Source organism: Micromesistius poutassou, assembly GCF_964030765.1.
Source record: "Micromesistius poutassou genome assembly, chromosome: 8".
Taxonomy (NCBI): Eukaryota; Metazoa; Chordata; class Actinopteri; order Gadiformes; family Gadidae; genus Micromesistius; species Micromesistius poutassou.
The window spans coordinates 254,358-326,446 of NC_140278.1; the positions used below are offsets into that span (position 1 = coordinate 254,358).

The 72,089-nt window shown below is 41.8% G+C and overlaps 2 protein-coding genes and 1 pseudogene across 4 annotated transcripts in view; 2 read left to right on the forward strand and 1 right to left on the reverse strand.

The window, feature by feature from the left end:
- The first annotated feature begins 31,814 nt into the window (after positions 1–31,814).
- Positions 31,815–39,947, forward strand: LOC311351656 (annotated as a pseudogene). Its single transcript has 4 exons — positions 31,815–31,947; positions 32,294–32,492; positions 32,552–32,629; positions 39,443–39,947. The product of its transcript is annotated as an uncharacterized misc_RNA (transcript).
- A 9,584-nt stretch (positions 39,948–49,531) lies between these two features.
- Positions 49,532–50,053, forward strand: twist1b (twist family bHLH transcription factor 1b; the record flags this gene model as incomplete). The annotated part of the gene is made up of 1 exon (XM_084471828.1): positions 49,532–50,053. The coding sequence occupies one exon, from the start codon at positions 49,532–49,534 to the stop codon at positions 50,051–50,053; it is 522 nt and encodes a 173-aa protein (XP_084327954.1).
- Positions 50,054–66,578: 16,525 nt separating this feature from the next.
- Positions 66,579–72,089, reverse strand: part of hdac9b (histone deacetylase 9b) — a 24,893-nt gene continuing 19,382 nt past the window's right edge. Inside the window, exons 9-12 of one of the 2 annotated variants that reach the window (XM_084472365.1) lie at positions 71,709–71,889; positions 71,219–71,436; positions 70,406–70,468; positions 66,579–68,751 (exon numbers count right to left, since the gene is read on the reverse strand). In XM_084472365.1, the coding sequence (XP_084328491.1) occupies positions 68,395–68,751; positions 70,406–70,468; positions 71,219–71,436; positions 71,709–71,889 (819 nt within the window). In that variant the 3' untranslated portion in view covers positions 66,579–68,394. The remainder of the gene's footprint in view (positions 68,752–70,405; positions 70,469–71,218; positions 71,437–71,708; positions 71,890–72,089) is intronic. The other variant, XM_084472366.1, reaches the window with a different exon arrangement.

The window sequence follows — 72,089 nt, forward strand, 5'->3', positions numbered from 1 at the left end:
GAGCTGACAACCAAAGCAGGACCACTTCAAGATCGAGCTCCAACTGCTGAGGGGGGACCAACTGCTGGCTAAGGGATATTTCCTTAAAAACATTTCCCTGGTAGAGCAAATGGTGTGGCTAACATTCATTGCAAGGTGAGGCCATTAGGCCCAGAAGGGGTCCCCTTTTCAACTGCCTGGAGCCGTGCTGAGTGCATGTTATTTCCTTAGCATAAGAGCGCTACTCGTCCCATTTTGAATGGCACACCCCTGGTGCCACATTTCCATCAAAATTAGCATCCAAACGATAATGAGAGGGGTTTTTTAAGCATTACTGCATTTTAAGAGGTAATACTGTCAGTCCCTTGTGCTATTAGAACAACATGGTGGTGGAGGCCGGAGAACGAGAAAAAGATCAATGAGGCTCGGAAACTTTACTACCCAACTGCCGAGAGAGCGTCACTCCTCTCCTTCATTATCAACAACCCAACAACCCCATGGTCCCGTTCTTCTTCAAGGTCAGCACTGTGTTGTCTTCGCTGTTGGTATCTCAGAGGGTGTGGGATTGTTGTCAAAATGTTTTAGTTTGTTTTTTGTCCACAGGTTAATTGATTATGTCATTTAATAGCCTTGTTTATTAAATATGATCAATTTCTTAACCTTTTTTATAAATACTTTTGAAAAAAAAGTGTAAACTTTTACGCCAGGCATCACCAAGGTGTTATTAAAGCCATGGGCCAAGGGGAGCAGAACATGGATGTGCGGGACAGGGTTGACCTGAATGAGGCCATCTGCTCAGCATTCCTGCACACCAGCCTCCAGAGAGACCAGTTAACCTTCCTGTCACACACCAGGTAAGGGCCGGGACCTCAAGGTGGGCTCTTCTGTTGCCCTCATCAATCAAAGGACTTTTCTGGCCCCACATTAACTTCAATTAAAGTTCAGTCAGTGATATATATTATCTTCACCTATGGATGCTCATTTGTGCTGCTCAGCCAGTCGCTTCTGACAAGGGCTGGGATCAGGTGGGACTGGGCGATTATCTTTATTTTAACCAGCTGTTTTCCTTTTAATAGTCATGAGTGTGAAAGTTTTCCTTTGTAAAGCCATGCTTTATGGTTCAGGGATTGAAGGCCTATATCTTATATCTTATATCTATCTGATATCCTTTTCCCTAGTTCCATAGGGAATTAGTTTAACAAACCACTAAAATCCAATTAAACTATGGATGTTTTTATTAGACTTTATAATTTGTAACACACAGAAGATAACTCACATTAAGTTTATCCCGATCGACAAATACTTTTTACTTGTGCTTTGTGAAATTATATCCACATTAATCTTTCATGATTCTCAAATACCAATCAATTTCAGGATTGCATAGCACTTTGTTAGTTGCTTAAATTTGTTTGTGGAGTTTTGTCAAATGTCCCACTTCAATCCACAATATGTCCCACTTTTATAAGCAACATTTGTGGATCTATGATTTACAAATTCATATTTCTAACATGTATTTTGAAGCATGATATCCACACTCACTTTCAGAGCAGAATTTTACTCAGAAATTAGTGAAAACACATAAGTGGATCTCGTTTTGTGCAATGTGTCTTGTGTCTGCATAGCATACACCTTTAGATAGAGATATGCAGAATTTAGTATCGCTGTCAATTGGTCAAGAGATTAAATTAAATGTATTTAGCAATGGCTGTTCATTAATTACTTCATAGAATAGTAAATGTTATTGTAAATGCTAGAAACCGGCAGGCTAGAAAACACATGTTTTCATAATCTGGTTACTGAAATATTGCAAGATAATGGTTTACACAGTGTGCAGCAGTGATGTCATGGTTGTACTGTTGCAATTTCCATTAATACACACCACCTAGGTGGCTGGCTTTCCTGGGCTCCTTCAACATCAGGACACAGGCTTTAGATGTTGTTTAGACCCATTTATTGCAACAGCAATTCTCTCTCCAGAGCCATTGTTTGGACTTATTTCTACACAAAAGGCAAATTAAAAAGTATGCTTCACATAACAAAAGCCAATCTAAAAATGCAATTAAACCAAAGACGTCTCACGTTTCAAAAGTTTCCCAATGGATTCCAATCGGTATTTGGAAGTGTATCCAACTGGCTCTACAACAGTTAAAATCAGGTAAAGAACTGAGTGGCCAGTGGAGCTCTAGTGTGGGGGTTTGGTATTTCTGGCATCCCTCACAGTGATTTGTGAATTCCAGATTGATTATATTAATGAATTCAGAGAGAGAGAGCGAGGGAGAATCAATGTGTAGCACGCAGTTCTACAAACAATACAATTTTACGGACGGATTAACGGACGGACGGATAAAAACAATAAAATAAAAATTACCCGCCAAAGTCTATGTGTGGCAAAAACTGCATAGCTTGGTGGCTATAGGATAGCCCTAGCCCTAACCCTAACCCTAACCTGTTAAAGAACAACATCAGGGGTAAAGGGCTTAGGATGCCATTGACATGCAACCAAATGTAACAGACCATTACTTTGGCAAAAAACACAGATTACTGTGGGTTTCAACATTGTTTGGATAATGTAGGTACGCAAGTCAACAAAATAGATAATGTCGGTCTAGTCGTTTGTAGATATTTTAATGCGGAAATGTTCCATATTAGGCCTTTAAATAATATTGTATGAATCTTAGAAATATCAAATATTAATTATGATTGTGCTTTAATTTAGATATGTAACTTAGTGACACTAGTTACAGTAGTTATATTCACAGTAACACTAACATTTGGTTGCATGTCATATGCCCTTTACCTTCTAACTTCTGGGTAAACAAGCAAAACCAGTCCAATAGAGAACTCATTTATTGGTATATTTCAATATAAATTGACCATACTACGATGTTCTACTTTTCACAAGTGGTTTATGCCACCAAGCTAATGCAGTGTTTCCCACACACAGACCTTACCTGGGTGGGTCATTATTATTGTGCATAGGAATGCACAATCTTGATATCCCTTTTCCATTATTCTTCTTCCGACCAAACTTGTGCAATTAAAATCTGTTGTTAAATCAGTTTAACCTGTATTATAACTGAGCAAATAGGATACACTTCGGACAGCGCTTTTAATCCATTGGTAATCTTTTGAAACGTTTAATTGCATCTTAGTTAGGCTATTGTCTTCGTATTCAAAATGTACTATAAACCATTTCAACCCCCTCATCAGCTATCACCACAAGTAGAATCTAACTCTGTGGTAGTCACTGTAATGTGAACGGTAACAACTTTGAACATGTGCATAAAGTTATTTTTAGTATGATTGTTATTTTTAGTATTATTTTTAGTATGACGGATAAGTGCTGCCCTACTGTGGTAGACAATTTTCAGATGGGCCAGCTGTCATCAGATTTTCAACACACACTACACATATCATTAAAGCAGAATATGTAAGATCTTGAAGCTGTCAATGTAAAGTGCAAATGTACGGGTGAATCAAATGACCCAAGACGATTATCTAACAAGAGGAGAGATACAAGAGTAAACATTGGTGCAGCATTCACAAGATGAGATAGGACTACAGAAAGATGCCGACCTCACAGCATGTGTTCTACTAGACATGTGAGCACTGTTTGGCTCCTCGCTTTATCTGAATAATAGTACTAACAATAGTAAAAATAGCATGCTCTATATAATTTTGATTATACTGTCGGAGAACGTTTTTTAGTGTGTTTTTTTTTTAGTGTGATATGATAGCACATTGCAGTTAGTCATAATAATGATAATCCTTGTGTGTTTATGAATTAGAATGAGTAACATATGTTTATAATTTCTCAGACATCGCAGTTTGTCAAGAGTCACCTTACTACCATGACGGGAATTAGCTTTGTTGGTGTGATCATCTGAATGTTACTACTAATGTAACTAGTGATCGACCAATATTATTGCCAATATAGTTGTTTTTTTCCCCGGCATGATTTACAGACAGTTCAATAAATGTTCCTTTTTTAAATGAATTTTAAACTTGTAAAATTTGTTATCATCATTGTGTAATTTTTCTGATGTAAATTGAGCGAGCAAAAGCAGTATCGGCTCCAAATATTGGCTCAAGAAAATCGGTATCGGCATATTGGTCATCGGCTAAGGATGATGAAAAAAAACGGAATCGTATCAGCCCTAAAAAATCCATATGAGTCGATCCCTAATTGTAACCTTAATGTAGGCTATCTACATTGTAATGTAATGTAGGCTAATGTAGGCTATATAACAAGTAAATAACCACGTGTGTTGAGCTTTTCATATGATGATATGTATATATATATATGTATTGTGGCAACCACCTCGCTTGAATCAGCACGCAAATCGGTTGGGTGTTACGCCACAAAGGCTTGTTTAATCAAACATAAGGTCTCTTTTATAAAATAACTAAAAGATGATCGCGTGGCGCAGCCACAACGGCTGGACTCTCCGTCCACCCCAGCCACGAGAGACCCTGAATGGACCTGGAAGCCTGCCCTTTAAGCAGGCTTCCTCCCGGCTCCTCGGGTGCTCTGCATCACGTTGATTGTGACGAGGCCGGGTTGCCACAGTATACATATGTATATATATATGTATCCAGACACAAACGTTGGGTGGTGACACAAACAGTGTAAAGTAACAAAATAGGCCTACAATGTTTTCATATGGTTACGTACTCTATCTTTGCAAATAGTTAAAAGTAACCACTTTAGCCAATCTTGGGTTGAGTGCGTTTGCGATCTACAACGTTCATAAACCATGAATATATTCAGTGTTTGTGTTTGGTGTAGGAAATAGTGAGGCTCACTGCGATGTCACAGAGGCATGTTATGAACCGTTGTCCGTTAGTTTCCCTTGCCTTCATTTTTGATATCAATGTATATTCATTTATGCTCTCCGTTCGTGGCACATGCTCAATACCTTTTTATTTACTTCACATTGTCATTACCAAAAAGGAGTAGCATCCACGTCAACTCCTATCAAGAGACCTAAAGCCTGTTCAAGTCCTTTCTACTTAGCAGCCTCCACCGTAGCACCATCCAGTGACGGAATAAGGAATACTGAATTATTAGAATATCACTTCTCCACTGTTTTCTGAAGCCTGGAATTGAAGACCTTTCCATGTCAGCAATATAATCACAGGTCCTACATGAAAGGTGACGTTATATAAAGGGTATGTGGTGTAGGTTGTTGTAAATAAACACTAGGCTATACACTAAAGTGCTTTAACATTCAACAGAAGGTGAAGATATTATTTTTGTTAAGGACTATATATTTATCAGCAGACTGTAATAGCAGAACTTGGATATGCTACTGTTCTGTTTGATTGAATAGTGGTATGGCCGTGGTTTACTTTTTCTGAAATGTTAAATTATGGTACAATACAAGACCCATTTCATCCATTTGCATTAAGCTTTGTATCGTTAGAAACCCAGTCATATTTTTGAATGGTCTTGCATCATTCCCTAATTTTCCCCTGAGACGGGAGAGCTTTATATCTACCTCTTACACTTCCTGCTTTAAATGACGCAAAATGACGATTTTTGCGTAATTTAATTTAATTTAAAGCAGGAAGTGTAAGGGGGGGGGGCTCTAAAAAACTACAAACACTGGTTCCAGTGGGTGGGACTTAGGGGTGTATGGTAACAAAGGTATAGAGAGTAGAGTGAATTTGCGCTACGGTATGGATTTTGATGTTACTGTGTGACCGGTGTATCACACAAGTGCTAAAGAAGCAATGATGTAGTACCAGAGACGCAGTCGTTTATTCATAATTTCATCCGGAGGCACACACAGCTTTTGGCCGTGTTCTATAAGATATTCTAGAACACTCTGGGAGCTCCGGTGGACCTGGATCTCTATATCTAAATAATATAATATAATATAATATATAATATCAAGGCCAAAACCTGTGTGTGCCTGAATATTATGAATAAATGACTGCGTCGGGTTCTCCGACGTCATGGTCATGGGCATCAGTTTGGTTTGAAATGTGCTGGGAACAGAGACGCATTCGAAAGTGCATTTTCAGAAGTGCTGGGTACAATGAGGATGCAATCTTTTTTTTCTCTTTAATGCAGGTAATGAAAGGTTCTGAAAGATGGCATACCCATGTAGCTTACTAATGAATAAAATGTATATTCAAAAAACTGATGTCTGACACGTTTTATGAAGAAAGCATTTCCAAAAAGCATTGGACATGCTGGGGCTATGACCCACTATGTTGTGCTCCATGTACCCAATGTTGACAACGTGACATGACATGACTAACCTACCAACACAAACAAAGAGGAGCTAGGAAAGGAAAATAACTACGTGTTTAAGTTGTGAAGGGGTAAACGTGTGGCTACACACAGCACTACAAATGTTGAAAAAGATTGAAAAAGCAAAAAATATTTGTTGCACAGCTGAACGCTGTATCACATCATGAGCTGGCTGTTCTCAATTCACAACATGCATCCATCCAATCTACATCAGGCATTCTGACCAAAACTCATGCACTCCCCACCACAGTTATTCCACTAATTACTCCACTATCGTCATCTCCACTATACCCAACACTGTACGAACGCAAACCATGGATAATAGCCATAGCCACCACTTGGTGGCTTGGCTAACATTAATTGCAAGAGTTGAAACAGCCAACAACTTGAGTGCAAAAAAACACAAAAAACCTCAACACAGCACCAGCAAATTGTAAGCAATAAATATCCCATCTTATCTTTATTTATGTGGCAGTGGTCTGCAGATGCATCCCATGGTGTAGCCTACCACATCCATTTAGTTCAACAGGTTATCGCTCTGTATGTCCATACCTGCTCTGGTGCTTTTTACCTTCATGTATTCAGGCTAAAATGACTTGATTGTCTGATGCCTCATCATTGCATCCCAGCCAAAGAGTATCGGTATTAATACCTCACTCATTGTCCAAGCCAGGCTGGCAGCTCATACAAAAATAAGTAAGTGAAATAAGCCCAGACACTGCGCAAAGTGAAGGTGTCTTGCCCTGAAGGGGCTTGTTCTAGATAATGATCGGCAACGTTCTATACATTATCCCGCTTATTACACGGCTACTTGCCAAAACGAAAAAATAACTTCACACGGTGTGTCTTTTTACAATTCATTTGTTACCAGCATTCATAGTGTTGATCAGCAGAGAAATAGTCCGCCAAAGACGTTGACGTTGCTTAGCAACCAAATACGCTGGGGTTGATAAGTTACCGGACTACTTGCGGAGTGATACGAGAGACGTGAATCAGAGCCACTTTCCTTGACAGCGGTCATTATATGCAACGGTCAATTATCGAAAAATAATTCACCGCTGGAAGTCGGGAAGGACCATGCAAGTGAACAGCGCATTCCACAGCATTGAGAAGAGCCGTGTAATAATCCATAATAATTAAACTCAAGTTTTTTGTCTTTTTAAGTGGTGGGTACAAAATTAATCTTGACGAAAACTGGTGGGTACTCGTCCCCAGGGCCCCCAGCATAATTGACGCCTATGGTCATGGTCCTTCCACATCAATCTGAAGTTGCGGTTCAATCTGGATTTAGAGAGTCAAAGCCAAAGTTTCTTCCCCCAATTCCTTCTCCACCATGGCCGAGAATCAATACACAGGTCTTATTTTGCAAACCCGCACCCACCTGTACCCACGAATTACATTCCGCACCCGACCAGACCCACTATAAATTGATATCGACGCCCGACCCGCACCCGAAGGGAAATTAGACACATTAGATGGAACGCCGGGGAATAACACTATCTGGGGTTTGGTGTGGTGCTTTAGATTGCTGTGCAAAAAAAGCACATCATCCACTGTTTTAGTTGACTCCTCCGCTCCTGAATAACATATCCAGCACCGGAGAAGTCACGCTCGCAATCGCAAATCCCGCGACCGACACAGTACGTTATTTTTCACCCGTTTCATCCAAATTGTGCAGGTCAGCGCAGGACTCTGAGATAACCCCCACTACGAGTCTTTACTTGTTGTGGAAGTACCAGAGACGCCCGAGAACCTGACGCAGTCTTTAATTCATAATATCATCCGAAGGCGCACACAGCTTTTGGCCGTGATATTATATATTATATTATATTATATAGATACCTATATATTATTGTATTATTTAGATATAGAGCTCCGGGAGTCCACAAATGGTAACAATCACTTTCTCCTCCTGCTGCATTCACTCTGGACTGCAGGGAGTGAACGCTGATTGGCTGTTATGTTACGTCCCTCAGGGAGTGAACGCTGATTGGCTGTTATGTTACGTCCCTCAGGGAGTGAACGCTGATTGGCTGTTATGTTACGTTCCTCAGGGAGTGAACGCTGATTGGCTGTTATGTTACGTCCCTCAGGGAGTGAACACTGATTGGCTGTTATGTTACATTCCTCAGGTAATGAACGCTGATTGGCATTGTGGGAGTTGTCGTCTTCGATCCACAAGCGCCAGAAAGTCACTGTCTGCCTTTTCTTGGTCAAGAAGGCACCAAATTAGAAATTGATGTTACTATTCGACTACATATACTGTATGACCCATTTTCACTACAGATTCATGTCTCCACCAGTGAAATTCTCCTTTAATTGAATGTAAATACATTCATCGCAAAGCAATTTTTTTTACTAGAAAACAAATATTGTAAAAAAAATAAGAAATGTAATGTACAGTTTATAAAAACATTGCTTGTTTTGAATAAGCAATGCCTTACAAACAAGGCAGTATTGAACCATCTAATATATTTTATAACAAGAATAAATTATAAGATGTACAAAAAATGGACTAACCATTCACTTCTGTAAAAGAAAGATATCTCTAAAGAAGATAACAGGGGATGCTTAGAGTAATTATAACAGTGCTGCCATGAACCCAGTGTGTTGGCCGTTTGGGTATTGGTCACGTATCCTGCTCACTCCTGGCGTGCCGCCTGCTGTCCCTCTTCCTCTACCCACCGGTCTTCCTCTTGTCGCACCACTTGCTCTTCCTGCCCCTTTCCTTTTTCCTGTGGTCGTTACTCCTGTGTTTCCCTATGATCTTTTGGGGTATTCACATTTAAACAGAAGCTCCCCCTGAACCTCTCAAAACCCACACTCATTTTGTGCTGAAAAATATTCATGGGAAAAAATATGTTTTTAATAATAATGTGGCAAGCAGCACGGGAATGACCAGACAGGAGCCCAAGTTATGGGAGTTTCCATCTCTCATGCCCCATACTCCGCACAACCCTGAGAGTTTCCTTTATATTAACACACTCATTTTAGGGCCATACCCCAAATTCTTGGTATACACAAAGTCTCTTTTGTGGCATGTTTTCTGTCCTGATTGTTTAGCCTCCACTTTACTCATTAGGTCTGGGTGTATCAGGTCTAATGTGCACCTCAACTTCCTTCCCATTATCATCTTCGCAGGTGCAAGTTCAGTGGTAGACTGTGGAGTTATATGATAGCTAAATAAAACTCCAATGTGTCACCTGAGCTCTTTCTCATTAGCTCTTTAAAAGTTTGAACAGCATGCTCAGCCAGCCCATTGGAAGAAGGGCAGTGGGGTGCTGAGGTGACATGTGTGATTCCATTCTTTTTCATGAACTCTTTGGTGTTCTTCTCACCCACAGAACACTGAGCATTATCTGAAACGATCATCTCTGGAAAACCGTGACCACTGAAGCTGTTCCTGAGACGATCAACAGTAACAGCCGATGTAGCTGAGCTCATTGGGTATACGTCCATCCATTTTGAGTGAGCATCTACTATTATCAAAAACATCTTTACCATGAAAAGACCTGCATAGTCTATGTGTAGCCTTCTCCAAGGCTTACTGGGCCACTCCCATGGATGGAGTGGGGCACTGCGTTTTCTCTCTGGAACAACGACACAGGCTCCCCACAGCACACAGCCGTCCTGGGCACTGAGCTTGTGCTGTCTTTGTTTGTAAGCAGCAAATGATTAGGCCACCCCAACAGTAAGTAATAGGACTCAGACTCTCGACAGGACTGGATCTTTGGCTGTTCAGCTCTGGATTTGCTGCAAGGACATTGGGCTTTTCTCCTGAGCCAGCATCAGTACTCGTTCCTCAGGAGGCAGAGTACTTGGACTGAGAGAGGGGGAGGCTTACAGCATCAGCTTTAGCGTTGTACTAGCCTGCTCTGTAAGTAATGGCATACTCATTTGCTCATAATGTCACTGCCCATTTCATTAGTCTTGGAGATGCCATTTGTGGCACTGCTTTAATTTCATTCACCAAACTGATAAGAGGCTTATGGTCAGTACAGATGTCCAACTTCCTCCCATATAAGTTTGAAGATATCCCCCATATATCTTTAGTTGCACTGACACAGTTGGCGTGACCTTAGACAACGGGCCAAATAGATTGGGAAACTACCCATCTGTGCCTATGATGCCCAGCTAACGCCACACCAGTACCATCGCCACGTCATGGCAACAGGCTGATAATAACAAAGCGGCGGGCGCCCCAGCCTCGCCCCCCCCCCCCCCCCCCCAGAGTATTGCCATGTTTTGAACATTGTCAAAACATGGCACCTTTTGCATTCACTAAGATAGTAACCAAAGGCCAAAGATTCCACAATACACACAATACACGCCTCATAGACACACCCAGATAAGTACACGGAACATCACCAGATATGGCAGACCACTCTCAGTGGAAAAACACAGCTCCTCCTACAGGAGGAGCTACCTGTATAAATACACACACCCTAGATCGGGAAACAATTGGAGTGGCTCATTAAACGAGCGACTCATAGTTATACATACTGTAGCCGCTTGCCAGTCGGTGCCTTCTATCTTACTTGAATAAACAGTGAGTAAGTCAACTCTGTCGGTCAAAGTGTATTTATAGAAATTATTTATGAAACTTCTTCAGGCGAAATATGATTGCTCACCACTCCTTATAAAGTTGTGAATAGTTAGTTTCAACAGATGAGAGTGTGTGTGATAAAAACCCTATGGGCTTCTCAGCCCCATCTGGCATAGGGTGAGACAATACCACTCCCAAACCGTAGGGCGAGGCATCACAGGATAGTATTGACGGGAGTGGCCGACGTTTTTACCCAGATGGTAATTTCTACAACAGGGATTTTCATGGCATTATGAGATGTCATTCTTCTTCTTTTTTTAAAATCTTTCTATTGCCCTGGATTCTCGGGTTTGTTCTGCAGCATATTTTGCATAGTATTTTATTAATTCATTCATAGTTATGGACCTCTCTTCCGGAGAGAACGCAGGCATTGCTTTGTCCGCCGCTTCTTCACCTGAGATTACATTAGTTTTTTACATTCAAGCTAGCTTTAATATGATACTTTTTATCTAGCCTTAGGTTTAACAGTTCTGTATCTTTTGTCTTGTTCTGCCTGGACACATTCTCTTCCTGATCGGTAGTTCGACGGATGTTTGTGGTTACATACCTGCATGCACAATCCTGCTACTCCAGCTAATGTAGCAGCTACAACAGCTCCCGCTACGGTAAAGTGTTTGGACTTTACTGCCACACCCGACCCGACCCATCCGAGCACAGACTGCTCCATCTGGACTCTCCTGTGGCCCAACCTGCACTTCTGGATTATTCTGTCTCTGCTCAGTGATTCCTGTCACTGGGAGTTCTATCCCGGACAGCCTCTCAGCTGTCCCAATGCAGTCAGCCCATGTTGGCTGGGACTGCCGTCTCTCAATTGGTTGGCAGCTGGGCAGTTGCATCGTGCTAATCGTACTCCCTGGCTTACATGATGCTGAAATACTCGACCTCGCATCTTTTCAAACTCAACCACACCACTCCACCTCTTTGCTTTTCAGCCATCAAAAACCTTGGGCTGTTACGTAGACAAAGCTACATCCACAGAGCCTCCCGGAGGAACTTTTTTGACTCCGGGCCGGAGTACTCCAGCTATGTGGTCCAGTAGGGCTGTCAACGAATATTCTAAATTCAAATATATATTCGAATAGTTTTTAAAAACAGACATTCAAAGGTGAAAATTTATATTCTAATGTGGAAATACACACACCTGCGACAGCCGCAGTGCGGCTGTCTGCTTTGCGAGTGGGCGACCAGAGCATTACAAGACAACAGACAAGTTACTTATTTTTGTGTAGGTAATATGTTGTCAAATATGTTTAAACTTAAATAAACTACCTATACAAGTAGTTATGTCTTGTTGTATTAGTTTGTCCTGTTATTGACCTAATGCGCGTCATTGACATTATGCACAAATATAGATATTCGAATAGTTTGAATATATGTGTTTTTTTTTTTAGGGAATATTCAAACGTCATTTTTGACAGCCCTATGGTCCAGTGGGCGCACTGTCGCAGCTCCACTACGTCATCACAACAAACAACACGTGCACTCAGCCTCCCTACAAACCTTGGTCAAAGCAAACTAGACCACTCAGAAACAATCACATCTCAAATTCGCACTCTTAAACACCCGATTCCTAAATAACAAGGGCCTCATCCTCAGTTAATTTATCACGGACAATAAACTAAACGAAACCTGGCAAAAACCCTTGGAATACTTCTCTCTCAACCAGACTGCCATACACCTACTTGAAAAAAACACGCCAGGACGGGTGTGGTGGTGGAATAGCAACATTACTCTCAAAACAATTCCCTTAAAAGGCTAGTTGTTAGGACTTCCCCTACCTAAGCAAACATTTGACTTCTTCAAACATTCTGCACACACAACAAATCAGATAACTGCAGTACATGATGTGTTGGGTGCATTGATTTATGTTTGGTTGATTGATTTACGAATATAATTGGGAATGTTTATTTTTTTGTATGGAAGGTAAAAGGTGGCCTTAAGAATTGTGAACACCCTTAAGAATCGGTTAATTTAAGGCCTATTTTATTTTATTTTATTGTGGAATTTTCCTTGATTAAGTTCAAGTGTTTTTTGTTATTTGTAGGTGAACTATGAAATACAACACCAGTTACCAACATTCTGTGTCGTGTGTTTCATTAATTCTCCACCAGCTCCAAGAGTCTAACCTGCATTAGCCCGGTACACATTCATTTATTACATCCTGGTTTTTGATAACTTATTATTTATAAATATATATCTTATTTAAAGTAAATTTTGTATCCTGAATGTTAAGATGTTAGGATTTTGTATCTTGAATGTTACACAGGCTATGTGGAAAATGCGCCAACGTTGGCTCAGCCTGGCTCCGCCTCTTCCACTACGTAGCTAAGATGGCTGCCGTTGACTAAGAAAAGTGTATATTGATCCACACTTCGCGGTTTGACTGTTTTGTGTACACCATCCGGGTCCTTTCAGTACACTCCTTTTCTTGCCTGATCTTAATTGGAAAGCCCTACGTACTGAAACTAAGAATAGTAAGTACGGGAAGTACGGATATTGGAACACAGGTCAACACCAACAACGATGCACTATCTTCCTGTCTCAACAAAATTGCTATAAAAACCAAACCCATCTCCTTCACACACTCTGCCCCTTGGTATGCCGATTAACTTGGCCATGGTACTGGTCTCACTGTCCACTTGGATGCTTACAAACTACATCAACAACAATATAAACATGCCCTCAACAGTGCGCTCTCCTCCAACTACTTTTCCAAAACAACCCCAAAACGCTTTTCTCCACCATCAACAAACTCCTCAAACCCATGGACACCATCTCTATCTCCTTCACTACCAACAATGTAACAATGTAATTCCTATAATTTTTCCAAACCAAAATAGACACAATACACAATCAGCTGGCTGCTTCCTCTTTCCCCACCCTCCCTGAGCCCACTATTCCCAAGCCACTCATTCAGATCCTTCAGTGAAATCACTGAAACTGACTTTTACCTGTTCCCTCCTTCGTAGTCAAGGCCTGCTTCCCCACACTCTCCCCACTCATCACCAACATAATTAACTCCTTGTCCGCTGGCCTTATCCCCCTTGCCATAAGAAACCTGGTTTTGACCCCAACGCCCCCAAACAAATCGGCCCATTTCCAACCTCCCCTTTTTGTCAACTCCTTGAGAGAGTTGTTGCTGCTCAACTAAAATCCCACCTCGACTCCAATAACCTCTACAAACCTTTCCAATCTGGCTTCCGCTCTAAACATAGCACAGAAAACACCATACTGAAAATCAGCAACAACATACTTTCCTCCTCGACAGTATCAGTGCCGCCTTCGATACCATCAACCATTCCATCCGTCCTCTGACCCCTTCAACAATCCCTCGGCATAACTAGCACCGCCCTCTCCTGGCTCAACTCATATCTCTCTGACAGACATCAATACATCTCCATAAACAACTGCAAATATCCCTCCCCCCCTCTCTTCATTCTCTACATCCTTCCTCTTGCTCAGATCCTCCGCCGTCACGGCGGATACTTTACCTCTACTCCAAAACCATCACCTCAGCCACCACCTGCCTTGCAGACATTAAGGCCTAATCCCAATACACCCCTTAGCCCAAACCTTCACCCCTACCCCTTAAGCCTACCCCTCACGAATTCTTCCCCTTCAAAAAGGGACAACCCTTCAAGGCCCAGTTGCGTCATCAGCATCATTTGTTGCCGGTTGTTTTGAGTTTCACAATACCGGCCTCAGCTGTGTTCGTATGTAGAATATACTGCAAAAAGTTTTGTTGTAGTTAACCTAGCCACACAGCATGCTTGTATAACTAACCTTAATGTTGTTGGATCAACCCCTTTGTGATACAAGTAATGTCAAAAAAACTGTTTACTTTGATGTGTTTTGAACAGTACACATGCATTGTATATAACTAGTTTCAAATAGTAAAAGTCTTTCCAATTCAGACTAATTTATGTGATTTTATTTCCTTTTCCAGACCAGTCGTCCGTCGTACTGCAAGTTAATTGAAAGGTGCCCATCCTGCGTTTGTGGTTCAACGTAGAGGTGGAGCTGGAGCAGGCTTCCACCTCAGCAGAAGAGCCATGCATGGTCTGCAGAGGCTGCTCATTGTTTTTCTCCGGGATGTGTAAGTTATTTTTTTAACACTTTAATTTCAGAATAAATATTTTGATACTTCAAAAGAAAGAACGCGGTATGATTAGATAAGAATATTATTCATGCTCACAATCTGTTAGAAACTGCAATATTGCACTTACATTGAACATTGTACCAAAAGATAATAATAGAAAATCTGAATTAACATAGAACTTGAGGTAGTATGGCATCCATGTAAAAAATAAATATCATACAAACCAGAACCAGTGACATAATGGAACTAATATTGCACATTACAAAAAGGCATCAACAATCACATTTTATCAATAACATTGGTAACGCTTGGTCCTTGTAATAAGCTTTTGTTAATAGGTAATAAGACGCTTGTTATATGCTTATTAACATTAATTGGTGTTAATAAGACTATATATAAGTGTTAATAATAACATAAGAAACATGTCTATTGTGAGATTCTAAGACTTTTATAAGCACTTATAAGAAACTTGTAAACTATTTATTGATTGCTTAATAACATTAAAAATAGTCCTATGAGTTTCTTATAGTTATATATTTATAGTATAGTTAATAAACGCATTACAAACTCAGTGAGTGAGTGTGATCTGTTTTGTGCCTCATATCAGATCCTTTAAAGGCTGTGATTTTGAAGGTTGGGAAACCAGAAGTTCTGTTTATGCAAGTGGCTGATGGCTTGACCCTTATGCTTGACGAAGTGATTGACGAACGTTTGGAAAACATGTCGGAATCGTCAGCACCCCAAACAAACAACTGACAGACAAAAGACAGGAACAAGCACAGAAAACATGAGAGGAAGAGGTCCCAACTGGAGGACGGCTCTTCTGGTAAGTTTAAGAATGTAATCAGGCCTGCTGCTAAGCTTTTGGACCTAAGCATCATTTGTCATAAATTGGTCAGGAAGATGGACATGTAGGTCCCCCCTACATTTCATCATAGAGTATCAAAATAACAGCCTCAACTGCAGCATCATCAGTAATAAATAAAGTAATATATAAATAATATATAAGTAATACATAAAACTTTTTTACTGCAGGCTCCAAAGATTAATGAAAATAATTATGCACATGAATAAGGTATAAAAGGAAGTCATCAAAACAAATAAACACACACACACAACTATTTTTCACACACCCAAAAACTACCTCAAAGTGCAGTGTGTGCAATACTTAATTGCGTGTGCATTCTCAGCAGCTGCAGGAGGCTTTACAAAGGTGCACGACGACTTTTCCTGGCAGCAAAATCGCTTATCAAGTCATCATAAGACACCCTATGTGCAACTTAAGCGTTCTTGTCCCATTGTTGACCGTATATATGTTTTAATGAGTTTCAGTTTAGAAAAACTGCACTGAGAAAGGATGCTCCGCCTCTGATGCGAAAAGACGAGAGCTTTGAAGGCTGTACCATTTACTATGACTCTTTTTATATATTAGGTAAAAACATTTAAAAGTAATTTGCCCGAATTGTGGGATAGGGTGCACAATTAAGAAATTGTCAAAAGAAGTTGTCAGATGTTACAAATTACGACACTGTGGTACCTGTCAGCGAATTAAAAAGTAAACAACCTAAAAGATACAGAATTATTTAGGTGTATGCAACTGAAAAACTGGATTACTCGCAATTTTGACTTGGGAAAGAACACCAGTCCTGAAATCCAATATCCAATATCTTAAGCAAAAGCGTCAAAGAGAGGAGACTGATTGTGTCTATGTACAATTTGCTGATAAGCACGGAAAACAGCGATACATTATTAGAGAATATATATAATAAATGGAATGAAGACCTAGGCGTTGATGTTAAAGAAAAATTTTAAGAATGCTTGTCACTAACATACAATTTAACCACTAATGAAAATCTGCGCCTAATACAGTTTAAGGTAATGACAAGAGGATACTATACTAGAGATAAAATAAGCAAGTTTGATAACACATCATCAGATAAATGTTTAAAGTGCAACCTATACAGTGACTCCCTCATGCACGCCTTTCGGTACTGCAAAAGTATTAAGAAGATTTGGGAGAGCATAGAGAGTTGGCTATGTAAATATATTAACAGAAAAATGATATTCTCACCAAGAAAGTGTATTTTTCAAGACAGAGGGGAGGAGATATCCGACTAGTTGGCAGACATTTTTTTTTATTATTTTGCAAAACTGGAAGAAAAAGTAAGCACCTTCAAAAGAGCATTGGAAGGCCTTGATGAAGTACTACCTGTGTATTGAAAGATCAATGTCAGAGGACAAAAATAAACAATTTGATAGCCAATGGAGCCAAATGTATAATGCCCTCTTAGAACCCCCCCTTCTTTTAAATGTATTTTATTTATTTATTTATTTTTGTCATGTGTGTGTGCGTGTCTGTGTGTCCGGTCTTGAATGTGGACCAGCATTGAGATAGAGTAGTCTTGTGTACTAGGTGTATTCAGCTCTATCCTGTGCGGGGTGGGTGGGTCAAGGGGTGTGGGGTGGGATAACCAATTATAAGTATTGAGGGAAGCATTGAACGTAATAAGACAGATACAATTCTGAGGATCTGAGGATTTGGAGCTGTAGCTTTTAGTTTTATGAGATTTATCCAAGGAAGAATCCAGTGTACAATTGAAATCTCCACCTATCACACCAAATCCTTTACAATTTTTATTGAAGAGCAGAACCATGTCAGACACGAATGATGGTACATCGATATTAGGGGCATAAACATTTTTTTAAAGTTACTGGTTTTCCACAGAGAGAACCCGATATCAAAAGAAATCGACCATTTGGGTCCGTAACTGACTTTTGCAGTTTAAATGGGATGTTTTTACTTCAAATCAGCAATAGCTGTTCCTCTTCTATGAGTTTTGTATGAATAAAAGTAAACCTGATCAACCCAATCCTTTTTTAATTGCATATGGTCATTGTCTGACAGATATGTTTCTTATTTACTTATACTTATACTATATAGATAGATATATCTATATATCTATATATATTAGTGTTTTAAACATGTTATTCTTTGCGTTAATTTTGAAAGATTTAACACATAAATTTTTTAAACACAATTAACGCAGCTTTGTTGACTTCCTGTGGTGGCGGACCAGTGTAACGCTAAACAGTTGCCCGACAGGTCCTTGGAGAAAATGAAAGTAATCTGCACAGTACCCAACGCTGAATTGAATTACCACAGAACTAATTTGTCTTTAAAATATCACCTCAAGGCAGAACACCGAAACTACATGGCTTCACCAATTTAAATGACAGGAGTGTCTCTCGACAGTACGTTTGTTCTGTAATTGTTATGACCATTATAATAAGCAATGTTGTATACAAAATCCGCCACAAACCGTAGTGTTATACTATAGGTATTCGGGAAGCCTAATCCTCACCCGGACGTGGGTATTAAATAAATCGATGCTCAGACAGAGCTCCAGACATCCACACAAACTGCACCATCGGGGCCCCATGGTCGTGACAAGACTACCTCGGAAACGTTGTCACGAACAGAATGGCACCTGCGTGCACAGCAGAGTGGAACGTTCACATTAGGAGCCAGTTAGAAAGGAGTCAGTTGAGGTGGTTCGGGAATCTGGTAAGGAGGCCCACTGGGCGCCACCGGTGACATGACCCTGCGGTTGATATAAGCGGTTTTGAAGATGAGGATGAGGATGGCTCTTCAAGAGACAGCTCTTCGCTGTGATAAATCACAGCAAATTGTGCGATTAATTAATTAATTTTTTTTAGCACAAATGATACTTTCCCTTCTGCAAGACACATAAATACACACTCCCTTGCAGGTGCCCGCAATCAGACCCAATCATCAACATGACAGCCCCATCCGCAGGCCAAACACCGCACATCCACCACCCCCCGACACAGGCCGGGGACACATCCACCACCCCCCGACACAGGCCGGGGACACATCCACCACCCCCCGACACAGGCCGGGGACACATCCACCACCCCCCGACACAGGCCGGGGACACATCCACCACCCCCCGACACAGGCCGGGGACACATCCACCACCCCCCGACACAGGCCGGGGACACATCCACCACCCCCCGACACAGGCCGGGGACACATCCACCACCCCCCGACACAGGCCGGGGACACATCCGGCCACCAGCTCACTCCCCCCCCCCTGTGGACGGGAGAGGAAGTTCGCCACTACCATCTGCGCCCCTGTTCTGTGCAAGACCCGAAAGTTGAAGCCTGCATCATGAGGTACCATCGGGTGATCCTCGCGCTGACATCCTTCATGCGGTAGAGCCACTGGAGGGGGCATATGACCGAGAGGTCGGAAAAATGGAGCGTCGGAGAAATGATATGGACCCGAAGTGAACTGACAGCTGTCTACTGAAAACATCACTTTCTCCTCCATGTCGTGTTTCAATCTGGACTTCAGAAAGTTAAAGCCAAAGTTCCTTTCCCCTAATTCCTTCTCCACCATGACGAGATAATCCCCACTCTGAGTCTTTACTTGTTGTGGCAAGTACCAGAAAGTCTGAGAACCCGACGCAGTCTGTAAGATTCATAATATCAGAGAATATCCCCGTCAGTTCGGCCGCTGCGCAATGAAAGAATAAAGATTGTAGTTACTACATTACAACCTTGTTGATGAGCAACATTTAGAAAAACATGTACTTTTAATTCAGCCTTGCACGCTTAACCCAATTCGATGCGACAAATCCACGTGAACGCGCCCGCCCGTTTTGGGGAAAACTGTCGCCCCGTCAATCAAATCTTGTCGCGGGCGACAAAAAATTTCGCCCGATACGCGTCTCTACGTTCACTTTGCATTGGAACGTGTCGCGGGGCGAAGTGCGGTGTGAACACACAGTTAGGCTGCGCGTGGTTGTGTGTGGTGTGTATTGGCCCGATACCCGATACTGGTATCGGTATCGGTGCATCCCTAATTATAACGGCAAGAAAATAAAGGCTACATGGTACACTTAAATATAAATTTTAATATAATTAACTTATATAGCGAGATAACGAGACGATCTAGTTGTAGGCCAGCAGAGGCTGAATTATATCCAAATTCAGCCTAAAAATCTAGTCTAACTCTATATGTATAATTGCATATTTATATATATATATATATATATATATATATATATATATATATATATATATATATATATAATATTTACCAATGCATTTCAATCTGGAGATTGTTTTCAACTTTAGAAGGGTTGCACAGTGCACGCTCTAGTTATGGATACGTCCAAACAACGCACACAGATATCGTATACATCCATATGCAATTGTTTACGACTTATGGCCATTATTTCATTTTCTGTAACATGCACGCATATGTCCTGTATTTAATACATGAACATGTTAGATGAACAAGACATTCTGAACAACCCCCGAACATATTGACTCTAGATAGTAGCTGGACGCTGTGATGAGGAACATTAATGTACACACCGTTTACGTTGCAAACTACGTTTTTTTTGCAATTGATTTCTTCTTTTTCATTTTTAAACTATTGCGCCTTTTCTGGAGCTTTCTTTCTAACCCTAACCGCCACCACTGGACTTGAGCGTGTGGGACAAAAGTGAATCTAGTTGTTTGGGGCGACGTGTCAACGCTAATGAGTCTACGAATTAGGGGAGTGGTTGTGTTGTCGCAGCCCTAGTAGCAACACCAACCAACATGGGGAGTGTGGTATAATATTAAATATTTATAGCATAAAAACTAGGCTATACCTACAGTATTTCATAAATTTGACATGTATATAGAGTGAGACTAGATGTATGTATAAGGTTATAGGCTGAATTCGGATACAATTCTGACTGTTGGCCTACAACTAGATCATCTCGTTGTCTTGTTACACGCTATATAAGTTAATTATATTAAAATGATTATAAGTATACCATGTAGCCTTTATTTTCTTGCCGTTATAATTACATCCTTTCTCGTTATATCGATACATATTCTCGTTATAACGAGATCTGTATCTGACCGTTGACCATCCACTTCTGAAATTCTATGAATGAAATTCATATTGACGGTATGACACTATATATCTATTCTCGCTCACCCATCTTGAATTGAATAGATCATTTTTGTTGCTTCGAGGCAGTCTGGTGCAAAAATCTTAAACCCTGGCCGAAACACAGTGGAAAGGAGAGAGAGGGAGCCATAGAGAGAGACACTGATGCACTGCGGAGCCAAGTAACTGATGGGCTTAAGAGGGCCTCTCCGTATATAATAAATAAATATATAGAAATATATATAGGTCAGGTGTGTTCTTCGCACTTTTTTGACCATGTCAGGGAGACGAGAGAATGATCAGTCCGACTGCCTTCTCTGGCGACGATCGGCAGTCGGATTGGTGTGTCACAGGCTTAAGAGGGCCTTTCCATACATAATAAATAAATATATATATATATGTATATAATAATATATATAATAATAATATATATTAAAATATATATATATACACACAATAAATAAATATATATATATATATATATATATATATATATATATATAAATGAAATATAAATACAGTGTGTATATATATATATATATATATAAAACGCCCCCATTAGAAATGCATGGGTTTACATTTTGTTTAGTCCAGAACGAAAATAGTCTGAGAATCGCTCCCATTCAAAATGCATTGGTTTACATATCGTTCTGTGTTGAACGAAAAAAGTCGGACAATCGTGCTCAGGGACACGATTCAATAGATTCCGTTTTTGAGGGGGTCTGCTGCAAAAACATATCCATCAAACATGGCCTTTGCCCTTTGTTGCATTTGTGATTTTGACATATACATAACTAGAGGGTGCAGGGTGTGACAGATAGATGAGCAACGTTTGCTACAGTCCACTGGGTAAGCTGGTAGACTGATCTATCCAGCACACATCTACGTGGACACGCCCACCTGTGACGTCATAAGAGACAGATTTTCAAAACAGTTTGGAACATCTAATCACACCACACCTGGTGGCATGTCATTGGACCTTTAACATTGTATTATGAGCATGGCAGGAATTTCACCGGCGGCCATGGCGGTCGTTGCCCCTCTGTCTGGTCTTGATGCCCTTCTGAAGATTGCATGCCCAATCGGCACTGTGGCCTTGGTGCCCCCCACTCTGTGGCCTTGGTGCCACTCTGTGGCCTTGGTGCCCCCCACTCTGTGGCCTTGGTGCCCTCCACTCTGTGGCCTTGGTGCCCCCCACTCTGTGGCCTTGGTGCCCCCCACTCTGTGGCCTTGGTGCCCCTCTGTGGCCTTGGTGCCACTCTGTGGCCTTGGTGCCCCTCACTCTGTGGCCTTGGTGCCACTCTGTGGCCTTGGTGTCCCTCACTCTGTGGCCTTGGTGCCACTCTGTGGCCTTGGTGTCCCTCACTCTGTGGCCTTGGTGCCACTCTGTGGCCTTGGTGCCCCTCACTCTGTGGCCTTGGTGCCACTCTGTGGCCTTGGTGCCACTCTGTGGCCTTGGTGTCCCTCACTCTGTGGCCTTGGTGCCACTCTGTGGCCTTGGTGCCCCTCACTCTGTGGCCTTGGTGCCACTCTGTGGCCTTGGTGCCCCTCACTCTGTGGCCTTGGTGCCCCCCACTCTGTGGCCTTGGTGCCCCTCACTCTGTGGCCTTGGTGCCCCTCACTCTGTGGCCTTGGTGCCACTCTGTGGCCTTGGTGCCCCTCACTCTGTGGCCTTGGTGCCCCTCACTATGTGGCCTTGGTGCCACTCTGTGGCCTTGGTGCCCCTCACTCTGTGGCCTTGGTGCCCCTCACTCTGTGGCCTTGCTTATTGGAAACAACCCACCAAAGTTCCAGCTAAAACACACCCCTTTGATGGGGTGGCCTTCGTCAAATGATCATGAAAATAAAAAGGTGGTTTATGTACATTGTGCAAGAAATGTTGCGTTACCACAAAGGCCAAAGTTTCCTCCCTCTTTGGAAAGTCTTATTGAATCACAAGCAGGAGAAGTACACAAATCACAAATTTAAGTGTAATCAAAATCACGTTTTTTTACTCATTATCAGGAATTATTTTCCACACTACCCCACGATTGAATAAACCACATCATATTATATACAGCAATTTGGGTAGCTGACTCTTATAAAGGTAAGTTAGCAATTTAACGTTAGGTTACTTGTGGAAATCCGTCCGTGAACATGATTTCTGCCTGAATCAGTCAGATGGATTTCCACCAGCAATGGCAGACAACTCCATGAACCCACATTACTTCACAACGTCAGCCTATTTTGTTATTGTTTAAATTGAGTGAGCCCTAGTGGAAGAAATGACAAATTATACATTTAAATCTTATTTTATGCCTCTATATTTGATTACATTAGATAATATTACATTGATGCTGTGCTGTTGCAAGGTTGAAGCTGGGCACACTGCATTATGTGTCCCTGGATCAGAAGCAACAGGCCGAGAGGATCTTAACCACTGTTACTGGGTCTCCCTGAGGTACAGTCAAGCATGTCTCAGCAGCATCCAGACGCAGGACCCATCTCAGGCAGATGTTCCCGGCAACCACTTAAGCATGTAATCTAATTATGGTAGCGCCTGAGGTCGGGAAATGAACTCAATTCTGTTTAATCAAAAGTGTTATTGGCCAAATCACCTGTGTAAATACCCACCACATCGGGAATACCCTGCAGTAAGTGGCAGTCCACAAATATTTAAGATATAATATTCAAACATTAATTCAACATGATTTATAGACAAAGGAATAATACAATCTGAGAAATCCTAATAGAAAACATTGTAAGTGAATCATTCGCCATATGGGATTTCAGTATATTTTATAAATTGAATCTTATAAAATGTGGTTCTTGTTTATGTTTTTGGAGTTTATTTTGTGTTGTAGTTTGTTTGTTTGTGAACATGTTTAACTACTAACTTGTTGAACTGATTTTTTTATAGTTTCTACTTGGTTTTAATGTAATACTCCGAAGCAATTAATATCATCTACTTTATTCACTTAATAAAGTGTAATGAGATTTTGGGAATAGATAATATTTTGGTTTTAAAAATAATCATCTTTGTCTACAATTATTCAGAGATATCTTTATTCCTATCATTTGTCATCATTCAACCAAACTACTAAGATACAAGCAATCATTTAGTTTTATCTTATCAGAAGAAAACCAAAAAAATCCATGTTCTACATAATGTGTGTTTTTTTTAGCAATTATGTCTCCCAGATTTTCTGCCTTCCAAAAAAAAACAAAAAACGAATGTCCTTCATTATGTTAACCAAACAGTAACCTGTATGCGTGTATACAGGGAATTCATTAGAAGGGCAATGAAGCGTTCTCCTAAATGTAATTACATGCAGCCGATGTGACAGTTAGGAATACTGCATAAGTGATCACTGCAATTAGAGCTGATGAAGGAAGCAATTTGTGAAACAATACAAGTACAAATGATTGTGAGCCTCCATCTTTTGTAATTTGTTATGAATCACATGTTCCCTTTTTCTTCTTCTCCTTCCTCCTTCACCCATGCAGATCATAATCTCCCGCTGTGAAACAGGGTCCTCTGTCATACATTATATCAATGTGTGCAAAGAAACACAATATTCCACAGCTATCTGCCGTGGAAGAGTTTAATTGGGAGGCAATCATATTGTAACTGCTCAGGGTTTTTTTTTTTATGGCGAAATAGTGTGTTCACCAAGGATCTGATGGGAAAGCATTAGTTGTTTTGTACAATTGTAATGTCTCCAACTTTAAGTAATGTTGTTTGATAATACATTATTCGGTAACACTTTACAATAACCATAGTTTATAAATGGTAAATAGACCATTTATAAATGGTTAATAGACCATTTATAAATGGTTAACAGCTTATAGACCAATTATAATGGTAAATAGACCATTTATAAATGGTTAAATAGACCATTTATAATAGGTAAACAGATAGTTTACTAAGTTTACTAATGTTTAATCATCATTTATAAACAGCAAGACCAATCATAAATGGTAAATAGACCATTTATTAATATTTAACTATCATTATAAATGGTCTATTAACCATTTATAAATGGTCTATTTACCATTTATAAACTATGGTTATTGTAAAGTGTTACCCATTATTCTTCTTCTTATTCCTATGTGTGCTATATATTATTAGGCTTGATCCCCTCAGTGTTTTCATGTTAATTTCAGCTGTAACTCACGGGTCAACAGTGGTATTAGTAAGCATCGAGTCAACTGTGTTTTTTTATGTCCAGGTTCCTTTCAAGGACCTATATTATCTATTTGGGAGATCATGTTTGGGGGTCCCACTACAGATGACCAGGACAGGAGAATGGCACACATCCTGTGGGAGACTTCTGAAAAACATAAATTTGTCGTCCGAGTATAAATTATTTCTTTATAAATTGTCATTGAAAATGTTATTTAATAAAAGCTGCCTCCTCTTTTAAATAATTAAAACACAACGTATATCCTTAAAGGATTTGTTTATGTCCCCCGTATTTATCCGCTCAGTGGGCTGAACCTTATATACCTACTATATAATACCTACCTATCTACTATTGTATGTTTGCTTTAGCTTTCTGCTAAATCTTAAAAACATTGTACTTTCTACAATGCTAACTTTGCCTTTGTTTTCTTTTACTTATCTATTTTCTTTCATTATTTCATTTTGAGTCTGCCTCATATGTGAAAAGGGTTCTGATCTGTGGCCATCCACCTAGAGAACTACGGTCATCCACCCAGAGAAGGGGCCTACAACCCTCTCCATGAAAGGTTAACATTCAACCCATTTTTACAGGAGTCTTAAGCAGCACTATCCTGCTGTGCTCACCATTCAATGGACTAATGGTTATGTTTGTTTCTAGTTTGACTTAATTAAACAACATATCTATTTGAAATATTTACATATGCATGTTTCTATTGCATTTTAAATAAGCAGTTATATATATATATATATATATATATATATATATATATATATATTTTGGGGAAGTATAGTTACTTATCTTTAAATGACAAGAACTGTTCCACAGTCCTCCTCCACACACACACACACACACACACACACACACACACACACACACACACACACACACACACACACACACACACACACACACACACACACACACTTTCAAGATCGAGTCCTTTTGGGCTACTAAACTCTGGGCCACCCTGTATTTGGACCTTTCACAAAATGAAGAATGATGAAATAATATAACTAAACATAAACTAAATAATTAAAACATAGTTGCATTAATAGCAGGACTGCATGTCTGCATTTGAATGTATTGAAATCAAGATAAATAGATTAAAGATAAGTATATTGTTTTATATTGTTGAGGGAATCACATCATAATACTGTGATCATATCGCATTTGTAAATCATAAACCCCTCCCTGGAGACTGTTTGGTCCATGATTTGTTGGGGAGCTTATGTCTTAATTTTAGACCAGTAATTTATGATTTGAAGCAGTTTTCAATGGAAGGTCAAAATTAAAAAAGCTCTCTGGCTGCCCTCTACTAACAGAATAGGACACAATGCCGTCTGGAAGAGTCCTCGGACAGAATTCCCAGGAGATGATGTGCACGGCCGCTATTGACTTTTAAATGAGGTATATTTGACATTGACCTTCTGTACGGCGAAGGCAGCGTTCTAACAGACCAGGCCTTGCTGAAGAAGCCTATTCACAGTCTTCCCTGTCTGATAGCCTTCTATGAGATTATTGGGCCCTTTATCTATCTACACTCTGCAGTGCTGGGATGTAATTAACTCCATATTGACCACAGGAAGAGCCTGTTTACTTGGTCTGTAGCAACAGTCTTATCTAACGCGGTTCAATTGGCATATTGACCTAATTTATGTGGTAGGTTCATTTTGTGAACCTGCACCCCCTCCCCCAGAGACTCAGATGAGGGTTATGCTAAAGCCGTTGGTAGATTGACTCCCATTAGGCAGATACTCCCCTGGTGTAGTGCTTAGCATGATGGATATCCCTTAACGCCTCATGTTTGTCAAAACTGTGATAAAATACTGCAAGCACTCCAGGGTCAAGGTGGAGATTGTGCTAGGGTGTGTAGATTACTTTTTTAATCTACACAGACAAGCTAGGCGAACATCATTTATATGTTATGCAATCATGAAAATGATCTGCACCTAGATGAATATCAGATATAGAGTCATTTTCCCAGAAGCTGTTACCAACTTTAAAGGTGTCGGGAGAACTCCATTATCCTTTTGAATAAATAATAATAATATATAACAGGACTACTGCTGGAGGTTTAACCCCATTTGTGTTAGCCCTATCCAAACAGTATGAGTTGCTACATCACTTCTAGATACAATGAAAGAAATAAGGAAGGAGAAAGAAGCATAGTCCATCATCATTTGCAGCCATAGTTTGGAAAGTGCTCTACTCTAAGCTGTAGTGCAGCCTCGTTGCCATTGCACCAATACACTGTGGGCGCGTGGCAGATAGTGGATTGATGCTGCATTTCATAACGACAAGCAAGGGGGGAAGTGATTTGTTTGTCCAGTAGTTTTTCTCCTCCTCTGCCCTCCCTTCCCTCTCATTGGCACCACACAGCAACAGCTAGCCAGTCAATTGCCGACAGCCAAATGATACAGTGCTCGTAGCGTTGGTGAGGAAACGGCAGGGTATGGGTCCTGCACAGCAGGGGTCACACCACAGATAGTCATGTTAAAGGCCAGGACACCTGTGTCACTGAGGGCTGAAACACCTCCACGACTGAGACAAGGCGGAACTGTTGTTCTGTAAAGGAAACACCTCCACGACTGAGACAAGGCGGAACTGTTGTTCTGTAAAGGAAACACCTCCACGACTGAGACAAGGCGGAATGGTTCAAATGTAAAAAAAAAACTAAACAGTTTGCAAACATTTGCAAAAGCTGCACCTGTGCCTACTTAAAAAGTGCGTGCTTGGTAAACTCTTAGCCTTCCTGTTAGCCGTCCTGTTAGCCTTCCTGTTAGCCATCCTGTTAGCCATCCTGTTAGCCTTCCTGCAGACATTCATCAAAATCAAAAGAGAAAGGCAAATGTATTGCTTAAGAATATCAGCCATTTGTACATACTTATAGTAAAAGTGACAACATGAATATTTAACAACATGAATGAACTTAATTTAAAGCAAAGTCGTGGATTAGATAATACCAATATAATGACCTACTGCTACACCCTTTTTTAACAAAAAAAAAATTCCAAAGATACTTAAATATCCAAAGGTGACATGGTTCTTGCTATTACTAATATGTAATGCCAATTCTAAAAACAACATTATTTTCCCTCTAACTTATTGTCCAGAGCTCAAGTAGAGATTACAAGCCCTCGGTTTCTAAAAGATCAGCGTTCACTCAACTTGAATGAGCATTTTGAATGTTTGCAGTATGTGTGATTGTAATACCTAATAATACACAATAATACAATAATAATGTAATACCTGTAATATCAATAAACATGCAGCAGAACTGCTAAATGAAATAGAAGCACAGGCGCAATGGAAAAACATCCAAAAAATACATTGAGGGATAAATTACTAAGCATGTTGTGGTTCTGAATTAATAAAGCATTACAGAAAATATGCATACAGCCAGGCGCGTAGCGGGGGTAGTACTTTCTGTATCTGTGCCCTCTGTCTCCCACACTTTTTACTACTGCTCAATTAATAAGTTACATGTCAGGCTTTCAAGTCTCACGCATTTCAACCCATTCACATGCCACACTTTGTATTTCTCATGCAGAGAAATGACCAAGATAGCGCCCACCAAGTTGTGCCGCTATTTCTTTTTATAACAGTGGAACAGGTAGGAATCAAATGGGTTCGCCGTACGTAGGGTGACCAGATGTCCTCTTTTGCCCGGACATGCCCTCTTTTTTAGAACTAAAAATGTGTCCGGGCGGAATTTCAAAATTGTCCGGGATTTTATTAAAGCCTCAAACATGTTCACATAGAATTTGCGTTGCGTTTCTCTGGGTCGTTCCCAAACTAGTTAGGCTACGCCCTCCCCTACTCAGTTCTATTCGCTTTGCATTGGTGGAAGTGAGTAAGGGGAGTGTTGAAGTAGAGCCTAAGTAGTAGTTGAAGTAGAGCCTTCGGATTGCACGGTTTTGGATATGACACGCAAGCGTTGCTGTGTGTCATATCCACAAAGACAAACTGGACACTAAATAGGAAACAGATTGCTCAGCAATTCATTGTGGCTAATGAGAGGCGCAGAAACACGTTTGGGTGCTTCACTTAGGCTAGATGTGTACATGCTTCTATTATATGTACGGGGGGCTTCCTTACTAGCGTAGTGTGGTTCTGATTGGCTGCTTCTGAGATAGCCACTTTACCTGTCCTCAGAGGTCGTCCTTCCTCACAATATTATTTTGTAATGTAATATAGTTCTATCAGGAGAGCCTGCAGAATATGATACTTTTTTCAGTGTTATGTCACTTTTTGTTTTCATGCCAATAAATTATGTGGCTTATTACCCAGTTACCTTGTCACTTCCATACCATTTTGTGTGCTATTGACTTAACATAACTGCTAATAGTAACAATGTTTTACTGAACTTTCTATGTTCAGTGTTGTCACTTGGCACTTAATTATCTGGCTATTTACCCTGTAGATGTCTGAGGGTCATTCTGTTTCAACTCAACCAGAGTTTGGCAGCTCAAACTTTTGATTTTAATAATTTTACTTGAGTCTGTGCCGTACAGTAGCTGTTTGAGGTTATTTGGTTATTCAGCCACTAAGGAGAGGCGCAATTGAATGCGAGGATGATAAATCACTCGATAGAAGTTGGCTTACTCCTGAACAATCTGTCCCCCTCACTTCTGAAATGATGGCTACGCCCCTGCATACAGCCCGAAAACTGCGATTGATTGAACTGGTGCCTGCCGCTTTCCCGAAACTATTCCTTATTGAATGGCTCCCTCTAGTGGTCGGATAGGGTAATGTATTATTCTGTTACATTTTGACTGTAGCCTGAGATGCGTAGAAGGGACAGCAGCTTTATGCACTGCAGTCTGTGCGACAGTTCAAACAGAATCTGCTGATTGTCAATGATATCAATGAGTCAATTGATATCAGTCAATGTAGTCAATGTATGCTCGCACCTCTGGATTGTTCTTCTGAATAATACCACTTCCTGTTAAAACATACGGCTTGCACTGTGACTTTAAGGCTGAGAAATCATCATCAAGGCTCTTGAACGCATTTTAGACTCTCACTTAACAGTCAACTGGCAAATAATATACTGAAACAGCCCAGTCCGCACATTAACATTTTGCCGAAGTCGGGGCAGCGTGTGCCTGCCCCCCCGACATAAATGCGTCGGCGCGATGTTCTAGGGAGATGCGATGGCCGACAGTGAGCCAACGTTCACCCTACATATGACCCCCCCCCCCCCCCCACTAGAACCTCCTACACTAACACTGTGGACACTTTTCAACCTTCTCTTGCTTTTTATTTATTAAATTACTTTTCTTTCACCCCTGCACAGAAAAATCTGAACATCCAAATGCTATTTCAGTACATGTCATACACTAGTATTTCTATGTATGTGACAAATAAACCATCCTTGTATTGATTTGTTTAGGCTACATCCACATCTTACCCAGCTATGTTTCACCAATGAAGAGACAGAGGGTTCAAGTTCAGAAACTTTATTTTATTTATTTTATAATTAATAATTGTATATATTTTTATTTATTTAATTGTATTGTTTTATTTAATAGGGACATGTATATTTCGAGTTCATCCATCGCCAATTCCTGCAGGAGAGAGGAAAAAAAATAGGGCACAGTAAGGCAACAATAGGCTACAAAATCATTTTTAAAATCCCTGCTGTATGGCCCACACTGCCAGAGGCATTGGTTTAAAGATCCCGTGGCATACTACTTTATGGATGCTTTTACATGGTGTTAGTGGGCCTCTAATACAGTATTTGAAGACGTTCAAGAAATTCAGCCTTGGTGCAGAATTACAGCCACTACGAGCCAGTCCCACAATAAGCTCTCCACAAACGTGCTGTTTTTTTAAGGCGGGTCAAGGTGGAGGTGGGGGCCTTGAGCAGCTTGTGGCCACGGTACCATGCGCTAGTGTTTACAGTGGATGTATCGCAATGGCGAGGCGCACACAGCTTTTGGCCGTGTTCTGTAAATATTCTAGAACACCGGGTGCTCCGGCAGGAGTCCTGGAGCTCTATATCTAAATATTATCATATTATTCATAGATATCTATATCATATAATATATATTATCCGGATGATATTATGAATCTCAAACGACTGCTTCGGGTTTTCCGACTCCGTCTCTGGTTCTTCCACTTCCACATCAATCTGAGGTAGACTGAACCGCGACATGGAGGAGAAAGGGATTGTTGCCCGGGGATCACTGCCACCGACGGCCGGCGGCGGTGGAGCTCCGCGGCGGGCAGCGGGGCTCTGGCGGGAGACAATCGCGGGCAACAATCCCTTTTTAAAGATGGCGGCGTGCACAGACGCAGCGGCTCACAGCTCTCCCTATTTGTGCCTTTTTTTTGTGTTTTTCGTGTGTTGTACGTTCATTTACTTACTCTACTGAACACTACAGTTGTCTGGACTTACTGGACATCAGTTTCCAACAGAAGATGACCATCTCCAGCAACTTTCATTGCACTCATTCCGGACAAGATAGCGAGACCAGCGGGATCTCCGTGGATTGTTATCGGGTCTGGCAGGCAACACAGACGCGAGAGGAAACAAAGGCGAGGCTGCAGGGCTGGGCTAGTGGCTGCTGGGCTACTGGCTAGGCTGAGGAATCAGCCACTCAGCCCTCCGCTGCCGAGCCTCTACCTTACAAATGCCAGATCCTTGGTACACAAAACAGGCGATTTGGAAATACAGCTGGCTGGAAATCGCTATGTTTGCGAATGCTGCATGCTTATCATCATGGAGACATGGCTAAATACACAAATCCCTGATGCCACGGTGCAGCTAGCAGGCAGCACACTACACAGATGGGACAGGAACAGTGACTCCGGGAACAACAGAGGAGGGGGTCTCTGCATCTACGTGCATGAAGGTTGGTGTAACAACAGCACTATTCTGGACAAACACCAGAATAGTGTTTGTCCAGAATAGTGGTTTAATAAAATCGCGGACAATTTTGCAATAGTGCACATTTTTAACCTGTCTCTGGAACAAGCCGTTATCCTGCTTGAAATCTGCCATAATCATCCCCATCCCTAAAAAGTCACCCACAACCAGCCTCTATGACATCCACCCCGTAGCACTCACCCCAGTCATCACCAAGGGTTTTGAGACACATCAAAGCCTGTCTCCCCCCCACCCTGGACCCGCACCAGTTTGCATACCGGACTAACAGATCCACCATAGACGCAATAGCCATGGCTCTCCACTCCACTCAGCGCTGGTCAAGAAGGCCCAGCAGTGGCTACACTTACTGAGGGTGCTCAGGAAGGAGCTACTAAACACACAGCTGCTGGTGACCTTCTACCGTTCCACCATGGAGAGCCTGCTGACCTACGCTGTGTCAGTGTGGCGCTCCAGCTGCACAGAGGCCGACAGGAAGAGACTGCAGAGGGTGGCAAAGAAAAAAAAGAAAAAGTAATTGGCTACCCTCTGCCTTCCTTAAGCACCATCTACAACTCCCGCTGTCTCAGCAGGGCCAGAAACATCCTGAAAGACACCGCCCACCCCGGCTTCCATCTCTTCAACCTGCTGCCCTCTGGCAGGCGCTTCAGGTCCATACGGGCCAGAACAAATAGACTCAGGGACAGCTTCTTTCCCAAAACTGTCACCTTACTAAACTCAAATTGCACTAATATAAACTGCACTGACATATTTGCACTGACCACTGCACCACCAGACATAACCTACCTCTACCGTTCAATACACTGCTAGCCGCTCTTGGACTCAAGTCTGTGCTCAAAATGTTTCTGTTTGTCTGTTTGTGTTTTTTTTATTGTGTATTCATATTTATACTGTATAGTCTTTTATATTGTGCTAACTATGTGTGCACTTTTAAGGAGCTGCTCTTTGAATTTCATTGTACTGTGTATAATGACAATAAAGGCTTTCTATTCTATTCTATTCTTTCTCCTCCATGTCGCAGTTCAATCTGGACTTCAGGGAGTCAAAGCCAAAGTTCCTTTCCCGCAATTCCTTCCCAACCATGGCTGAGATAACCCCCACTACGAGTCTCGTTGTGGAAATAACAGAGACCCGATGCAGTCTAGTCTTTTCACCAAATGCAAGCTTTATGCAAGCTTGCGTTATTGTGTTGTAAAGTGCACAACACTTGCGTTACAGTGTGTGTATTCACACACACATGTGGCACTCGCACGGTCGTAGCTGAGCAGAGAAGGGGGAGGTAACCTGGCCCCTTATGACGACATATGGGGCCAAATTCCAAATCGGCGAGTCTGAGCTTTCATTTTTTCAAAGGCAGAGCAGGATACCTAGTACCTAACGCCATTTCTAGCCACTGAGGGACCATAGGCAGACTAGGGGAACTCATATTAATGTTATAAAACCTCATAAAGTGAATGCCATGGGACCTTTAATGGTTTAATGACCATAGAATTACTGTTAGGGGTCAGGGCGTTTGGGATGGAATTCCCGAACGAGGCCAGTGCTTGAAAAGCCAGCAAACTCACGTGAACTGAACCCTATACAAAATCTATAGGGTTTTGTCAAGAGGAAGATGAGAGACAGAGACAGACCTACCAATGCAAATGAGCAGTGCAGTGCAGCAGTGCAGAAGTGCAACAAGCTGATCGAGCCATGCCATGCCACATTGATGCAGTCATTCATGAAAAAGGAGCCAAAGTACTTACATGACATGAAAGTACATGAACATCTTTTCAGGGAACCAACATTTCTGTATTTTAAATGCTTTTTTTCATTGGTATCATGTAATATTATTATGTCTCGGCACCGTGGCTTACTTTTACGATGCTTGAGATGCTTGCGCGTCACCACGCCTTTGTCGGCCCCCTGTCCCTGCTGAGCCACAGCCAGTTTTTAACGGTCATCTCAATTTCCGCCTGAGTTGCATTTGGATGAGCTGGATTTCTTAACACAGCACCTAAAGAACCTAGCATAAAAGTCTATATCTTCAGTTTGATTCAGAAAAGTCAGGGCATTTAAAAAAAAAAAAAAACTTAAAAATGGTTGAGAATAGACCTCTGAAGAATAAGTCCCGCCTCTGAGGCTCCGGTTCCCTCGGTCAAATGTTTATGTAAAATAACACAGGGTTTATGAATGATCGTACATAACAAACTCTGTAGGTGACGAAGAATTAAAAGCTGCGTCACGTTTTGAACTACACACATTTTCCATCTAGTTTCGACTGGCTTTTTAGATTGTCGGTGCTGTTAAACTAGTAAACAACTATAAATGCTATTTTATTCAGCACCGACAATCCAAAAAGGCAGTCGAAAGAGAGACTTTTCTTCCTGCCCAGTGTCAGATCGTATTGGATTCAGAGTCAGAATGACCATATGAATGAGGGCAGACTTTTTGCACTCTGCACAGCCTAGCCTACGCCAAAGAACCAGCGTCAACTGTGAGTGAGTGAGTGAGTGAGACTTTTCTTCCTACCTAACTTTGAGCCGAAACCAGGCAGCCAGCTCCTCTAGTGATCACCAAGTGCTTCAACCTATAGCATACCATAACACTGAGTAAGAAGTGCAGACACATAAACCCATCATACACCAAAATATGTCTTACTTTGAGGGGTCCTCTGTTGGAGGCCTGGACGGGATAGAGGGGTTTCACACTGAGGCATGTTTGTGTTCTTTGTGGTCACTTGAAACACAAAGATTAAAAAAGGCTAAAACAAAGATGAATGATTCTTTCAGGTATTCAGTGTCAGGTGGAGGTGTGGCGTCACGATGGTGGCTCTCGATGATATCATCCATCGGCACAAACCTAGCCAGCTCCTCTATTGTCTACCAAGTGCAATCTCTATCTCAGCCTAGTAGTAGAAACATTGTCTTTAATCTTGCAGATACCTGCTAGCTAGCCACCATGCGTCCCTGAGATTTAATTGCTTACAATGTTGTTTTACAGACTCTGATCTGTGTTCTGTGTCTGCATGTTGATTAGCTTACATTCAGGAGAGCACATCCCTTCATCGCTGGGTGTCTCTTGCTGGCATCATCTTGTGACACTAGGAAATACAGGAAAAGGGCCCATTACACAAAGAACAGCATCACCCAGGTCCAAAGAACAAAGCTAAACGAGTCACCCCACACCAGTGGTTCTCAAACTTTCCCCACTTTGTGTAGGACTGTGCTGTGTGTGCTGTACACACTGTGTTGTGTATTTTGTGTGTATATTTTGTGTGTGTGTGTGTTTCACTGTGTTGTGTATTTTGTCTGTCTGTCTCAGTGTGTTCTCCATCTGCATGTTAAATAGCTTACGTTCAGGAGAGCCCCGCCTGTCATCTTCTGGTTCCTGCTGCCAATTAACGGTTGTTACTATGAAATTATAAAATCAGCTGGCACCGATCCAGTTTCAATTTAAAATCTGGCCCTTATTCATTTGCTATTGAATTGCTCTGTATGAATACTTTTACTACCTCAGTCTGAGGTGCAGTATCATACATTACATATAAAATATATTACTATCGTTGGATAGAGATCTGATGGAGCCCTGAAGGAACGTGGCGTGTAGGCTGCTGCAAAGAGCCGTCATATTATCCAGTGTCACTAGGAAATACAGAAAAACTAGGTTGTTGTAAGTAAGTCTTCACAAGTTTATTACAATTAGATAAGCTAATGTCAGAGAGCTGAGTAATTGCCACACAACATTGCTGCAGGAACTCATCTTAACCCAGATCAAAATAAAAGAGGTAACCGAGTGTCACTCCAGATCAGTGTTTTTCAAACTTTTTCTGTCATTCCCCACTTTGCATAGAACTGTGCTGTGCTCTCTGTGTCTTTGTGTTTGCGAGCGCGCGCGCGTGTGTGTGTGTGTCTTAGATATCTACATCTGATGTTTGCTGTGTGAGAAGTGCAGCAATATACACAAAAAATATCTTACTAGGCTTGTTCCTTTGATGGAGATGGGCAGAATAGAGGAGGCTGCTCCCTGTTTGTCATGGTCACTCAAAAAACAAGGATTACAATTTTTTTTAAACACAAACATTACAAATTCCTATCAGGCATGATTACAAGTGTGACTTAAAGGTCCCATAGCATACTATTTTATGGATGCTTTAATATAGGTGTTAGTGGGCCCCTAATACAGTACTTGAAGACGTTCAAGATATTCAGCCTTGGTGCAGAGTTACAGCCACTACGAGCCAGTCCCACAATGAGCTCTCCACAAACATGACATTTTTGGAGGCGGGTCAAGGTGGAGAGTGGGGGTGTGGCCCTGAGCAGCTTGCGGCCACGGTACCATGCGCTAGTGTTTACAGTGGAACGGGAGTCCTGGAGCTCTATATCTAAATAATATCATATTATATTTAGATATCTATGTAATATAATATATATTATCATGGTCAAAAGCTGTTTGCGAAAAGCTGGATGATATTATGAATCTCAAACGACTGCGTTGGGTTCTCAGACGCCTCTGGTTCTTCCACTTCTACGTCAATATTAAGTACAGACTGAACTGCAAAATGAGAAGGGGATTGTTGCCCACGATTATTGCCCGGGGTTGTCTGCGTCGGGTTGGTTGAGAAGGAATTGGGAACCGCGACATGGAGGAGAAAAGGATTGTTGCCCAGGATTGTCCGTCGGAGCCCCGCTGCCTGCTGAACGCTGGCCGCCCCCGGGGCTGAATGCCCAGCCCCGCTGCCACGGCAGCGGTCCGTCGGAGCCCCGCTGGCCGCCCCCGGGGCTGTCCGCTGCCCGCTGAACGCTGGCCGCCCCCGGGGCTGCCCGCTGAACGCTGGCCGCCCCCGGGGCTGCCCGCTGAACGCTGGCCGCCCCCGGGGCTGTCCGCTGCCCACTGAACGCTGGCCGCCCCCGGGGCTGCCCGCTGAACGCTGGCCGCCCCCGGGGCTGTCCGCTGCCCACTGAACGCTGGCCGCCCCCGGGGCTGCCCGCTGAACGCTGGCTGCCCCCGGGGCTGCCCGCTGAACGCTGGCCGCCCCCGGGGCTGTCCGCTGCCCACTGAACGCTGGCCGCCCCCGGGGCTGCCCGCTGAACGCTGGCCGCCCCCGGGGCTGTCCGCTGAACGCTGAACGCTGGCTGCCCCCGGGGCTGCCCACTGAACGCTGGCTGCCCCCGGGGCTGTCCGCTGCCTGCTGAACGCTGGCTGCCCCCGGGGCTGCCCACTGAACGCTGGCTGCCCCCGGGGCTGTCCGCTGCCCGCTGAACGCTGGCTGCCCCCGGGGCTGCCCACTGAACGCTGGCTGTCCCCGGGGCTGCCCGCCCAGCCCCGCTGCCCGTTACAACAGGGCTCTGACGAACATCACTTCTGTTGGTATTTTGGTGTGTTCCAGATGCCTCGGACACCAGCCTTCCGAGTTCAAAGTGGGAAAATCTCCAAGCTTTCTTGCGGCATTTCTCAGAGGCACGCCCCCTTTTGGTCGGCCTCTTCGAAATTCTGAGAGTAGACCGAGCGATGTGATGACGCTCTCAACAAAAATGGCTGCGCCTGTGAAGAGATTTCTTTTCTTTGTATTTGTACCACATTGGTCATTTTGATTTTGATGGTCGATTTTAAATGCTCTCACACACTTGATTACATTTCTTCTTTATTCCGGTCACCAATGTATGGTCTTGCTGTGCGTGCAATACAATGTAAAGTTGTGTTGTTTCTTTTCGAACTGGTTTGCTAAAGAGGCTAATGTAGCTAACAATAACAATGACTAGCCAATGACATGACACGATCACAAAGACAAACGGGAACGCTATAAGTGCTACGAGACAGAAAATGACATCACAACCTCTGAAGTCTCTGTTTCTTTGTACTTGTCGTATCTAAATAGTAGTTCAAAATTGTGTTAAAATCACCAGCACAAATTAGAATTCCCTCAGCTTGGGAGGTTATAATATCAATAGAGATTTATAGAATGTTCTGACCAGAACATTAGCTATCTTACCTTTAATTATTATATACCTTCCATCTCTATTTCCTGTTTCCTTTATTAAAGGCCCACTATGCAGGATCGGCAATTCCTTTGCTCTTTTCTTGGTTTGCGCTCACATTTTTCTCTACAGAGCTCCCCCTACAGCTTCGGAGTAGATATTTTACAACACTGTCTACTGACACGGTGCTGAAATGTTCTATAGGAGGGGGAGACGCAGGAATGTTGTTGGATGAAACTATATTTTGTGGCAGCAAAAAAATATCTCCCCATCAAGGCCCAAACAGCAGAGTAGCCTACGAAAAGAATAGACTAATCCTGAACACACCGTGCATACATTTTTTCACACGTTTTCCCCCCTTGTGTCTGTGTGACAACTATAGCATTTTTCTAAATGTGCTGATTTCTGAAACATGCTTAGCGCAGCAAAGAGAGCAGACTTTTCCGCATAACGTTTCATTGATTGGCGCGCACTCTCTAGTCTAGAATCTTTAGTGTAAACATTAAAAATGCAACGTTCCATTAATTCATTATCATTCAAACGCAGAGGCATTGACACGGCTATTGCTGTTGCTGGTCTAGATCCTGCCCATTTTGTTGGGCGGGGGTATGATGGTGCGGGCAATGTAAGCGGGAAAGGCACGCATCGCAGCACAGTTTCCCGCAGTAGTCTATTTCACTGCAGTAACCATGCTCTCAACTTGGCGATTGTGCACTAAGGTCAGGGATGTTCGTAACTGTCTAGACACGGTCCAATTAATAGTGCACGTCATCACAGCCTCACCGAAGCTCCTACAGTGCTTCATAGCAAACAATCGCAACAAAAAAAGCCTGCAGAAATTCTCAGACACCCGCTGGTCTCAGCATGATTCATGTACAGTATGATTCAAGCAATGGAATCATTTGATTTTATTATATGCCTTGTGATAGGGTTGCCTTTTGACATGCCATTTGATCGGTACATTTCGGCTGCGCATGTATTTTTGGAATTTTAAATTGCTGCAATAAGTTATATTTTTGTTGACTTCTAACATGTCTCTGTCTTCTCTGAGTAATATATCGGCGGTAACCACTGTTTTTGGGGTATTGCGAAATAGCGCCAGCTAGACATTCAGTGGTATTGGATGTGTTTTAATAAAACACATGAGCTCTTAGCGCTCTACGAGTACCTCTGGAGCCGTCGTTAGCTACGAGGGTTTTAACAACGTCGTTACGCAACGATGCTTTCGGGAAACGGTCTGAAAACTCTGCGATGATCGTACTATGAACTTTACGACCCACTTAGGATGACGATGCTTTCGGGAAACAGGGCCCTGAACTCGGACAGCCGGAAAACGCTGGAAGAGCTCCAGAACCGCAGAGACAAAGGTTTGTTTACAACTAATGTTCACAATTCCAATGTTTACTGTTTACAATTGTTTACAACCCAATAAGATATCATATATACTTGATTTTACCCCAGAGATATGTACAATGAAAAGAAAAAACTTTTGATTTGTTTTTCAAGGCAAAATGTCACTCTCTGTCCGGAGCCTGGCCAGAAGGACAAGTTATTGGGAAAAATCCTGAACAGGTCTCGAGGGATGATGTTTGACGTACTGTCTTTGCTGGAGGAACCCCTGCACCCTGAACCCTGAACCAGATGGAGCTCTCCCTCACTGGTGCACTTGTCGGAATTGCAGGGAGATGGATTCCGACATTGAGAGGGTATGCTGTCGCAGGTACCATGGCGTACATGCAGTATTACGTGTTGGACGAGGGGGTGTTGCGGTTGGCCCGGGCTGCATGGAAGGATATCTTTGCTCTTGATGAGAGCCACGAGCCAGGAATGGAGCAGAGACAATTCAGGCACTCAGCATATAGACAATTTGTGTTGTGGCAGCATGGCTGCCTGGGTGTGGGAAGGAGAGTTGTCATAGCCAGCTGCTGTGTGGAAGGGTAGGGACACACTTCTTGACCCCAGGGCCCACTACACAGGCTTCAGGGTGCGCCGCCTGCAGTGGAGGTCTTAACATAGAGGCAGAGGTAGGCGGCCGCTTGGGGCCCCCTTTTTTTTTTGTACACAAACAGACGAAGCAAGACCAGTCTTAACGCGAAAATAAAATAAAGGGTTAGGAAATAAAGTTACACAAGTGGCTCAAATAAAATAAAAAAGCTAAAAGATGCCGTTAAGTATTTGGCAATACTGCCAAAGATGACACACTTTTTTACGGCTACTGTTGGGGATACAGACAGGAACAACAACGTCCAAAGCGTTGAACGTGCCGCTACAGCAGGAGCTAGCTGTGAAGTGGCGCTAAGTGAAGATCCGTGTGATGTGGAAAACAGTCTATTCTCTGTCTATTCCCCTTTTCTCTCTCATAGACTCTCTCTCTCTCTCTTACAATATCCTGCATCTTGTACATGGGTTTGTTTGTAGAATGATTGAAATGTCAATCTCAAGTGCAATGCCAATTGCAACCTCACTCACTCACACATACAAAGTCAATAATTCATCTTGGCAATGTTTGCTAACTGTTGTGGGTTTACCCTAAGTACATGTCTTGCTGGTTATATTGATATTGATTTGATCTTAAACAAAAATAAATAAAGTGCTGGTTTTCCTGGCATTTTGGCAAAGGCAGGTGTTATCTGAAAACTTATTCTCTGTTGGGTTCCATCATGACTATTAGTTTGTGTAGTGCTACACTTTGTGTGTTCTCTGCTTTCCATCTTCATTTTGGAGTAAAGAAGTGTATGCAGGGTTTAAAGGCGATTTTTTTTTTCCTCATCTCCAACCTTTACTTCTGCGTAGATTAGCTCTACCTGCTTATCCACCATTCAGTCAGTACATTTTTTCGGATGAGGTGGGCCCCATACATATCTTCGCCTTGGGCCCCCAATTTGCTAAATCCGCCACTGGCCGTCTGTACATATAGATGTTTGTAAATAAACATTGTAAATAAACATTATTGTATATCGTTTTAAAATGTTTCCCTTTTTTGTATATAACAGATGTTTGCACCACCTTTCTTTCAGTTGTTCAATAATACACTTATTGTTTAGAAAAATATTTATTTTAGATATTGAAAAAAATGCAAGTTCATGGTTTGTTTTTTTGCCTTAATTGTGTAGCATCTTCTTGAGGGTTCTATGGATTAAGGTTTCCTCATGACACTTGTACCCGCACAAGTTTGAATGTGGGTAGTGGCTGTACCGGGGAAAGCAGGCTGAGCCGTCTTGGGTCATCAAGCCTTATAACGATCTTGCGAGGAAGGCCTGTTCCACTTCTTATCTTCGGGGATGTAGCATTATAGCATATTCTATGTATATTCATGCATCAGGCCAGATATGTCCTTGGAGACTAGGGAGGCATCCGCTCATGTGTAGAGCCATTCATGTATCAATTCTTGAGATATTAGCATGCCAGGTGTCTGAGAAGCCCAGAGACCAAGGCCACGAAAACAAGCGTAATGGCTACACATAGCCACGAGAGGTCAGGATCAAGCCACAAACCAAGTTGTAATGCCTACACATAGCCACAAGGGACCAGCACCGAGTACACATATGGGTATCCAGGAGGCGGGAGCTCAGCACCATGCTTAGCTAATCAGAGCGCATTACAGAGGCCACACCCGCCCATTCATAAAGTCACAACACATAGCTCAAGGGTCCAATTTCAAGAGCAACACGGCCAAGTCGGCATCCGATTTGCAGTCTTATTTTTCTTTCAGTTCACGCCATTCCTGAAAAGCTCGCCCAACGTTTACTCGTGTCTAGCATCTCTCAGTCTCCCTTTTTCTCTGTTCCTCCGACATTGGGTTTCTCTGTCTCTTTTTAGTCGGCTGATCCATGATGAATGTAACAATCCCTTCGCTCCTTGTGTTTATATCTAGCCTGTTCCATGTTTGTGGGTGTGTAGTGCCATAAAGCAATTTGTTACTTCGCGAGAGTTGGCGGCGGGTCGCCACCACAAACTTGCATTTTCCCTTTCTCCACCCAGATGCGCTAGGGGGAGTCTAAACAGCCACCAATCGACCCATAAAGTGTTATAGAACCATCACAATGACTCTTAACCTGAACAATTAAGGTAAATTAAGCTAAAAAAGTTGCATAGTTCCTCTTTAATTCAAAATTAAGGGATTTTGATATTAGAGTAGCGACTCTTTTCCGGCTATTTTTACAATAAATGAAAAATTATTTTGAATACCCAAACTTTTTCAGCTTCTCATATTCTTGTTTCGACATATGTGTCTCCTGTAAAAATATTACTTGTTACTTATTAATTACGCCCATTGTCTTATCCTTTTTTATTTTTGCAAGTAGCCTTCCCTGCTCCTCTTAACTGGGTTACTAAGGCCATTCACATTTAAGGAGGCAATTCTCAAATGATGTGACCCTGCCATTAATTTTCCAAGATGTGAGTGTGATATTCTAGGTTATCATATGAATGAGACGAGCAGACAATTGTTTAGTAGAACTCAGGTTTAACTCAGGTATAGAAGTGCATGTCGTTTGTAAAGCCACTCATGAACATACTGGCGCTTGTTTGACTAGTTCCTGTACTACGTCACAACGGTTAAATTATACAGCAGTGTCGTAAACACTACAGTGAGTAACAGAGCAGTGAACCCCAAAAGCAAAATCTGAACACAAACAAAAATGATTAAACAAAAAAAAACGATTAAACATCGAAAAGAACATAAAGATGACCTCCAAGGAGAGGTGACGCTCTCTTACCTCCTCATCTGCGACCCCGTTAGCGGGTCGGGGTGAAGCCTCTCAAGAGAGGGCCCTCTGTTAAGGGTTAACTCTACCATCCTATTAGTCCAACGTAACGTGATCAGAACGAAAAATTAACCCGCCCCTCCCAGGCATATTTTAGTAAACAGTGCGAAGCCAAAATACAATACTATCAGACATTTTAGAGCCGTTCAAAATGATAACAATCATACCGGCTTGTGAGATATGCTCCCATTTATCTTTACTCCGTGTCTCCTCTGCCCGCTGCCCGCTGCCATCCCAGCATCTCGCACAACCGTTTGGCCAAGCCGCTCTCCTCCTCATCAGCCGCCGTTGACTCTTCCACCAGGAACCCACGTTTCTTCATCTCATGCCGTGCCTCCTGTGCTCTGCTGTAGACCCGGGCCCCCGTGGCCCAGTGGATCCACATGCTCGTGAGCGGTGTTTGGAAATGAATCCCCTTCTCTTTAAGTTGTTTCTTTAACCCGTTGTACTCCTTGCGCTTCGGGCTCCAACGCTTCGGGTTGGAGTTCTGCACCAGGGACCGATGTGCCCGCTGTGTTTTCAAGGCCAAGTCCGGCTGCTTCTGGAACATTTCGTCGTCAAATCAATGTCTACTGCTTTCGGCACACTTTTGTGTTTTTTGTGGCTTCTGGTGGTCATCTATCGTTTTTACCTATATATTTTAAGTTATTGAGTTAGTTTGAGGGTGAATTGGGATCTGGGAGCGCGATGTCACGTACGTCTTACTACTCCATTGTCCAAACCGGAAGCCCATGCAGTGCCAGTTTTACCACGTTTGACAGGTCTTCCCCAGTCCCCTCCGGTTCCCACTGCTGCAAGCTGAGCCATACTCCCATTAGTACAGAGGAGACTATGAAGGCCTCAGGGAGAGGGATACATGGTATGGAATGTCGGCTTTGTGAGTCATTCCTATGGTTTTTCTGCTCGTCCTCATCCTTAGACACCTTACTAGTCGCTCACTTTTTAAATCAACTGCCCATAGAAACAATTCTGAGGATTCTATCTCTCTCTCTCTCTTGCTCTCTCTCTTTCTCTCTCTCTCCCTTTCCCTACTATCTTCCTCTTTGGGTGTTTATTTGTGTTGATGTAGTCACATCCTATCTTGCAGTGAGGGGTTGTTTCAGATGTGCAACAGGGATGGTGTGGGGAAGGCACAGAGAATGTTTCTGCTGACTGATCTTCTACTTCTGTGGTTCTATCGGGGCTGATCTAAGAAACAGATGGAGGACTGCTGGTTAGGCATGGGAATGGGGAGGTTTGAGGCACTGAAACCATAAAGGTTAACCTCCATGATAGTTTCGATCCTACCTTGGTTTTGAGTTTGGTTTTAAACATTCAGTGAAAAATTAATTTTATGCTATCACTGACAGCATAGGAAATCAACCAATATGATCCTGCAAATGTGAGGGTGAACCTATTGATGACTGTTTGGCTGACTACACGCATCACGTTTGAACAATAACCTAGCAGGCCACCATTCCCTGCACTTTAATGGTACGTCTTAAAATAATTTACCTCTGGCTCAACACTATAGCCCAATATGATCCATGAATGCAATGGCTTTCAATGTTTAATGTAGTGCTTAATTTAAAAATCTATGTCAATTGAGTTCAACATAGAACATGTTATGTTTATGTAACCTGAAGTCTGAATTACCTCCAATAGAAATCACTAGCTGGCAATTAGCTTTATAGTGCACAACTAGCTTTATAGTGCAACAATGACAACATTTTTAGTGTAAAGTGACCTTCTCCCTCATTCTCTCTCTCTCTGTCAATCTCTCTCCCTCCCTCTCTCTGACTTAGACTCTGTCTCTGCATCGTGGTGAAAATGGACAGCCAGTGGGATCATCTTCAATACTGTGTTGTGCCAGCTTTGTACGATGCAATAGCTTGTTCTAACTTCATGGTTGGTTATGGCTTCATAGCTGGCTATAGATTCATTGATGTTTAAAGCTTCATGGCTGTTGAAGCTTGATAGCTGAATCTGTGTATTTCAAGTTGTTGTAGTGGGTCCTGTGATCCACTTATCTGGCTGTATTCTTGTTGTGTTCTTGTCTTGGTGTTTGGTTGCCCAAGTGTCTTGCTGGCTATTACAAGGGACATTAAAAGGCAATGCAGGAAAGCGGAACACAAATGGAAAAAGGATAGGCTTGTGGTTTCACTAGACACTCTTAAAGGGTTGATATCCTCATATCAGAGCGCTGTGAAAGATGCCAGGAATTCCTACTTTTCTAACCTGATCTCTAGCCAGTGTCACAATCCCAGGGTCATTTTTCAGTGATCAATCCCCCTTCCAGTCAGCTATTAGAAGCCTCCAGTGTTAAATTTGATGAGTTCCTCAATCATTTTATTAACAAAATAGCTGGGATTAGGCTGCAGATCTCCCCTGATACCAGAGTCCTTGGTATCTCCTCTGACCCCCCTGCCTTGCTAACCTATTTTGAGTGGATTTCTTTGTCAACCTTAGAGGATACCATACTTGACATGAAATCCTCTGCATGCCCCTTAGATATCGTCCCTAGATTCCTAAAATAAATACTTAAAACAGTCGGATCGGACGTTCTAGCTATTGTCAATAGCTCGCTGTCTACAGGCCCCCCTAATGCTATCAGATCCATGCAGTCTCATCTTGGTGGCCTGTCCACCAATGTTGAATCTGCTTCCCGTAATCTGGCGGGTGATTTTGACCCTAATCTCTCTTTTAATGGCCAAATAACAAGTGTTGTTCAATCGTGTTTTATCCAATTGCAGAACATCGCTAAAATCAGGTCCTTCGTATCTTGTACAGACCTTGAAAAGGTTATCCATGCTTTTATATACTCATGTTTAGATTATTGTAACTCCCTATACTCTGGAGTCAGAAAGCCCCATCCCGCCTCCAGCTGGTACAAAATGCTGCTGCTAGGCTTTTAACTAATTCTAGGAGACGAGACTATATTACTCCTGTCCTTGCCTCTCTTCACTGTCTGGTTGCCTATAGTTTTTAGAGTTGATTTTAAGATTTTACTGATAACTTTTAAAGCTCTGCATGGTCTGGCTCCAAGTTATATTTCAGACCTGTTAGTCCCCTATGAGCCTGAGCGTAGCCTGAGATCCTCAGGCAGGGGTCTCACCAAAGGTGACCAGGCTTCTGCTGTACGGGCCCCTCAGTTGTACGGGCCCCTCAGTTGTGGGGCTCCCTGCCTGAGAATCTCAGACAAGCTAAATCAGTATCATCTTTTAAGTCTCTTCTCAAAACTCATCTTTATGCAAAAGCTTTCTTATAGTAGTTTTATTATTTTAACACATTGCTCTCTCCCTTTTCCTCTACTTTATGGTGTTTTTGTTCGTACTTTTGTACTCTTTTACAATGTTTTTTTGTGTGTCACTTCTTTTAATTATTTATTCTGTTCTGTGATGCACTTTGTAATCCTGTTTCGAAAAATCCTATACAAATAAAGGTTGTTATTAGGGTCCGGGCAGCTAAGCTGCCGGGAAACTATTGTATTCCTAGGAATTCTTTCTTCTTCTTCTTCTTCTTCTTCTTCTTCTTCTTCTTCTTCTTCTTCTTCTTCTTCTTCTTCTTCTTCTTCTTCTTCTTCTTCCAAGGAAGTCATACTTCCCATGGGTGAAAACTCACCAAACTTTGCACAAAGGTCCAGTCCCATGCCAGATTCACTCAACTCCAAGGACATGTGCCCCCCCCTCCTAGGGGGGGCACAATAAGCGTTTAAATTTAAAAACTTAAAAAATTCCTACCAAACCAACGGTAGATGCTACAGTGTTGAAACTTCACCACAATGTAGCCTCAATACTGCTGAAACTTTTGTCCACTTAAACTCATTACAAATTATGAAGTCCATCACTCTGTTTTTTTCAATAACTGTAAAACTTTTAAAATGTATCTCCTCCCACAATTTTTGCTCAATTGTCACCAAACTTGGTACAGAGCATCTCCAGACCGTCCTCAACAAAACTTGTTTCTCGGATTTTTGATTAAGCAAAAATTGATCCTACAGTGCATGAAAACGTATGACTGTAAACAGTACTGTAAACGTATACCATCAAATTCTTGATAAATACATTTTCAATCTTCCTGAAAAAAATTGAGAATATTCTGGAGTCATGGTTGATGAAGTTTGGCAAATATCAGAATTTTATCTCAAAAACTGAATTTTTGAGAACATTTTGAATTCTGCTCTCATGGGAACAACAGCCAATGTGAGAGTGGAATTTTTAAACATCATATTTTCTCTTATGAAGCAAAACACTTATCATTAAAAACAAATCACCAACATTTCCATGCTGTCAAGATGCAATTTATGTATTATCAGATTTTTGTTTAGATGACTGAATTTCTGAAATTTTGACCATTTTTTAAATTTGCCTTTACAACAGCTGTCACTCAATTTGTGAAGCCACTGTTGAAATGCCACTTGCCAATTAGCTCAGTGCGATAGACAATGGTCTTTGGTTCCAGAGGTTGTGGGTTCAATCCTCAACTGGTGCAAATTGAACATTAGAAGGTCAACTGTCCTGTCTTCCTATTCTCCTGTTTGTTGCTCAGAATTTGCCAAAATTAGCCCGGACCCGACCCATTGCTGCGCAGCAGCTATAATTATTATTATTATTACTCTAGCTATCTATATTTTGGTCCTGGAATTGTCTGTTTGTTTGGTTATTTATCTGTATGTCTGTCTGTTTGGTTATCTGTATGTCTGTCTGTCTGTCAGGTTGGTTATCTATCTGTATGTCTGTCTGTCTGTCTGTTGGTTATCTATGTATATGTCTGTCTGTCTGTCTGTTTGGTTATTTATCTGTCTGTTTGTCTGTCTGTCAGGCTCTCTATACTTTTCGTTTTTGTATATATGTGTGAAAGATAGTTTTGTCGTAAGTGTGTGTGTGTGTGTGTGTTTGTTTTCAAAGCCTTTTTCAAATTCAATGTACTTAATTGAATATTGAGAAGCCATGGCATCAAAGCCTTTTGTTTTTAAAGTTCTCCTTTTGCATCCGCACATATCCACAAAGAATTGTTTTCATCCACACCTCTGCAATCAGCCAACCCCTTCAGCTCTCTACTCTTCTATACTGTACACTGCTGTAAACAGGCTTTCAGTGCGATTGCAGTGGTGCATGACCTTGCTCATTATCAAGAGAACATGATTGTCTGTCCCCATCCCCTGTGAGGGAGAACGCGGTTACAGCTGGGAGCAACCTCTGGGAGGGCTGTGTAAGTTGCATCCCTCACTGCACACACACACACTCACACAAACATTTATCATACACACACATTTATCAAAACTCCTACATACTAATCATTGATGGATCTTTTTCCAAATGATTTGCGATAATGCCCATCAATCAATCATCAATGTTGTTTCTTATGCGTCTAATGTTTATTGAAGAAGATTAATATTATCCAGCCATTTCAGCTGAATGCTGCAAACTGATGAAGGCAGGCCATTAAACGTCAATGCCAGTCCTATGATGAAATATTCTTAAGAAGCAACTATGTTTTCTCAAAGTAACAACAGCAAGGGGGGACTACTACAGTATGAGGATGCCAAATAAAAGCACATAAAAGCACATCAAATTCTCTTCTTGCTAGTCTTTTCATGCTCTCTTGAATGTTAAACAAATGAAGATAAGTAACACATAGGTCCCAGTTAGAACATCCTGGTCTGCTGTGGTTGGCTGGTAGGTTGAGAACAAGGCTTTATTTCTAGGCCTCCGCTGTAAGTGGATGTTCCGTGGTGTTGTGACCTCTGACCCTACCCGCCCTCTGGCTTCCTGGACCAGATGCTGCTCCCCTTGACAGTGTGCTTCTTCAACCTAATCAAAATAAGCATCCTCGTAAACAAGACAGATATTGTATCTCACATCCTGGTAAATATCACAGAGAGAGATGTAAGCTCTTCTGTGTATTGCCTCGGTTTGGCTGTTTGTCAAAATGTTACCTATATAATGGACAAAATACGTTCAGTTCAGTTTATAATTTATAATTAAATTTTTCATAGATGTAACTTTTATAATCTACTTAGTAGGCTTACTTCAGTTGGCCAGTTTTAAAAAAATGCTTAGAGTTGTGCGCCAAAGCTGTGTCCAAGGAAACAGAAGACTTGGTTAGGGCTTCTCAAAACCTTCTTAATGTTGTGCTTCATTAGAATTAAAACATTTGCTAGCCCCACAAGGACATGAAAAAGTATATATAAACATAATGTTTGAATGTAAATATCTTCACCATACTGGAACAAACGAATTTGCTAACAAATGAACAGATGCATATATCAACCTATTTATTATGATACCAGTAAGTATACCCCTATCAGAAAAACAATGCCATCCTGTGGTCGAGTGTAAAGTTGCAGCGTTATTGCAACATATTGTATGAAATATTGTTTTGAAACATAAAAGCTACATCAAGGCTTTATTTTCGTCAAAAATAATGTAATAAGAAATAAATATAATCCGACACCCTTCAATATGTTTAATTCTGCTCCGGAATGAAAATGTTGGTGAACTATAACTGCACCGAAAAGTGGCCAATAAATGATATTTATATTGATGTTTATCTTGGCAGTATCAATCAACCACGCTCCCACCCATTGTGATGGTTCTGGGGGTCCCCACCATAGACCTATAAAGGTCCGCCCGTTGTAACGTCATACACTGTGTTGGCCAATCCCATCGCTCCCTAAAGCTCTTTACTCCATGACTTTAAGAACTCCCTAAAGTTCTCAATAATCAGAAATTACTTGCGTTCATCTGTGGTCATCTGTATGGATTCTGCGGTGCAAAGAGAGAAGGAACCAGGAGTTGATTACCCGTTGATTTAATGTCAGCTCATTGGTTGTTCGTCATCCGAGGTGATGTCTGAGGAGACCCGAGAGTCGAGCTGCAGCTCCCCCGGCTCTCCTGTCTCCAGTCTCGGTAACAGCGAGGGAGAAGTGGACAGGCAACCCAGGAGAGGTGGGAGGAAAAGAAGGAGATCGAGTCGGACAGACGGGGAGGATTCAGATAGTCCGACACCCGGGAAGAGAGGAAAGAGGTCCAGCCCCAGCCCCCAGTCCTCTGAAGAGCTCCACACGCAGAGAGTCATGGCCAACGGGCGGGAGAGGCAGAGAACGCAGTCTCTGAACCAAGCGTTTGCATCACTGCGGAAAATCATTCCTACTTTGCCCTCAGACAAATTAAGCAAAATACAAACACTGAAGCTTGCTGCCAGATACATCGATTTTCTCTTCCAAGTCCTGCAAAGCGAGGAGTTGGACTCCAAAATGGCAAGTTGTGGTTGTGAGACTCCTGAGAGGTTGAGCTCTGCGTTCTCTGTGTGGAGGATGGAGATGGTCAACATCTCACTAGGAAAACACTTTGAAAACGGTATGCTGTAAGGAAACTCCAAATAGGCCTACATACAATGTATTCAGTTAGTATTTTGCTAGGCGGGGGAAGAAGTATATGTATGTACAGTATATGTATATGTGTATATCAAAAAACACCTTTTGATTGATCCTCTTACTTCCAGATGACTGCTGATTATCACTTTGACGGGACGATATGGGGTCCGATGCTGGAATCAGGAGGACCCACTTAGATCAAGAGTTACAGGGTCTGGGTCCACTCTGAAACCTGAAGGTTCATGCATTTATATTGTGAGCTCAATACCTTCTGATACCTTTTATTATTGTTGACGACGAATGTACCTTTTTGTTTATGCTTTGGACTTCATTCTGTGGAAGTCAAAGCATTTGTGACACGAACACTGAGACACGATTTGTCTCAGTGTTGTGTGAGAGAATGAGATAATGCTCATCATACGATAACCTGTGCAAAAGGATTTTCAGAATACATTTATTTATTTATTTGTGAAACATTGGGGGGAAAGAAGCTGTGCCATTAACACATTCGTATTTTTATTATCTATGTACATTTTTGTATATTGCATTTTACATTAAAATATTTTTTTTACCCTTTTATGTTGGTTCATGTCAATATTATTATATTATCGCGTGTTTATTGTTAATCTAGGCTTACTTAAAAATGTGTTGGACTACTTTACAACAAGCAATAAATAGATGATATAGTAACAACAAGATAATGGCAGAGCTCTATTTGAGATAGAAGCTCTTACAGCCTGTATGTACCCCCTATACCCAAGAGGCTATTCACCTATAGGCCAACAGCCTCCACTATGGGGAAGCACCAGTCCTCAACGCTTATATTAGCACAAATCACAGTTTTCGCAGATTCATTGTTTTAATAATAATATTATTATTATTATTATTATTATTATTATTATTATTATTATATCTATAATGTTATTTCCTTTGGTTAACATCCGGGATTAAGATACACAGCAAAACACAAATCATTTAATTAAGACACTTTTGTATATTATAAATGTTTTATTTTATATATCTCGTTATATTTGAACAAATACACATTTAAACATCTAGTTCAGTATTTAGAAAATATTTGGAAAGTAAATAAACTTAAAAACAAGTAAATAATCTAAATAGGCCTACATTAATTAGGCCTACGTTAATTTATTTCAATTATTGTATCTCTTGATCTTAATGTTTTTGTAGAGAAGGCCTATTCATTTAAATGTAATTCAACAATAATAGGGCCTCAAGGTAAGGTTTGTAATTTAATAAGACAAGCTCAATTTAAATGAGGTTTAAATGGCTCGTCCAAACGACAGTTCAAAATATTTTTATTTGAGCCTATTTAGTTTCGTTCATAGTTTATGAACTATTCATATAAATAATACCTCCTGAATTAACTTCAAGGTTTCCAAATCTCAATATCCCAATAAGACAATGTAGATGCCTTGTAATGCCATTGATCCCAATGTAATGTAGGGCTCCTGGTTTGGTGTAAATCACCAAATTAAGTGGACCTATTTATACCAAATCAAATACTATAATGCATTACGGTTCTCAGTTTGTGGCGCCTATCATTTATTTGAGAAAACATTTCCAATCTTTCATTCCTCCTAAAGTCCTTGTAGCCACTTGACATGTCAAAAATAATTCCATGAAAATAGCTCAACAACTCGAAAGTATGTATGTACGTATGTTATATTTTCAGCTTGCTTTTTAAAATGAAAAGGGCCAGACATTTTCTTATGCAAAAACCTTTAGTGTGCTGTCTTTTAGCACTCTTTTTTACAGATGGGTTGGCAATGGACATGATGCAGAGTCTCAGAAAGAAACCTTAGAACAGATGTTTGTAGTTTTAAAGTCACGTGCTGAACAGATGTTCAGAGACCTGCTCTGTACAGAAAGCTCCGACCCTGCAGACCTGCTCTGTAGCCTACTCTGCAGAAAGCTCCGACCCTGCAGACCTGCTCGGTGCTTCTGCTCTAACAATAACGTTCAGAAGACCATCGGCTGTCTAGAAATGGATTGAGGAGGCCCGCCACCTGCATTGAGGCCGAAGTAGGCAGATTGGTGATTTGGAATAAATGGGTGAGTGAGTCAAATTGAACGAAAGCTGCTTTAGTTTATATAATAAACTAAATAAACACAGAACAAACCTCTATAGGGCGTAGGCCTACTATATTTTAGAGTGTCTACAACGGTGTTGTGTCTGTTGGCTAGCGTCAAGCGCTGAGTCGACTGGGAGTTTGATTGGTAAGTCTTCCTGTGTTGTGTGTGTGTGTGTGTGGTGTGTGTGTGTGTGTGTGTGTGTGTGTGTGTGTGTGTGTGTGTGTGTGGTGTGTGTGTGTGTGTGTGTGTGTGTGTGTGTGTGTGTGTGTGTGTGTGGTGTGTGTGTGTGTGTGTGTGTGTGTGTGTGTGTGTGTGTGTGTGTGTGGTTTGTGTGTGAGTGTGTTTAAGTCTACAATACGTTACCCAGCCACCCCAAAAAACAAGGCCCATTTCTAAAAAAATACAAATATGATATAGGCTACAGTATAGCCAATATGCATTTGTTATTACTATTATTATTGTTATTATATGAATACTATTATTATTATTGTTGTCATTGTTGTTGTTATCAACAATCTAATCTAATAATGGTTATCATTGTTGTTGTTATTATTCAGATATTATAAGCAGTATTATTCTCTTATTTGAGGTATTTATTTAAACCTTTATCCTATTCTAACCCTTTATGACAACAACACAGATCTTGAGTTTTATCACAAAAATATTAGTTTTAGTATTATAAATGTATGTTGTGAATTATCTACATAGTACATTACTTTGCTTACTAAACTAAATGATGGTAACAATTTGGTTGCTAAATTATGTAATGAAAGATTGTAGAGAAAAAAATTTAATAAATAAATAAACAATAAACCCTGAATTACGACATTAACGACACGTTAACAATTCAATATCAAACATTACAGTACAATACTGTCACTTGATAAAGGGTATAGGTCACATTTCAGCAATGCAAAAATATCTTTCATTTAGATTATAATAAAATACACAAAAAAACAGACTAAATTTAACTTATCTTACTTTCTCACATATATTCCCAATATAATTCCCTTCCAAAACATTTGTAAGATGAGCTAATAAGATAATATAATAAGCTTTATTATAATTCTAAAATAATTACAGTTCATTCAAATAATTAAAGATACAATAATACATTTCCCAGCCTGTCTACTAACTTCTTGCCTTTCTTTTCAGGGAATCAGTTTATTGTTTTGTAAGATGTGCTATAATTTGAGTGTAATCTGTTAGAGTAACCCATCCATCAGCTGTTCAAATGCTCTGTGAGAATACTCTGGTTCACTTTTTGTAAGACAAATTAAATTTGAGTGTGCTCAGTCAGGGTATGTCTTCAATCTTGTCTGTCAATGTCTTCTGCTCTTTACCACTCTTTTAACATCTCTCATATGGTTGTTTAATGTTTATAGTTTGGTTTGGCTCCTGTCAACAAATGAACTTAAAATGTCTAAAACCTGTATGCAGTCACAAAATTAGTCTTAGTGTTTCAAATATGACATGAAAGAAGGGCTGTTTATTGTTATATTTTACATGTATTCATCCATACATTTGCTCTTCTGAAACTTTTATGCAGGTAAATTATACCTGCTCCAAAGCCTGTGGAGAGATGTTGAAGTTGGATAATCAACTCATTTCAAATAGACCCTGAAGCTCAGGTTGTTGTTTTTTGTTGTGAGCAGTTGCGGCATATTGGTCATTCAGAATGACTGGATTTAGCCACAGCATCTCCAGGGACCAGGAGGTTCATCTTTACATACATGGCCATGAGTTATGCACCTTGTGTATATGGCTGATGGTGTGTGTGTGTGTGTGTGTGTGTGTGTGTGTGTGTGTGTGTGTGTGTGTGTGTGTGTGTGTGTGTGTGTGTGTGTGTGTGTGTGTGTGTGTGTGTGACCGCACTAGGACAGCATACATAATGATGTCATGTACAGGAAGAAGTGGGTCACGGCTTGGCCCCTGAGCATTGGCCTGTGCCTGCCATGGCCCTGACAGAACCTTTCACATAATGACCATGCAGGTGTTAGCATGAGAGGGTCCGCAATTGCATCACAAAACCATGGATAATACATGTCCATTTTGTCCACATGAGTTGGGCCGATTTTTTTGTGTTTGCTGTTGCTTTATAGATAGAGGAACTCTGCAGGATGTATAAACACAAGGGTGAGCTGGAAGACACAAATAACACGATGACTCTCACATTCCTTTTTATACGTTGATAAACATCAAAAGTTCTTACTCATTTGAAAAACCATGGTGCTTCTAACATTATTCTCCCCTGGACTGATTGAATGTTGATCAATCAAATTCCAATCAACATGTGAAGTAACAACAGTGAAGTCCTACTGGGTGTGGATCCATTGATACATCAGAGCACAATTTGTCTCATTATGAATGAGATGAGAAGCAGTTCCTTGTTGTGGCGTCGAGGGGTAATATAGCTCTAATGACCTGATCCTGTCCCTCAGGGCGCCCCCCCCCTCCGCCTTCATTAACCTGGTGGCCTATGATCCTGACAATACTGGACACTGTGACACCCCCGTCAGGCTGATAACCAATGTGTTGTCACCTAGCATTACAATGACCTCATTCTTCCAATAAGAACCTCTTTATTTTCTCTTCACTTCATTTGGGTACAAAGAGGGTGAAGTGGGCCAGAAACACTAGATCTGTGGAGGCTTCTCAATAGGGTTCTGTCTAGAATGCTCGTATATACTGTAAGTATGTCCAATGTTGGATAAATAAATGATTGAGATAGATACTGGCTCAGACACCTGCGTAATTGTGGTAATAGTTAACTCTAAACAATGCATATATGCCCCAAAGGAATAATCATGAGGCTAAAATCAGGACAGAACTTGTATTGCCTAAGCCCATAGAGAGTTAGTAATATTTGTAATTATATTATGTTAGTTATATTAGTAATATTTTTTGATGAAAAGGTTTGCTTTTAACCAACAATTTAGCCATGGACAGTAAGTTGTTTGCTTAAATGTGTCATTCATCAACAGCACTACTCTCATGGCATAAACTGGTAGCAAGATTGCTAGCCTCTACTCAAAATAATAATCATCTTTATTTATATAGCACCCTTCCAACCCAGCAGGACACCACAGTAAACACAGGTAATCTGTAAAGTACTTGATGATAAGTTAAGCACCCTAAACATTTAATTAGACTGAGTTGTAGTAGCCTGTACTGTCATAAAGTAGAGCAACTGTTTTTATAAGAGTACTTACATTGATTCCCTTTATCAGTGTCATGCTGGGAAATGCAGAAGACAACAGGGCCAGCCCGGACAGCCCACTGTGTGTCGGTACAATGCAAACATCCAAAGCGGCAAACGAAATAGATGACAAGTTCAATAATATGAGGTGTAATCACAGAGGTCAGATGCCTGCCTCTTCCCAGCTCCCAGCTAGATGAGAAGAGAGTAGCAACCATAACAAAAATAAAGGACACTTATATGACAGCATCATGGCTGGTGGGGTGGTTCTGCACATTGATCTAACCTACCTCATGTTTCTTGTTTTTGAAATGCAACTAATCATGTATTAGAAACAACCTCCTCTGTGTAGCCTTTTGTTTTATCTTCCTGGGTTATATCTGCTTCTGAATTCTTCCTGTTGAATGATCAGAAGAAGAGCCATTTTCCATGCAGATACATAGAGATTATAATTGTTTATCTTACATGCAAAGGACAAACAAACACACCAACACATGCACATGCATTGCAGCAGCTGTTTTCTTGTTAAAATGATCTGGGAGGCCATGACTATGGGTTAGCTATAAGCTGCTTTCACACATACACGCAAGTCCTGCTATTCTGCAGGACTAACTTATGTGAAGGCCTTAAAAGCATGTGGTAATAATTTGGCTCTCTGGTCTGGCCATGTAGGTGACGTGATGTTGCATGGCTGCTCCTCAAGTGAAATGCATGTGGTATTTGTTGAAGTTGAAGCAAAGTTTCATTTTTGTCTCTTTTTTAAAGTGAGATTATAGGGTAATTTGGCTGCCGAAAGTGTTTAATTTTGTTACAAGGCCTACCTATCTGGTTGACATTGTTTTGTATTTTACTAAAGTCTTTCTTTCTTACTTTAATGGTATAATGGTCAAGTTACATTAAAGTTATCTGTGTAATACAGTCTAATTCAATTTAAGGAATTGTATGTACATTAGGAACCAGCTCCCTCTAGATGCAGCAAAACTTTACATGCACTCCATGATCTTTTCACACATCTCACACTGTATTACAAGCTGGTCACACACTGGAAAAAACAACACTTGCTCCACTGCAAACACTTTACAAGCAAACACTCAAGGTACTGGACAAAAAGCCATTAAAATATCACCACTGTAAAATAATTCAAGCGAAGATGAGAGAGTGGAACACCTTTGCTGTTTTTAAATTTAAGATGAAATCATGGCTGAAATCAACCCAAGCATGTACCCATGGTGCATAGACTAAACGTTGTGATGTTGTCTTGGTGTCCTCATGTTGTGCTGATGTTCTTCTTGTTGTGGTGTCCTAAATGTTGTGATCTTATTGTTCATATTGTGTTGTGTTTTACTGTTGTAAAACGGTGTGTTATTGTTTTTATACGTCAGTGTTAGGTTTCCCTTTTGACAGAGATCTTCTGTCTCCTGCCTGGGGAGTACAGATGCAAATTAGCTTATAACTAACTCTGCCACTGCTAATGAACTGTGCATTGTCCCTGTCAAATAAACAAATAAATCAATAAATCTTTTGTTTATGTTTTTGCACTTAAAACTGAGACTTCAGAGTGGAGTGGAGGGCTCAATGGACTGTTTTACAGTGAAATTAGTCCAAGTACAATGAAGGATTCCTTTCAGAGCTTCTGAGACACATGGCATATTTTTTTACATTTACATTTTTCTACCTGTCCTCGGCTTCCTCCTCTTTTCGTTGACACCCATTATCACATATATCACAATAATATCACATATCCCCTGGTGTCAGTTTTTTCCCCACAATTTATCTTTGGGGGGGGGGGGGGATCAATGATACAATCCACAGGAGAGGAGAAGGAGAAACCGAGGGAGGGCTGGTTGAACAACAACGTATTCTGTCTTGGACAGAGCCAGCTCACCTTCTGGACAGACCTCTCCTCAACCTAACCATTTTTTTTACTTTTTCTTTTTTTTCCTTGCTGGAGCCCCATCCAATGGCAATACATTCATACATACATACATACATACATACAATTCATTCATGCCTGGATGCTGATCCCTGTTTGAATTTCTCATTACGAACTGCATTACAAGCCTGAGTTAGAGCTGGCAGGAGCGTGAGGCTGACATCAGGGACTGGGACCCTTAAACCACCAAAGCCACCAGGTCAACAGCTTTATCACCACCTGCCTATGGTCGAAATTATTAAAAGATAAATCACTGTTGGTTACATCTGCATGGCAAAGGGTCTTTCACCGCTTTAATTCATAAACATATCGCTTTTTCTCTTTCCTACAGTTATTTAATTGATTTAATAACAAACAAACTAACATAAAGGTGTAGCAGACCTAATACTTATTCATCAAGATAATGGTTTCTTTGTTTCTCAGAATGTTATATTTGATGATCTGATGTTATATTTGGATACGACATACCATCATCTAGACACAAAATGAGTATGAAGTTGAGAAGTCTCAGGGGTGAGCAGAACTTTATGGAAAGCAGAATTCTCACTGTCTCTCTCTGTATCTCTCTCTCTCTCTCTCTCTCTCTCTCTCTCTCTCTCTCTCTCTCTCTCTCTCTCTCTCTCTCTCTCTCTCTCTCTCACGGCACTGTAAAAAATAAAAAGTTAATTCAACTTGAAATTTCAAGGCAACTGTCTGCACAGGATTTTGGGGTTTTCAACTCAAATTTCTACGTTTTCAGTTGTGCCAACTTAATTATTACAGTTGTACCAGCTAATTTTTGTTGAGACAACAAACAACAAGTTTTTTTGGTCCAAATAATAGTCTTTCATATTAATGAAAGCTTCACAAATCTAGTTGTACACACTAAGAATTCTAAGTCAATATTATATTGAATCATTGTGTAAAATCATCCATTTTGAGTTTTTCTGACAACCAAAAACAACAAAAACTCAACCACCACCAGCTATCTTCAACCAACACTCATACACACTACCACTCCTCTCGCCCACCAGTCACCCAACTTCCTGTCCCTCAGCAAAACTGGGCCTGAGCACTTTAAGAGGGACAGGGGAGGAGTGAAATAATTACATGCATGAAAACAACCACCTATTCCACCACCTCCGGGCGCAAACGCATGGGAAGTTGGAACCATAGGATTCAATTCTTATTTGTTTATTTTGCCAACTCAGTTTATGGATTGAGATCAACTTTTAAGCAGAAACGTTTGGAAGTTAGTTGAAACAGCTCAAATAAACAGTTTACAGTGCGAAAAAATCGACACGACACGACCATACTTGAAGGTTTCATTATATAATTTGGTGTTTATCTTACCCTGAAAATCCAGTGTTCTCGCGAGAGCACAATTTGAATTTGCTCAGCAAGTCACCCTGGGAATGAGCAATATACTCACTCCCGATGCCCCTCTCCCAGCACATTAACCAATCACATCGGTGTATCTGATATAGGCGGGCCAAAAGCGTTGCTGTTTTACCGATCGGATACGGCAAGTCTTATCTATTGGTTAGCTCCGCTGGTCTGGATACGTCTTGTATTCTTCTGATTGGTCGTAATGTTATCCAATTGCGTGCAGTGATATTTTCAAATGCATGCTTGGGGCCGCCCCTCAAGTTGGGCCATTTTCATTACTCATTGCCAGACCCTACAGCTTTCTAGATGTGGGTCTGGATTTCGAGGCCAGGTTTATTTATGAATTTGGGATGGAACCAAATCATACATGTTATTCATTCATTGAAAAAATATACATTATCTATTTTGTTCAAGGTGGTTTGAAGGCATATTTGCACATGTGTCACACTCACAACAGAGTGACTAGGCCAGAGGCAGGACCCTTGGCGTTGAATGCATTCACACCATGATGCATTCAATTCTTGTATGCTGTATTGAGATTTACCACATGTCAAAAGCAATGTGTGGGTGAGTGGCCATATTTTGTTCTGCATGGCTAATAAGTTCTCATACTAGAAAAGGGACAGTTTCACACCAGGGTGCCTTTACTGACATGCTCCGACTCTGCAGTGTTTTGAACATCAGAGCTTGCAAAAGAGTAATCACCATTTTATTTGATTCTCCATAGCGGTTCATAACTGTTTATGTCTCGGAACAACCAATTCAACTATTATATTAATCTGTGTTCTTGAATACGTTTTGAATTTTTCATTTTATTACCTTAATAAATCACAAATAAACTGTATACATTTTTTTCCATAAACCTTAAGTGCATGGATACTCCCAAAGTGCTTGATTACTCCCAATTGATAAGCTTCACTGATAATTCACATTAGCTTCACGAGGTGCGAGAGTGATTGGCCATCACAAGCCATTTTAAAATCTGCCCTGCCCTCTCACATCAAGAGTGGGACAGTCCACCTAGATGTCTAATAGTAAGCCTAGCCTATAGTAAGCCTACCAGTTTCTACAGTCCACTGGCTTGTCCAGTTGAATGATCTATCCACCCTCTAGCACCACATACATTTTGAGTGAATATAAAATAGATAGATAGAATAAATGAATAGAATATATTTCCATTGAGCACCTCTAAGCTGTCAACACTTACAAGCATGGCAGCAATGTAATACAGTAAAGACTAACACAGATGTTTCCCTCAGAGAGCTGCTATGTGATATAATCTGTAGTACCTTCAATATGCCTGGAGGACTTTTCCACCGTCATTCTACAGGTCCTCAAATCTCAAGACATTGGTTCAAATCATGAGATCCTAACACTGCATTGAAATAAAGGGAGAGTGCTTTATGGAGTTTGACCTGAGAGATATTGTGCATATCGAGATAAAGTGACCGTTAAAAGTGATTTGTATTATTGCACTCCTGTTCTGGTTCCTGATGGTCTTGCAATGTACCTAGTAAATACTCAGCAGTCAACATGTTTCATAGGTCTTGAAATAAATAAGAAAGATGCATGATAGCTGTTGTGTTATAGAAAAGCTGAACTGTCTAGAAAAGGTTTCCTGGCACACAATAAAACACAAGGCTTACGAGCCCAGGAGGTGTTTTTAGCATTCAGGCACGCCTTCCAAACACATCCTATCCAGCTAGTTGAAGATCAGCAGACTTACCTAGCTATGGATTGGGCCATCAGCAGCTCCACTAATGGACTTCTTGTGCTGCAGACAGCAGGTCTAGACAGAGGTCAAGTTTGCCAGGAGGTGAAAAGGCACATCCCCCTGGCCCACTGTAGTGGCTCAGTATATCAGCCAGGATCACCAAGGGCCGGGGAAAAAAGCAGTCCTGTAAAGCTGGATGGCCTTTGAACAAGGCAGGGGTGAATCTCCCCAAGGCCCCTTATCTCTTTAAACTTGAAAAGGAGTAATAATCCTGGACAGGCTGAGATAAATGGATGATATCAGTTAAAAAGATCATTGACAGGTTCTCACTGTTTCATCTGAGCAGTCAAACTGAGCTACTCCTGCGTTTGTTTCCTACTAAAGGCTAGGTAAATTGTTTGTTGTTGTGTGATATAATGATGATAACATAAATTGCATTGTGTTAGAATTGGAATACAACGTCCTCACTGTGGAAATATTCCCCATTGATGTCATTTGCACAAGCTGTCACCTCAAAAACAACAACAAATGCATCACAGAAATCCCTCTCCCTGGCCTGCTCCACACGTTTAAAAAACAATTGCAAAGTGATGAATGTATATATGGTTTGACAAGTCTTTGAGAAGATGCACCAGAATGCAGAGCCCGCGAGTTATGTGGATGTTGTTCAAACATAACAGTTTGTCCCTGACCCTGAAGCAGGGGAGCATCTCATCTGGTACCCTTGCTGGCCAGCCCTGTCTGATATAGGTCAAGAGTGTAGAGAGAGTGGGGTTGTCAGCTGAGTGCCAGAGAGAATCCGAGGCTGTTGAAGAGGTCGATGCCTAGGAGGTTTGTCCCGTGGCATGCCATATTGAACCTGAAGGGTGGCAGTGTCCCACTGCCCCAGCGGCTTGTTGGAGAAGAACTGTGGAAAGTCGCCAAGTTCAGGAGGGACGCTGTGGCTCCAGGGTAGAGGAGGGACGCTGTGGCTCCAGGGTAGAGGAGGGACGCTGTGGCTCCAGAGGAGGAGGGACGCTGTGGCTCCAGAGGAGGAGGAGGGACGCTGTGGCTCCAGAGGAGGAGGGACGCTGTGGCTCCAGAGGAGGAGGGACGCTGTGGCTCCAGAGGAGGAGGGACGCTGTGGCTCCAGAGGAGGAGGAGGGACGCTGTGGCTCCAGAGGAGGAGGAACGCTGTGGCTCCAGAGGAGGAGGGACGCTGTGGCTCCAGAGGAGGAGGAGGGACGCTGTGGCTCCAGAGGAGGAGGGACGCTGTGGCTCCAGAGGAGGAGGGACGCTGTGGCTCCAGAGGAGGAGGAGGGACGCTGTGGCTCCAGAGGAGGAGGGACGCTGTGGCTCCAGAGGAGGAGGAGGGACGCTGTGGCTCCAGAGGAGGAGGAGGGACGCTGTGGCTCCAGAGGAGGAGGAGGGACGCTGTGGCTCCAGAGGAGGAGGGACGCTGTGGCTCCAGAGGAGGAGGGACGCTGTGGCTCCAGAGGAGGAGGGGGGACGCTGTGGCTCCAGAGGAGGAGGGGGGACGCTGTGGCTCCAGAGGAGGAGGGGGGACGCTGTGGCTCCAGAGGAGGAGGGACGCTGTGGCTCCAGAGGAGGAGGAGGGACGCTGTGGCTCCAGAGGAGGAGGAACGCTGTGGCTCCAGAGGAGGAGGGACGCTGTGGCTCCAGAGGAGGAGGAGGGACGCTGTGGCTCCAGAGGAGGAGGGACGCTGTGGCTCCAGAGGAGGAGGGACGCTGTGGCTCCAGGGTAGAGGAGGGACGCTGTGGCTCCAGAGGAGGAGGGACGCTGTGGCTCCAGAGGAGGAGGGACGCTGTGGCTCCAGGGTAGAGGAGGGACGCTGTGGCTCCAGAGGAGGAGGGACGCTGTGGCTCCAGAGGAGGAGGGACGCTGTGGCTCCAGTGTAGAGGAGGAGGGACGTCACCAACCATCACTGAGCACGTTTTAAATTGCGCTCGTCCTGAGCTGATATTGTGGATGATTGTGGTAGGCACTTGGAGGCTCTAGTTGGGGCAGATCTACAGACTTTGTGAAAATTATTGAGTTTCCCATAGTTGGACCAGTTTTTACCATGGGCAGGACAGATGTGAGCTCTAGAATTGTGTGCAGAAGAGCCACAATTCCGACACAGCTGGTGTGGGTGGTCACGTGACTGAGAGGCTAGTAGTATGTTCTCCTCGCTGCTGTCTAAACTCACATGGAGGAGGGGCCCACATGACTCCAGTGTGCCTGCAGCCTTGGCCAGTGCCAGAGAGTTGGAAGAGGTGGATAAACTAGCTGCACATTCCAGAGCAGATTCAACCTGAATATGATGTGACGGATCAGAGCACTTTGTGGAGCTGCGAAATGTGCTTTTAGTAGCTCCACGGCATTTGTGAGAGTCTTCGATGCCGACAGTTCCAAACACACAATGTCTCTCTGCTCCTAGACAGTGCAGCATCAGTATAGGCAGTGGTATTAATATGGTATGATATTAATAATATTGTTGGTTGAGTCAACATTATTGTTCTCTTACATTAGATGTATTGGGTGACTGTGTTTACAGCTGCTGGAAGTGAGGCTAAGTGTACTAACTGGAGGTGAGGTGGACTTCTGGAGAGTGTACTAGCTGCACACAGTGTGGACTTCTGGAGATAGAAGTAGCTGGACATGACTTCTGGAGGGGCATCTTGATTGATATGATTTCCTTGAGGGGGTATCTCGGTGGATCTAAATGTGGCCTCCATCCTTTCGCAGACAGTGGCTTTAGTTTATTAGGTGCCAAGCACAAAGTGCGAAGGTAACCTATTGTAATCGTTAGTTTTATTATTATTCCGCCACGTTTGACTTACACAGCCTAAACCGCTCGCACGCTTTTTATGAAACTTAGTACAGCTGTAGAGGCTGACTCAAGATTAACAGAGAGCAAATCTCACACTGATTGGCCTAAAGGTGGCGCTATAGCAACAGTCCAAAAATGCAAACTTTGAACAAGCATATCTCGTAAACGTTATAACTAACAGTCATGAAACTTTGTTCACACATGCATATCCTCATGGGGAACAAATATGCTTGAAGAACCTGTGACTTTATTTGGATAGATTTACGACTATCTTGAACTTTGCTAAAAACACTCAATTCCCTATGGATCCTAGGTTTTTTCAATTAGACAATAATCCTTTAGCACATATCATCTATGGACCAATGTCTTCAATCTGACATGAAGCGAAGTCTGTAAAATAAATATTAAAGCACCCAGGACCCATTAACTTCTAAAAAGGGTGTGGTTCAAAAAGACTTAAATGCTTTTATCAACATCAAAATGGACTCCTATGATCTTGAGTTCAATGCAAAACTTGTTCAGAATCAAATTCTGAACAAGATAAAGTCAATACAGTTTGCATAGTTTGCGTGGCATCGAAATGGGTGTGGCCTGTGACTAAAGTCACTACAGTTCATAGACGGAATGTTTGATTTGAGCGGGACCGACTTAGTGGCCGTTGGGGACCAAAGTTCCAACTGCTCAAGTAAGATGAAGTTAATTGATAAAACAATATGGCCGCCAGAGGCTCAAAATCGTCCAAATTTAACTTAATGCCAAAAGGCAGGGTTAACTTAACCCAATCATCATTAAACTTGGTATATTCAAAGGCACATGGGTGAAGATGAACCTCTCTAAATTGTATCCATATCGGGCTATAGGGAGCGGTAAAACAATTAACTGAAAATGCAGACTTTGGACGGCCATATTTTCTGACAACTTTCTTCTACAGTCATGAAATCCAGTAGACATTTGTCTCTCCTCATGTTGAGCAAATGTTCCTAGGAAACCCAGAACCTGTAACAAAATGGCAGCTGGACGTCCAAATTAGCCCAATCAATGTTAGGTGACTAAAGGCGAAGTTAACTTGAGTCAATCATCACCAAACTTGGTGTACCTAAAGAAGCATAGGTCAAGGTTAACCAGGCTAAAGTTCCTCAAAATAGGACGATAGGGCTGCTAAAGCGATCAAGTTCAAAAGACTCTTAACTCAGCCTTTTGACGTACGGTCATGAAAGTTTGTTCGCCCATCACCAGATCCAAGCTGAGGCTATTCCAGCGTTGTCAACCATATGCAAACAAAAAAGGTCTTAATTGTCTTCATCAGGGTCTTCATGGTCTGCGTCACGGTCTTAATGGTCTGTCAGGGTCTTCATGGTCTGCGTCACGGTCTTAATGGTCTGTCAGGGTCTTCATGGTCTGCGTCAGGGTCTTAATGGTCTGTCAGGGTCTTCATGGTCTGCGTCAGGGTCTTAATGGTCTGTCAGGGTCTTCATGGTCTGCGTCAGGGTCTTAATGGTCTGTCAGGGTCTTCATGGTCTGCGTCAGGGTCTTAATGGTCTGTCAGGGTCTTCATGGTCTGCGTCAGGGTCTTAATGGTCTGTCAGGGTCTTCATGGTCTGCGTCAGGGTTTTAATGGCCTCTCAGGGTCTTATTGGTTGGATTTAGGCTTGGCACCCGTAAAACGCACAAAGTGCGAGGCAACCTATTGTAATTGTTAGTTTTATTATTATTATTATTAGGTGCCAAGCACGAAGTGCGAGGAACCTATTGAAATTGTTGATTGACATCAATTGTTCCTACACCGATCGCACGCTTTTTATGAAACTTACTAGACGTGTAGAGATTGACCCAAGATTAGCACACAGCAAATATTACACTGATTGGCCCAAAGGTGGCGCTATACCAACTGCCCAAAAATGCAAACTTTGCACAAGCATATCTCGTAACCGGTTTGACCTACACTCATGAAACTTTGCAAATCCAAATCCAAATCCTTTGCAAATCACACTCACGCAAATCCTCATGATGAACAAATAAGCCTCTTGAACTGAAAACTTCCGGGTTGCAAGATTTTCCGCCATTTTGAATTTTGTTAAAAACACTCAATTCCCTAAGGATCCTAGGTTTTTTTACTCAGACAAAAATCCTTTGGTACATATAATCTATGGACCAATGTCTTTAATCTGACATGAAAGAAAGTCTGTAAAATAAAGAATAAAGCACCCAGGACCCATTGACTTTTAAAAGGGGTGTGGTTTAAAACGTGAAAAGAGTTAAATGCTCATATCAACATCAAGTTGGACTCCTATGATCTTGACTCCAATACAAAAGTTGTTCATAATAAAATTATGAACAAGGTAAACGCAACATATTTTCAAATGGGGCGTGGCATCGAAATGGGCGTGGCCTGTCACTAAAATCGCCACAGTTCATAGACGCAATGTTTGATTTGAGCGGGACCGACACAGTGGCTGTTGGGGCCCAAATTTCCAACTGCTCAAGTAAAATGAAGTTGATTGACAAAACAACATGGCCGCCAGAGGCTCAAAATCGTCAAAAATCGTAAAAATTTAACTTAACGTCAAAAGTCAGGGTTAACTTAACCCAATCATCATCAAACTTGGTATAGTCAAAGGTACATGGGTCAAGATGAAATTGTCCAAATTGTATCTAAATCAGCCTAAATTTGGCGCTATTGCAACAGTCCAAAAATGCAAAAAATGGTTTATTGGTCGGTAGGGTTAGGGTTACGTTTGATGGTTTATTAGTCGGTAGGGTTAGGGTAAGGTTTGATGGTTTATTGGTCGGTAGGGTTAGGGTAAGGTTTGATGGTTTATTGGTCGGTAGGGTTAGGGTAAGGTTTGATGGTTTATTGGTCGGTAGGGTTGTATTGGTCGGCTCAGGCTTGGCACCTTAAACGCTGCTTGCAGCTTTAATTTATATTTACTATTCTTATTCTTATTCCTTATTTGTGAATGATTGTTATAACTGTATCAATACAACTTTTACTTTGATCAACATGTTTCTTTCAAATAATACTTTCTCAATATTGAATATTGAATTATTGGATATACAAAACGTATTATAAGGAAAGGGTTGGCTTGGTTTCATCCAATGCTAAGTGAGCTAAGTTCTAGTCGGACACATTGGACTGCTGTTCATATGCTAATAAGAGTCCATCACACCTTTTCCCTCAGACACGAAACATAAGTCAAAACGGGCTACATTTGACTTAATTATAAAAGGTATAAGGTAATATGAAGAGCCGTTTTGGAGCCGAAAGAGCCGGCTCTTGTTGGTGAGAAAACTGACTGGATTGGATTTTAAAACAGTGTGGTGTTTAGACTGTTTTCTTTTCATGCAGCATCATATTGAAAACATTTAGAAACAGTTGCAAGAACTCACATTTCATATAGGGGAATGAACTTTATTTAAAAAAAAATAATACGTTTCTCACACAAGGCAGAAAAAGAGAAGAAATGCAAACAGCTTTAACAGAGAACAGGACCACCACCATGCACCCTACTAAAAACAGTCACTCACACACAGACACACAGACACACACACACCACTGGTGGCGAGTAGGGTTCTTGTACCAAATCAAAAGAGCAAGAGAACAAGACACACATTGTTGTGATTGTGGCGATACTTACACTAAAACATTGAAACCTGACAGTCGGAACACACAGTATAAAGACAGACAGCGTTGTCTTTCCATATTAATCCAAATACAGCATCCCGTAACAAGGGATTTTGAGTAGACTGTTAGAAATAAAACAAGAAGGTTTACAATTTTACAATACATTTGATTGAGCACTTTTCTGTAAGCCAGACTATACACGCTGTAGTGGGCAGTTTCAAAGAGAAGGACTGTCTTTGAGAAATAGGAAAAAAAAGGAAAAAGGTCTCTTCAGGGCTATTTTTATTGAGGTAACATCAAACCTTCTTTGTGGAGGTAAGCATGTCCGCAGGATTACGGCGCTAGTGATCATCTATTAAAAAAGGGCTCCCTTAACAAGTTCCTCACTCACTTTGCAATCCGCCTTCTTGACAGTAAATCAATTCTCAGGCCTGGCCCCTCGGACTCCTCAAACACCAGCTCCTACTCTCCCTACATTCCTGCACACATGAATCACTTAGACTCCTGGCTTTTAGAAGGCATTTCCTGCCCAGCCCTTTTTCTCTCTGTATTTCTCTCTCTCTCTCTCTCTGTCTCTCTGTCTCTCTCTCTCTCTCTCTCTCTCTCTCTCTCTCTCTCTCTCTCTTTTACTTTCTCTGTCTCTCTCTAGATCACTCTCTTCAACTCTCTGCTGAAGCTGGGTATGAGCCCAGCAGGGCTGGGATTGGACCCAGAGGGGGGAAAGGGAGGAGAGCTTGGCGCAACACAACCCAGGCTATGGGGCTTCTACTTAAGACTTGGGATCTGCTGGAGATGCCTGCACACCCAAGGGTAGATTTAGTGTTTTTATCCTTCAAACTGCACTATGTGCAGTGGACTGTAGTCAATAGGCAATATTAATAATAGTGCAAAGTCTGTCAAAAGTCCTTTTCTTAAGGATTTAAGTATACATTCTCGTGCGGCCAGTAAATTTGAGAATGTGATTTTAGTTTTTCATTTCCTTAGACACATTGCAGGACATTATGATAATCGTCAATGTTAAAGTGGATAAAACGGAGTCTGAATATTTTATGAATAAAAATAAAATTAAAACAATTGGAACATAATTTGACTAAAGCTGTACATATTCAAGTTTTGCTCTAAAATAATCTTTGATGCTAAATCCACAGCATATATACATAACATTTCTTTTGAAAGCCGACTTCAGACTTCCAAAAAAGCTCTTAAAAAGAAAGGGTTAAATCTTCTTCATAATATATACACAACGTTACAACGTACTTTACAGAGCCAACTACACAAATTTCACAAACACACAGTCCAAGTGTGTAGGGCCAGGCTGCAGTTTAAGTGAAAAAGGGGCACAACTTGTGGGTGTCAGGGAGTGAATTGGCCTAGTCAGGGTAAAAGACAATGTGTGTGGTGTGTGTGTGTGTGTGTGTGTGTGTGTGTGTATTGTATATGTGTTTGTGTGTGTGTGTGTGTGTGTGTGTGTGTGTGTGTGCACACGTGTGCTTTTATGTATACTTCACATGTCTGTCTACATGTTAATCTGCGAATGTTACAGTATGTGAACCTCCTGGGGAGCGTGGAGCCAGGTGGGGGCCTTCTCCTCAGATCATGGCCCTTATCACCAGTCTCCCCTTGAGCTGGTGCAGATAGGCGCTCTGCTCTGCCTCCAAGCGCTCGCTGCTGAGCGCTTCGTCCTCGCTGTCGGCCGGCTCCTCCTTCACCCTGACGACCCCCCCGTGGTGGCGAGGGGGGTCGGCCAGCTCTCCGGTGGAGCCACCGCCGCCGCCGCCGCCGCTACAGCCGCTCAGCGTGTGCTTCCGGATGACGCCTCCAGAGGGCAGCCTGTCCTCCTGGAGCATGCCATGGCTGTGCTCTCTGACGCGCTCCTCCTCCTCCTCCTCGGACTCCTGCAGGTGTGCGTTGGGCTGACGTAGCTGCTCGATGGACTTGGACAGGATCTGCGGACCACATTGGGAACACAGATAGATACATGATGTATGGGCCGTTTTTTAATGGATTGCACAAAGTAAACGTGGAATAGGGCTGTCTTATTATCAGTTATAATAAGACAGTCCATTACATAAGGGCTGTGTTGATTAGGCTGCAAACAAATATAAATAGATAACACAAATATAAATAAATAAAGAAAATGATTCACATGAGAGCACTGCCTGCCTGTGGCTTTGCCTCAGACAGAAGACCGGTAGCTTATTCTTATTAACACGCTGCGGTTACATTTTATGAATCCAATTTAAAGAGCTTGGTGTAGCCTACAGGTTTCCTATGACCTATGTTCTAAACTAGCATACAAAGCCTACCTTAAATATATTAAAAGTATATATTCTTGCTCAAAGGAAAATTAATGATAGCAAGATATCAAGTAAATCAATAGGAAATATGTTTTTTCAAAGGTATTAATTGTCCATTTTTCAATTGCTTTCGATTTTGCCAGACTTGACCAATTTTCATAGGTATAAATTTCCTATTTTAAAGGAATTTTATGTAATATTTGCCACAAGGGGTCTTTAGTAACAAAAGAGTTTGATGACTTTGTGCGTGGGAACATGGGAGTTGTCTTAATCAACATGCCAGTGAAAATATATCTGACGTGACTCAGGCAGAAATCGTATTCACGGTTAATGTGTTAAAGTTTTATTCACATTGCGTAATTTCATTCTAATGAAATGTCCACTGTAAAATAACGTCAACTTGCTAGCTTACCATTAGATGAGTCACCTACCCCAACAGCTGTTGATTGCATTATGTACATCTTAGAACGAGTGCTAGCCCATTGCTGTTATCTATGCTCAAAACAATTGTACTGAAAAATAACTTTATGAGCAAAAAGTACAAATACAAAATAACACCAAAGTAAGGTCTGTGTTTGGGAAACACTGCATTTGTGGCTGGCATAAGCCACCAAAATGTAGGGAAAGTAGCTTATCGTAGCAAGCTTGATAAATATCATAGATAATCAATTATCAATAAATGAGGTGTCTACTGGATTACTGTTTTGGCATGTTTCCCCAGAGGTTAAGGGCATATGACGCCATTAATATGCGACCAAATGTAACAGAGAATAACTGTGAATAAAACTAGGGACTTCTCTGGGTTTTAACAATGTTGGAAACATTTGGGATAATGTTATTACACAACTCTATATAAATAAGTATGTTTTTTAGATATTTTTTAATGCAGAAATGAATATATTTAAGGTTTCATATCATATGATAAAATAAAACTACATGCCTTGTAGTCTGTCATTTATTGCAGCATTTCAATATATTCTATATTGTATGTTGATAAGCTACACTTAACATTAAAATAACTGTACACCAATTTTCACATTGTCGATGTGCCACACTATGGCTAATACAGGACCTCCTGTGCCTAACTTGTTATCATGTAATTCATCTGTCAAAAGGACGCAGAAAAAAACAGCAATCCCTGGCAGATTGCAAGCACCAGCCTCATCGGCCAAAATACAACAACCTTAATAAATATCCCCTTTAGTAAAGAACTAGCCTCTTTAGCCAGGCATTAGTAATGGCTGCTAAACCTCTTCCTTAACCCTCTAAGCTCCAGGAAATTCCAACTCCCCCGAAACCTCACCCGTGTCTTCTTGCAGGTACTGTGGGACATGAGAGAATCCTCCACATCTAGTGCCTCCCTCTGCTAAGAGATAAATCAGGACAATGATTCAGAGCCTTTCTCAAGGGCTAGGGACCAGCCCTTTAGTCAACACAGAGGACTTATCTGTGATGAGCAGCCATTTAAAACGTCCAGTTAGCAGGGCCTTGACATGTCATTGTCTTAAGTGGTTACGTTCACTGTTCTGTAGCTTTATCATTTGAGCTCCCCAGAGTATTTGATCTATTACTTCTTGTTTTTCGTATTTTGTTTTTGCAAGAAATTATAGAATAGAAAATATGTGCTCTTGAATGTATCACACCAGTGGGTACAACTCACTAAGAGCAGAAAGGGGTTCTGTGTTTTCTGAGTTCTAGTTTGGATGCACTTGCAGCCAGCTTCAACGGCCCCATAGCTCGTCCAAAGTGTTGGGGGGGGGCCTTCGTTTGACCGCTGCTGAACTGAGTTTCACAGAGTTAGCATGTGAACAGCGCTGATGCCTTAAGCAATGATAACACAATTACTGCGTGGGGAACCGTTTATTCCCCCCTTGAAGTTCTGTACCCAGAACAAATAACACCAGCATGTGGTGCATTCAATGTTATACAAGGAGAGTTAGCAAGGATTCATGGACTTCTTAGCCCCCTTTTGTGCAAAGGCGTAAAAATATATTTGTATTTGTGTTTAAAATGATAACCTCATTGTTGGCACTGCCTTGAAGGGCATGGCCTTTAATTCTTTAACTGCAATCACAAACCAATGACTTTTGTCATTCGAATGAGGAGTAGGCAATACCTTATTTATGTGGATCTGGTGCTGGTACTGCTTCTGCTTCTCCAGGAAGTGCTGGTGCTGCTGCTGGATGACCAGCTGGGCCAGCGTGTTCTGGGGCAGCGGGGCTGACTGGGTGCGGTTCAGAGGCCGGTGCTTGGGTAACTTGGGTCGACTGATGGTCGACTGGCGCTCCTTCATGGCCAGCGGAGATAGAGGGTGGGCCGACACCAGACTCTGGGCTGTGAGGATAACAAGAGAAAATAAACAAAAAACAATATGGGTCAGGATAGCGTAGTCGTTAGCCGAATGGTTGCAGCCTTTCCAAAGGCATCATTGAGAAAGATGCCTTACCCCTTTCTACTCATCCTAATGACACTCATATTAATTAATTCTCTAAAAGCATCTGCAGCTAAATAACTAGGTTGCTTTCACATTTCTAGTTTAAGCGCAAAACACTAAACAACTGACTGTTTGACAACTGGGAGTGAAAATATAAGAAGGAGGAACTCACCAGAAGAAAGGATTTTCTGCTGCCTCATCTGCTCCTTCTGCAGGAGGTGCTGGAGCAGCGCCTGGTGGCTGGGGCTCACCTTGGCCTCCAGGCCGGGCTGCAGGGGCACGGGCCCCACCAGCTGCCCGTGGGGCAGCCCGTGCCTGACATCTGCTGACGGTTCCTTCAGCTCAATGGCATCCTGGAGGGGTAATGGACACACATTGTCACCATCATTTAAAAATGATATTTATTCTGTATGTTTTATTACTATGCATTTTATGTGCATACCATGTGTGGTGTCTTCATATTGTGTGGCATTTAATAGGTCAGAAAATCGTACATGTATTCTAACAAACTGCTTATTCTCTCAAATCAACTAATTTAGGCTCTACTTAAATA